The following is a 59,069-nucleotide window of genomic DNA, read 5'->3' as shown; positions in this document are numbered from 1 at the left end:
GGGTGGGGTGCAAAGTCTCTAGAGGTTTCTGTTCAGGTTTCCTAAGTGGGACAGGGGCATTACATCTTTGGAGTGTGGGAGGAGACCAGAGCACCCGTAGAAAACCCACGTGGTCACGGGGAGAACATATATACAGACATGGTCAGGATCGAACCCAGGTCTGGATCGAACCCAACTCTTCCGCTTTGCCACCTTGCCGCTGCATGTTCATGAGCAGTTTCTACTGTACATTGGTAATGGAGTTATGGCCAGCAGATAAATCTGAATGAGTTGAGGCAACTTAAGTCCAGGAACAGATTATATGATTAGATGAGGAAGAGGACATAAAAACGGACATAGGATGCGTGGGAATGAGGAAAGGCCGGTAGAATGCGGGAGGGGAAGTGTTGAATGATGAATATGACAAAAATAAACAATATCGTTTTTGGCAACTGATGTCAGAGAGATCAAGTAGGTTGAGGGAAAACTCGGAAGGGTTGGAGTGACTGAAAAATCAATATAGTGCGTCTTCTCTGCACTGCTATCGGTGCAAGAACGTCCTTCTTAACCATGGAGATCAAAACACCATGCAGTACTACTTTTTCTAGTGACCGAGGTTGTCTCCCTCCTTTAGCACATTGATATCTTATTATTGGAATATCTTTAGTACATTCTCCATGAAGACAGAAGCAATATAATTACATAAAATCCAGACATTGTCGGGAGCTCGCAGGTCACAGGTTGGTGACCTGTTCTCTGGAGCTCCCGCAACAACAGCTTCATCCGCTGGACTGGAGGGTGGCAGCTTCGGCAGCTTCGACCACCCGGGCCGCGGAGTTGAACCGGCCCGTTCGCGGAGCTTGGATTCAGCCGCGGGACTTACATTACTTACCATCGCCCGGCGGGGTCACAACATCGGAGGCCTGGATCGCCTTGGTGCAGAGGGAGAATAAGAAGGGATGAGACAAAGACTTAAGACTTTTGCCTTCCATCACAGTGAGGAGGTGCCTGGTGAACTCACTGTGGTGGATGTTAATTTGTGTTTATTGGGTGTTTTTGTCATTTTTACTATATGTAGGACTGCAAGGCAACAACATTTTGTTCAGACCGCAAAGACTGAATGACAATAAAGGCTACTTTGACGTTGACTATGACACAAGAATGAACATTGAATCCTCCAACTTTAGGTAACTAACCTACAATCAACAACCGACCTCACCCCCCCCAACCCCATTCTCTCCCCTTCTCTCCGATCAGAAATACCTTCATGGGGAATGTTGCTGAACCAGGAATGCTTGGTCAGAGGAAATAAAGGGTGCACAAGCCCATGGATGCCTGAAGGTGACAGTACAGGTAAATCAGTCTGTTATATAACATGTAAGTCATTTGTCCTCTTTAGCTGGGATATACAACATAAAAACAAGGAGGTTGATATAAAACATTAGTTATGCTCCAGCTGGAATTCTATGTGCAATTTGGTCACCATGTTGTACATAGGTTGTGATTGAACATGAGAAGATCCAGAGGAATTTCACCAGAATGTTGTCTGGAATGGAGTGGTTCAGAGAGGAGAGTGGATTAGTTGTGTATCATTTATTTCGAGCGAACAAGATCGAGTAGATAATACAAAATATTTCCCCTCAGCATAGGGCATAGTTTTCAGATCGTGGATAAGAGATGCAGAGATAAATTGAGGAAGATTTTTTTCACTCAGTGATTGAAAACTGGCAAGCGCTACCTGTATATGTGTTGACAGCAGGTACTCTCACACATTTAACAAGAATGAGGAAGAGCACTTGAAACACCAGTTCTTGGAAGGATGCAGACCAGTTCTGGTTGCAGGACCAGAGGCCATAGTCTCAGAATAAAAGGACGTACCTTTAGAAAGGAGATGAGGAGGAATTTCTTTTTTTGTCAGGGGTTGATAAATCTGTGGAATTCATTGCCACGGATGACTGAGGAGGTCAAGTCAATGCATATTTTTAAGGTGGAGATTGACGGATTCTTGATTACTACAGGTGCCAGGGGTTATGGGGAGGAAGCAGGAGAATGGGGTTGAGAGGGAAAGATAGATCAGACATGATTGAATGGCGGAGTAGACTTGATGGGCTGAATGGCCTATTTCTGCTCCTGGAACTTATGAACGTATAAATGGGATTGGTTTAGAAAGGTACTTGTCTATCTTCACTTTGCCGCAGTCCCTTGAACCAAAGGGGCTGTCTCCATGTGATATGTCTCTATGATTCTTAGGCCTGCCATGTTGGCATTGCTGGAGTAGGATCATGTTGCCCCAGGAGTGGTCAATGACAGGTGATCCCAGGGTACTGTGATGCAAGTTAACCTAGAGTGCTTCTGTTCCATAGAGTCTGGGAGCATTTTGGCAAAGTAACAGGCCCTTCGGCCCACTAAGTCTGTGCCAACCTCCACAGATCCATTTACACTAATCCAACATCTATCACACTTTTAAATGCACGATGATTCCACTATTTGCAGAAATTTCAAAATTGGGGAGTTGACTCACATCAGATATTGTGCGGCTGAACTTCTCTATGATCTGAAACGCTCCAGAAAAGGTCACTGCTGTACTTTACTCTGGGAATAACAATTAATTAACTCTGTTATATAATGCACAAAGACCCAGAGTAATGAGCAAGAATGCTTTATGGCCTGCAGTCCTGGAATGCCTATCAGGTGACTATTATTTTTTCCTTGTTCCTCTTTGAGTGTTTTTTTTCTTGCAGCAAAAATGATTCTGAATTTCCTCTTGACAGCGTAGCATGGTTCACTTGTGGAGGAATGAACTAATCCTGATACATAATAGAAATGTCATGCTCTGATCACTAAAACACCAGGTAAACAACCTGTATAAATCAGGAGAAACAAACAACTGCAGGAAGGAACCTGGGTTCAAACCTGTCCTCGGATGCTATCTGTGTGGAGTCTGCACGTTCTCTCTGTGGAAAACCACATTGGTTTTCTCTGTCCGCCAGTTTCCTCCCACATCCCAGAGACATGTGCGTCTGTAGGTTAATTGGCTGCTGGAAATTGCTCCTAGTGTGTAGGGAGAGGATGCAAACGTGGGATAACACAGAATTAGTGTGAACGGGTGATCGATGGTCAGTTTGGGTTAAGTGTGCCAAAGGGCTTGTTTCCATGCTGTATCTATAAACTAAATTTAACCAAAATTTCATGCTGCCTCAGGAAAACAGCCAATATAATCAAGGGCCTTTCCCACCCGGTCATTCCTTCTTCTCTCTGCTCCCGTTGGGCAGAAGACACAAAAGCATGAAAGCATATACCACCAGACTCAGGAACAACTTTTCCCCCTTCCGTAGGCTAGGGTATGGTCCCATTCTCCAACCTACTTCATTGCGGACATTGGACTTTTTCTCTGGAACTGCTATGTTGAGAAACTGTATTCTGCACTCTGATATGTTTCCCTTTGTTCCCCTTGTTGTTCTTGTGTTTGGCTTGATTACATTTTTTAGACTTTAGACTTTAGAGATATGACTAAGAGATACTTTATTGTTTATGAGGGTTTTTTTCTTTTCTTTTTTCTTTTTTTCTCTCTTTTTTGTATAGCTTTGTAAATATTTGATTAGTGTATAAATGTAAATAATTTGGTGTACATATAGCTGCTGGTGTACATATGGTGTACATATAGCTGCTAAATTTGTATAAGATAATTATAAGCAGTTGAATAAGGGGTGGGAATTAATAAGCTTTGGCTTCTTCCTGCTCCTTTTCGGACACATACGATTTCATTTATTTATAGATATTGTTTATGACACTTTATAAATATTCTTGTTTTGTTTTTTGTATGCTGTTTCACACTTGCTTTTTATTCTTTTATTCTGTTTGAAATAAAGAATTAATCAAATAAATAAATATAAAAAGAGATACAGTGTGGAAACAGGCCCTTTGGCCCATTGAGTCCACACCAACTAGTGATCATCCTACACACTACCACTATCCTACATATTAGGGGACAATTTACAAATTGCAGAAACCAAACCATTGGACTTTGAATAAAGGCACCAAAAAATGGCGACGCCAGCATGTGTAATATATGCAAAAAGAATTTCACTGTGCAGTTGCATATGCGACATGTAAAGCACCATTGAACCATATTGTTTGGCTCAAAGTGGAGCCAGAGCATTTGGGATGGTACAGAGTCCTTGCATTACTGTAAACAGAATCTCAGAGTAAATGTGGAAGGAGCTTGCCACCTCACAAATACCCAGTCACCCGCCCTATCGAACACCCTCCCCCTCTCCCACCTCCAGTGTCTGCAGATGCCACCTTGGCACCTCACAACCCACAAAGCTGGAGGTGAAGCAAGTCATACTCAGTTCCCAGGCACTCCCTAAAAAGAAGCAGGTTCCACTCAAGTTTTACTTGTGTTTTTTATGGACTGACTTTCCCTTCATTTGAACAAGCAAATCGTCACTTCTTGTGACGTCAAGCACCAATTGAGACGTTGCCAATGCAAATGCAGCCTGTAAAGGTCGCGCAAGTGGGACAGGCCCTTAACTAACTCCTATTGAATCAGGTTCTCAAATACATTTGCAGAACCTTCACATAGAATCAGGGAAAGTGCACCAGACAGAAGGGCGTGCTGTTCATCAGGCATGTGAGTAAAACAAACAGCCACGAAACATGAACTGTGAAAAATGCTGAGATATAAAACAGGCAAATAAAAATTGCAAAACACCACAACAAAGCAAATAAAGGCTGTTTTCCAATTAAAATTCTTTTTTTTTATCAGTTCCAATTAATTTATCAAACTGGTTCCTGTGACAGTCAATTCCATAACAGTTCAGTTTAAATATTTACTGTATTTTATATTACTATTTTTTAGCACCAATTGGATGAGAACGTATCAGTTTACGGATGGCATTAAAATAGGTGGCATTGTAGAGATTGTAGATGGCAATCCCGAATGACAGTGGGATCTTGATTAGCTGGCCAAGTGGGCTGAGAAATAGCAAATGGAGTTTAATTCAGATAAGTATTTGGTGTGAGGTGTCAGATAAGTTTGAGGTGTGGTATTTTGCACAGCAATACCAGGGCAGTACCTCTATAGTGAACAGTAGGACCCTGGGAAGTGTGGTTAAGTGTGGTTAAATTATAGTTTCCAGAAGGTGGTGTTGCAGATAGCTAGGGTGGTGGAGAAGGCTTTTGACACACTGGCCTTCATCAGTCAGACAACTGAGTGTAAAAGTTCGGACATTATATTACAGTTGTATAACACGATGGTGAGGCTGCACTTGGAGTATTGTGCTCAATTTTGGTCATCCTGCTGAGGGAGATCCTATTTAAAGTGGAGCAGATTAACAAGGATGTTGCCAGGACTCGATGGCATGAGCTATAGGGAAAGCTTGGGCAGGCTAGGACTTTATTCTGAGTACAGGAAACCTGAGGGGTGATCTTTTAGAAGTGTAAAAAAATCATGAGATGAATAGAGTGAAAGCACAGTCTTTTTCCAAGGTTGGGGAAATCAAAAACTAATTTGGTTTTACGATGAGAAGGCAAAGCTTTAATAGTAAACGAGGGGCAACTTTTTCACACAGAGGGTGGTATGTATATGGTTCCAGCTGCCAGATGAAGTAGATGAGGCAGGTGCTTTAAAACATTTAAAATACTTGTGGACAGTTGGATGTTTTGGAAAGGTTTAGAGGAATATTGGCCAGGTGCAGGTAGATGGGACTAGCATGGATGAGCATCTTGGTTGGCAAGAATGAATTGGGCATAAGGGCCAGGTTCAATGGCCTTTGTCTCTACTGAGATGAAGCTGTTCAGATGGAGTTTAGATATAGTTCTTAGGGCTAACGGAATCAAGGGGTATGGAGGTTCAAAGGGCCTACTCCTGCACCTATTTTCTATGCTTTTCTCTCTGACTGTCATATCACCTTCAAATACCTGGGATTTCTAGCATATTACTTTTCTTTTTAAATTTTTACTTTCCTGGGTAGTTTTTTCTCTCATCCACACACTGAATCCAGATCTCAGTTTGGAGTACAGAACCAAGGCTGACTTAGGGCAGAGAGCTGCTTTGCAGATGGTTTAACCTTCTTCGGTTTCCTCCCACAATGTACAGGTTTGATCTGGCTTGTAAAAATGAATTTGCCTAATCATCGCTCGCAGCGCAAGCAAGATGATTTCGCAGACCCTTTTTGTGACGTCTTCTCAGCCAAAAGAGTCACCTTTCCTTGATCATCATTTTTCCTTGATTTATTTCTTTCATTCTTTTTTGTCAGAATCTCCCGACTCTCAGATTAGGCAAGGGGGGGGGGGGGGGGGGGGGTTGGGGGGGTGCGTTTCGGACTCCCTTTTTTCCACGATTAAGAAAAAAAAATATCTACCGGAATATGTAGAAATTTTACCGTTAACGTGTCATGTTTTTCGAGAAGATTTGATTAGGAGCACATGGAGCTGCATCACTCGCAGCGCAATCAAGACGACGCTGACCCATTGTGACGTCATCAGCAAAAGAGTCGTTTTTATTTCAAATTTTTGTCAGAATCTTCAGATTAGGCAATTTCGGACTCCACGGAAAAAATATCTACCGGAATATGTAGAAATTTTACCGTTAACGTGTCGTGTTTTCGAGAAGATTTGATTATACACACACACATCCAAGATCAGAGTTTTATAAGTATAGATATGTTATTATATATATTTACGTTATTGGATCAAAATCAAGAATTATAGATTCACATTTCAAAAATGGTTTCACAATTCAGCAGTACTGAATTTCAGTATTCCATACTGATATTTGAGAATACACGAGGTTGCATGCAAAATACTGATCTTTAACCATCAAAATACGGGAATGCTTCGTGAAACTTGGCAGCTCTGCTATTATTCACAATCACATTGTGTTTGAGAATTCAAAATGAGATTTGTGATCTTGTTTATGAGTCAACATGGAATTAAAATTTGTTATAATAGTATGACAGTAAAATAGGTTAGTTTGTAAATGCACCATTTAGTTTGACTACAATTTTCATGATGGAAATTGAACTAAATGTTGTATTCACATCACTATTCCATGTTGAAATTGATGTGATGTGAAGTTGTTAGGTCAGGAGGACTATTAAAGGTGCACTGCACACACTAACACAGTCTAACAGTAACACGCAATCAAATCAACATACAAAGCATTTTCTACAAAAAGGTTTTCTTTACTGCAAAAACGTACACTATTTTATTTGCATTTTTTGCATGCTCCTTCATAACATTGCACATAACATTTTACAACAGAACAACTTGATTATTAAAACAAAAACAACTTCAATTTTTGATTTAAAAAAATGTATACACCAATAACCCCAATCATCCCATTCCACCCATTCATTACTCTTGACAACCAAAATGATTTCTGAAATATTGGTCATAAATTTGGTGCAAAAATGCTCCAAAACAAGGCTCAGAATGGACCAGAGAGCATCTAAAACTCCAGAGCTTCCAGGGCCCTTAAACGGGTCCTGGACCCTGGCCGCAAGGGACTTCATGCTCGTGATGTGCGCTGCGTGAACATTATTTCACATAAATGTTTTGTAATCCTGTCATGCCACCCCCCTTTTTGAAAAGCTTCGTACGGGCCTGAGACTGGTCTCGACCCAAAACGCCACTAATTCCTTTTCTCCAGGGATGCTGCCTGACCCGCTGAGCTACTCCAGTATTTTGTGTCTAACTCCATTATTATTGTCTGAAGGTGTGAAATACAGCATGCACATGCAGTTATAAGTGATGTCCAATGATGAATGTTTATATTCTTTATGATATTTCTCCATTTGTAATCTTATCAAAGCAGATGAATCCATTATAAATGAAAGGGCTAACTGCCTCCATCATATGTAAGATTAAATGTTTCATATACGATGGATTTATGGAGGACGGCACAGTGGCACAAGTGGTAGAGCTGCTGCCTCACAGCACCAGAGACTGCGGTTCGATCCCGACCTTGGGTGTTGCCTGTCTGGAGTTTGCTCGTTCTCCCTGTGACCATGTCCTCTCACATTCCAAAGACGTTTTGAGTTTGTAAGTTTATTGGCTTCTGTAAAATTGTCCCCAGTGTGTATCGGATGGATGACAAAGTGGGATAGAACTAGTGTGAACGGGTGATTGACAATCGGTGTGGACATGATGGGCCGGTTTCCATGCTGCATAACTAAACTAAACTAACACTCATTTCTAATCTGAAATATTTCCTGGTTCTATCTCAGACTTCTCTGCACCTCAGGAAATATCCTGGAATGTTCTTTGAAGTGAAGCATGTTCTTTGAAGTGCGGTACCTGTGTAATGCAAACTTTGCTTGTACTGAATATGAAGTGCTTTGCTACCTAAGTCAAAAATTGAACAAGTTTAAAATTTAACACAGCCAATAGTCATTTTTTTAATAAATGAATTTACAAATGAATCAAATGCAAAGCTTATAAAATATAACAGCTCTGAAATATTCTGCACATACAAATATATTTTTCCAACAGCTTTTCAAAAAAAATCTTTGGTTACTGACAGTGTCCAATTATGTATCATATTGATCTATCTGGATATTAAAATGCATAATCAATTTTCAAGTTTGAAAAATAGAAACCATGATGTTTCCCAGTGGAGGTGCAGAGAACCCTGACCCAAAACGTCTATCCATTCCCTCCACAGATGCTGTCTGACCCGCTGAGCTCCTGCAACACTTTGTGTTTTGCTCAAGATTCCAGCATCTACAGTTCTGCATGACTCCATTTAGGTGAGGCAAAGACAGTTTGCTCCACATTACCAATAATGTTTCTGAATTACTAAAAAAAACATATTAGATCGACAAGTTATTTTTTTCAGTGACATTTTCAATTAACGATAAATTGTGTTGCGGATGTGTGTGCTGCATTGAGTTAGATGGACACTGTCCAAACCTTAATACTGAATAAAGATCTCACAAGTTCATTCCAATAATTTATCCAGGATTGGAATATAAACCCAACAGATGAAACAATAATATACCAAGCCGTTGCATCAAATGATTTTCTTATGCTGGCCTATTTCCTATTTCAGAAGTAATTCATGCTGCTTCCTTCGATCATGTCATATATATATATGTATACATTATATATATACATATATATACATTACACACTAACTTGGCGCTGGAAAGGATGTTTTGCCCGATCTCCTTCTGTGGGTGGGCTGTTCTGTTTCCCTTGAGCTGCACGACTTCTCTGTGCCAAAGTGTTTCTTCCACTGCTCTGTTTTGGGCTTTGCCTGATATTACCAAGGTTATCATTCTCTTGCTTTGGTGATGATTCAGTATCTGTGTACCAAAGCCAAAGTTCCCCTTTTGACAGTCTATCAAGGAGATTGGTAACGACTGTCCAAATTTCGATCACGTTTAGATTTTATGCCAAAGTGACATAAAATAGTGAATGATCTACAACTGAACAAAATGGAAGTGCCAAATGGTGGCATATTTTGCACAAAATACACATGGCTCTTGCAAACAGAGACCACCAATTGCTATATTTGTAAACGCAGCCCCCAATGTTCTTGGAAGTTTGATAAATAGACTTCTTCCTCAGTTTTTAAAGATTCATCTGGAAAGGCCTTTGTACATACAGAGGATAGAAGATCTTGCTGCGGTTCTATAGTCTGTGTCAAGGAGTCACGATCCTCTGAATCTCTCCTAATGCACAATGCAGATAAGCTCAGTCTACCACTACTGAGGTCCCAGTCTAAATCTGCCTCCTCCATCTCTTCATATAGTTTTTCATTCAGCATCTTGCTATCTAATACAAGAGGACAACAATCAACACCATTCATTGAAGGCTTTCCGGCCAGTTGAACCTGCGACGTATAGTTACTTTGTTCTTGCTGCTGTGGCATTTTTGGCAGATACGCTCTCTCACGCTGACCATCATTGCTCCCTGTCGCCCTCGTGTTTGAATCATTCGTAACAGATTGCGACAAGTAACTTGTCTGCAGCGGATCATCTGTCTTTCTGTCTGGTGAGAGGCGTGGTCGTTCATTTTGTGGGTTTAGACGTGTCTCTACTTCGAGAAGGCCATAGTCTGGACGATACTGTGCTCCTTCAACGTTCACAGGCCCTGACAGCAGTTGCGATCTGTATCCCAATTGCAGTGGTTTTCTGTAATTCCCATTTGGCAGCTGGATGCTTTGCAACTGCTGAGGGAGGCTGATGTTCTCTGTTGCAACGTCGCCATGGTGAATTCCTTCATTTACAGTTGAGGGACCATTTTGTTTGGACTGATCAGCCACTGGAACACCGCGCTCGCTATACACACGGTTTTCTGTTGCTGGATTTTCTACAATTTGAGATTTGTACACATTTTCTATTGTCAGGGGAATAGCTTTCCATTCAGTAGCAGACATGTTGCAAACCTGGGATGTTAAAGGGATTTTGCAATCATCAGCATCTTTACACCCATATGATGATGCTTCCTTGTCCCTCTTCTCCAGAATCACAACATTAATGGCCAGTAATTCAGGTGAACAAATCAAGAATGTCTGATTTGATGGGCAATCATTTTGCAGCTGAAAAGAAAAGATAAAGTTAAGGGCTTGAAGTTTAGCTTCAAACAAACCATTTAATGTTCAATCATTTATATTTTAGTATTATTCACACACACGTGTACAGCTGGCACAATCTATTTGTCTTTGGTGCCTTTGCACAGAATCTTGGTTCACCTTGATGAGAAATTAAGGTACCCGCAGTTTTCCACAGATGATGTATGTAGATTTATTTATTGAAATCATATTCTATGTCGCTCTTCCAGGGAGATGCTAACTGCATTTTGTTGTCTGTACTGTACACTGACAATGACAATTAAAGTTGAATCTGAATCTGAATCTGAAACTTTGTACTTGAACTTCCAATGTGTCCTACAAGCTATTAAGGGTTTTAAGTTAAGATTCTTAAGAGGAAAATCTAGAGCAACAGCTTGTAAAGATGTATTCAAGATTTGCTGCATGAACCAAATTTTAGATAATAGCCCTCCAAAATCAAAGGCCTAAATTATAGTTTCATGTTCCTATATAGGCAACTGTGTTCTGATGGGGAGGGGATTTTGATCAGCTCCTTTCCAAATGTTCCTTCTCCATTTTCGAATAGTCAAGGACCAGGGATTCACAAGAGATGGTGAGGAACACAGCACTTTAAGAGGTCTCAAAGCTCAATATAATTGCAGCAAGACTTTCTTACTCTTGTATTCACGCTTATAATAAAGCGCAACATACTACCCATCTTCCAATGTATTTGCCACACCTGTTGATTTCCTGAACTTTCTGCACCGCCACACCCAGTATGATGTCTCTGCATGCCAATCTTTACTAGTTCCTCATCATTTAATATTTGTTGCCATTGAAGATGAATATATAACCTATGGCCCCATAGCAGAAGTGTCCTCGTCGCGGGGGCTGGAAATTGGAAGTATCCTGAGCTGATTCTGCTGCCACCATCATGTATTGCAACAAGTGATGGCTTCCACTGATTGTCGCCGGAAGCTTGCGCCCTTTTCAGGACGGACGATGGCGGCAATGTCAACATTCGAAACATTTGAAACATGGAAGATGGACACGAAAGAATATTCTCTAAATCCGCTTTCTTGTCCTTTTCCCCCTCACATATCAGCACACTACTCAAACATTTTCCACCTGTCATGGAAAAAAAATCTCCAGATGTGTCCAATTCTAGTTTACCCATTACATTATATATAGTTGTTCCACATTACTTTGTCTAAAACTGTTATTCTTAAGTGAATAACATATTACCTTCCTCTGTTTGAAGAGCAAATATTTGCACTGTTGTCTATGCTGTTGGATCTACTTTGAACAAGTTATTTGTATATTCCCTGCTGCACTGGTTTAAAATAGGCTTCCTTTAGTAAGGTTCACAACAGTTCCATCGCAGGAGTCCATAGTAATAAAAATAACCCGTCAGAAATTCCTTACCAGATTTATAGGTTGCTTCTGATCTCTGGCATTCACGTATTTGTACATAAAACAGCAAGCCAAAGCAAAGATAAAAATAAAAAGGAGGACAGGCAGGACACATCCAAACAGAATAATTTGAACCATTTGTTTTGCTGGATCTGTCAAATGAAGAAGAATAGGCAATGAAAAATGTACAACTACACTTGTAAAAAGTACAAAAGTTCAGTATAAATCGAGTGAACGGAATAGATTTACGATTTAGAAATAATGACATTGCATCAGAAGTGGAAGAATACGAAATAAAACAACATGAAACCCCAGAATCAGAGGCTGAACATTTGGGAAGATGTGCAATATGTAACATGCTGAAGGAACTCAGCGGGTCAGGCAGCATTTGTGGAGGAAGAGGACAGACACTAGAACAAAGTGAAAAGATAACAGGCAGAGTAGCCTCAGCAGTGGTGATATAAAGAATTGACGTTTCAGGTGTGAATTTAAATAACGGATGACTGGAAACTTAGAGCCACCTGAGTGAAATGATTGAGGAGTTCGATAAAGCAACCATTAGAGTAGAAAGGAACTGTGGATGCTGGTATATACTAAAGCAGATGCAAAGTTCTGGAGTAATTCAGTGGGTCAGGCAACATCCCTGGAGAAAATGATGGCTGGCATTTCAGGTTAGACCCTTCTTCAGAAGCAGATGGAATCAATGGTGGGGAGCCTGGTCTATGTGATGGACTGAACTACTACCACTGAAGAAGGGTCCCAACATTGGAGCTAATCCCTTGCCTGGGATCGCTCATAACATGGCCTGCGGGCTTACCATCAAGAGCTCGCAGTATTGCGAGAGGCTAGTCTGGAAGATCCAATGACACAGAGGCTCGACCAGCCCTGACCCGGGGTCTGATCGCCGGCGCGGGGGAGCTGACATCCCCCCCGATGCAGGAGCTGATCGTCCCGATGCGGAGGGCCAAAACGCCGCCGGCTACGGGAGTCAAGATTGTCCCGTCAACGGGGGCTCGAGGCCCCTGACTGCGGGAGAGCATAGAAGGGAGAATATTTGAACTCTTTTTCTCCTTCCATCACAGTGCAGAACGTGGAGGAGTCACTGTGGTGGATGTTTATGTTAAAATGTATTTTGTGTGTTCCGTTGTTTTATATTTGTATGACTGACTTGGCAAATGAAATTCCTCATATGTTGCAAAACATACTTGGCTAATAAAGTATTATTGTGATTGTGATGATGACATATGATTTTATCTGAAGTGCAACATACTGTAATAATGACCATTATTAAGGATAAAGGATTGATGAACAATGCTTACACCAAATGGTATAATTTTAACAGGTATGAAAATCCACGAGGGGAGAAATTCAGAGGTGAGAAAGAAAAGTTTATAAAAAAAGTAGAGAACTTTTATTAATTTAACAACAATAAACAATTTATGTGTCCAATGTATAGTTGGAATAAGGTAAGCTCCACAGACCAATGGAAAAGATATTGTGCTGATTCACAAGATTGATACCAAGAATATGGGTTGGTGCAAAAATGGATAAAATGAAGACATGATTTAAGGAGTTTACATTATCATCTTGAAGTATAATGAAAAATCCTTAAATCATTTCTTCATTTTATCCATTACTGCACCAACCCCTATTCTTGGTATCATTCTCGTGAATCAGCAAAATATCTTTTCCATTCTTCTGTGAAGCTTATGTTATTCCAACTAAGGAAATTTGATAAAGCATTAACAAAAAAGCAAAGACTCAGCATTATTGCAAGAAGAACAAATACAAAGTTAGAAAAAAATGATAAGCATGGAAATATTAGATTTAGGTATATTATTCTCAAATGGACCAAGGTACAGCGAAAAGCATTGTTTTGCATGCCATCCAATCAAATCAAATAATATTGGACATGAATACAATCAAGCCAAACTCCAGAACAACAGGTAGAGTGAAGGGAAGGACACAGTGCTGAATATAGTTCTCACCATTGTAGTGTAACAGTTCCGAGACAAAGTCCAATGTCCGTAATGAGGTAGAGCAGATTCGGACAATATATTCAGAAGCCAGAAAATAGAAGCTGTCCCTGAGCCTGGTGGTGCGTGGTTTCGAGCTTCTGCTTCTTTTGCCCAAGGGGAGCGGAAAGGGGAAGGAATGCCCGGGATGGGGCAAGCTCTTGGCTGCTTTTCTGAGAGAGTGAAGGTGGAGACAATGGCGGGGAGCCTGGTTTGTGTGATGGACTCGGCTACATCCACAAATCTGTCAATATATGATGAACATTTGACGGCACTGGGCCTGTGCTCGCTGGAGTTTAGAAGGATGATCATTGGAACTGACCGAATAGTGAAAGGCCTAGATAGGGTGAATGTGGGGAGAATGTTTCCACTAGTGGGAGAGTCTAGGACCAAAGGCCATTGCCTCAGGATAAAAAGACGTACCTTTAGAACGGAGATGAGGAGGGATTTATTTAGTCAGAGGACAGTGAATATGTGGAATTCATTGCCACAGACTGCTGTGGAAGCCAAGTCAATGGATATTTTTAAGACGGAGATTGACAGATCCTTGATTAGTAAGGGTGTGAGGGATTACGGGGCAAAGGCAGAAGAATGGGATTGAGAGGGAAAGATAGATCAGCCATGATTGAAAGGCAGAGTAGACTTGATGGGCCGAATGGCCAAATTCTGTTCCTAGAACTTATTAATTCTCTGCAGAATACAGAATGATTTAATGTAAAGGCCTAATTCAGATTCAGATTCAGATTCAGATTCAATTTTAATTGTCATTGTCAGTGTACAGTACAGAGACAACGAAATGCATTTAGCATCTCCCTTGAAGAGCGACATAGCAAACGATTTGAATAAAAAATAAATAATAAGTGTCCGGGGGTGGGGGGGATTGGCAGTCACCGAGGTACGTTGTTTAGTAGAGTGACAGCCGCCGGAAAGAAGCTGTTCCTCGACCTGCTGGTTCGGCAACGGAGAGACCTGTAGCGCCTCCCGGATGGTAGGAGGGTAAACAGTCCATGGTTGGGGTGAGTGGGGTAATAATTCCCTTCAAAGAAATATCTAAAAAGGAAACTGTGAAAGCGGCAAAGATAGATAGAAGAGCTAATGGGATGCCCGGGCATAATGGTCTGCATTGGTTCCTCTGCGCTGTGATTTTCATGAACGTTGCATATGTTTAATATGTAATATTACAATTTTTTTATCGTTTCTCATTAAAATGGAATTCTCACCTTTTGGTGTTTTTATGCATTGATTTTTAGAAGGGTCACTTCTTCTCAAAGAGGAATGTTCCACTGACCGAACAGTCACACAGTAAGTGGTGTCATGTTCCAATGTGTCCACCTTTTTAAAATCACCATTTTCCAGGTAAGTGCACTAAAAGCATTAAATATATAACAATTATTTTCTTTAAGTAAATATTTCTTACAGGAATTTAATTATTCAGATTTGGCATTGAAACAACATAGTGTAGATTAACGCAGATTTAAACCTTCTGTACTGACCCTCGGCAGTTGACAAACACCTGTACATATGAACAAACGATTGGGAGAGAGGCGGAATGGATTTGACAGCTGCTGCAGGCATATTCCCTCCACAGCTGTGTTTCTCCCTTGCAAACTGTTCTTGTTATATCACAGTGCTCAGGATTCTTAAAACTCTTAAAAATAGTGGAGTCAGGGGATATGGGGAGAAGGCAGGAACGGGGTACTGATTGGGGATGATCAGCCATGATCACATTGAATGGCGGTGCTGGTTCGAAGGGCCAAATGGCCAACTCCTGCACCTATTGTCTATTGTCTATAGGATTGGAACCTTTCGGTCCATCCAGTCCACTCTGACATTCAATCATGACTGATCTATTTTTCCTTTCCAACCCCATTCTCCTGCCTAACCTTTGAAGCCCTTCCTAGTCAATCTCCACTTTAAAAATACCCAATGGCTTGACCTCCACAGCTGTGTGGCAATGAATTCCACAGATTCACCACCCTCTGGCTAAAGAAATTCCTCCTCATCTCCTTTTATTCTGAGGCTGAAACCTACTGTAACCTTTTCTTATAAATGCAAGAAAGAGTACTTATAAAGACCTCAGTGCACGACCTCAGTGTATGACCTCTGCTAGACTAATATGATTGTACATTATTATCAACATCTACTAGTGAATGAGTGGAACAAAATGACTGCTTTACATAGTTAGCGCATTGCCAATGTCAGCTGAGTTTAACTTCGCCTTTATCAGGGGGGGGGGGGATGGGGGAGGACGGCCAAAATGTTTTGTGCCTTCCACTACATTGATGAATGCTGTGGTGGATGTGTGTTTATGTTACATGTTGTGTCTTGTTTATGCATTTTATTATTTTGTTAACCCATCTTTATGCTTTGTATGGAACTGATTTTAAAATTATGTAAAGCACTTTGGGGTCAATGAAAATTGACTATAAATGTGTTATATAAATAAACTTATTATTATTATTATTATTATTATTATTATTATTATTATTATTAATATTCAGATCCATTGAAAAATGCCATTACGATAATATACAAAGTAAAACTCTCTCTTACCGATTTATTTATCTTTTCGTCGATGATAAGGATTTCAAATTTTAATTCATGAAACATTTTAGTCAGTGGAATAGATTGATGTAGATTGTACTGCCATTTTTTGGGAGGTGTCAAAATGATTGTGATGGAACAGACCCCAGCTTCCAGTTTTACTTTTGGCGAAGTGAAGATCGCTGAAAGATAGCAAGTGTTAAAATCAAAGTGCACAACATTTGCCATTTCAATCATAACTCAGTAACAGGTACACAAAATAAGAGCTGAAGAAACGTATGCCATTAATAGACCCGTTGACTTATTTTCTTGTGAAACAGATTTTTAGGGTTAAGTCTGTGTTTTTACTCTCAGAACAGGACTTGTGAAAGGGCGGCACGGTGGCACAGCGATAGAGTCATTGCGATAGGGACCTGCGTTCAATCCTGACTACGGATGCTGTCTATATGGAGTTTGAACTCTCTCCCCGTGATCTGCATGGGTTTTCTCCGGGTGCTCCGGTTTCCTCCCACCCTCCAAAGCTGTACAGGCTTGTAGGTTAATTGGCTTTGGTAAAGAAAAGGTACATTGTCCCTAGTATGTAGGATAGTGTTCAGTGTGTGCAGGGATCGCCAGTCAGCATGGACTCATTGGGCCGAAGGGCCTGTTTTCACGCTGTATCACCAAACCAAACTAAACAATTAATTTTTCAAGAAATTGTCAGGGGAATTAACCATTATGAATAGACCTAGCTTTATTCTCCCTAATTTCAGTTCATTGCTTTACTGTATTTAAAGCAAGTAAAACTACATTTAAAGCAAGCAAAAAGATATGATGATAGTTAAACTCCGTCATCATGCCAAATTCATAATTGGGATTAATGTAGGATTGGAGAGGATGTGCAGTTGATGATAACTGTTTCCAAGGGCTCGTTTCCCTGCTCATGACTCAATGACTCTTCCATAAATACATTATTTCAAAATAAATAAAGATTGAAATTAATGGAAAAGCTTGCTGAGCCGGCAAAGTCCTCTGATAAAAGAGAATGTGCTTCCTTGCCAAAGACTCACATTTAGTGTACATTTAATCAATAATGCTGAGTTTTCCTTTGTTTCCACACTGTATCACTCTGAGTTTTACAGCGTGGAAACAGGTCCTTCGGCCCAACTTGCGGGGACTTACAATCAGGAGCAGGGTCCCTCGCCGGGGACCCCTGTAGGGGAGTTTCGACCGTCCTGCAGTCTGTGGTGCTTCTGGCTGCGGCGCAAACTTTAAATCTCCGACCGCCGACCTGCGGCCTACACCAACTTGAAGCCACGGTCTCCGGTGGGGAAGAGCCGATTCTGGACTTACCTGGACTTTTTACCTTGTCTTTTTACCATCTGGATGCCGCAGCGACGGCTGCGGAGGGTTGAGGTCCTCACCACGGGGGAAAATGGAGGAGGACTGGCCAAATTGTGTGTCTTCCACCACAGTGATGAATGCTGTGGTGGATGTTTGTGTTAAATTTTTTGTGTGTTTTTGTGTGTTCTTTATCAATGTACCGCTGCTGGCAAATTCATTTCACTTGCACTATTATGTGACGAATAAAACTGATAGATTGATTGCCCACTGCAGCCAGCATGTCCCAGTTACACTAATCCCACCTGCTCGCATTTGGTCCATATCCCTCCCAACCTGTCCTATCCATATACCCAAAAATGCTGGAGAAACTCAGCGGGTACAGCAGCATTTATGGAGCGAAGGAAATAGGCAACGTTTCGGGCCGAAATCCTTCTTCAGAATTTCGTCTGAAGAAGGGTTTCGGCCCGAAACGTTACCTATTTCCTTCGCCCCATAGATGTTGCTACACCCGCTGAGTTTCTCCAGCATTTTTTGTGTACCTTCGATTTTCCAGCATCTGAAGTTCCTTCTTAAACACTATCCATATACCCGTCTGTTTCTTAAATGTTAGGATAGTCCCTGCCTCAACTACCACCTCTGGCAGCTTGTTCCATACACCCACCACCCTTTGTGTGAAATAGTTGTTGTTGCTTTGATTAAAGAACTGTATCTTCAGATTCAGGGACAGCTTCTTCCCAGCTGTAATCAGGCAACTGAACCAACCGACCAACTTCTAGAGAGCAGACCTAAGCTATTACTGTATGTACTTTATGAGAGACACATGGACTATCTTTGATTGGACTTTATCTTCCACTAAACATTATTCACGTTATTCCCTTTATCATGTGTCTGTACACTGTGGATGGCACGATGATAATCATGCATTTCCACTGACTGGTTTGCGCACAACAAAAGCTTTACAATGTACCTCGGTACATGTGACAATAAACTAAACATTACCTACTAAAACTGTAAAATGAGAACGATTGAGAAATCTATTCTTTGTTTGTTTGCACCAAATGGGCAATAAAGAATAGCATGGGATGCTCAATGTCAAATTTGAATCTACTGACATTAATCAAAATGAATTTATCACAAATAGTACACAGTGAACTCTTACTCCATGTGCAGATTCAGTATACTTGTCAGAGGGTAAAATAATACCCTTTGACGTTTTGAAGGAATTTAACACAAACTCATGTTATCCGTGTATCTGCCTTTAATAAATGATTACTTCTAACACATGACGATTAATAGTGCATATGTAGAAACTACTAAATGAATAAACATGCAACTTGTGTGATGATGTTGCCTAGAGTGTAAGAGGCTTTTAGAGTGACACGCGTCACGTGCAGGCAGATGAGATTTGTTTATCGCAGCAGACATTGTGGACTGAAGGAGCTGTTCTCATGCTGTACTTCTCTATGATCTCAGAGGAAAGAAAGTGCCAAGACAGGAGAAGTCACTGCATTTCGTTTGATATTTTGAAACCAAAGTAGCATTTGCTCCATCACTGGCATCTATGTGAGTTTATCAAGTGTAAAGTATTGCTCATTAAATCAAGCTTAAATTGAAATTTCAACGCTTTTCAGATTCCAAATATAAGATATACCAAATATAATGGAGGTGGCGTTTATCAAGATTTTTAGACTGAATCACAGAACTATCATTTACTTTGGTCACGCATTTAATAGCATCCGGAAGGTGGCGGCTCTGGCAGCAATCTGCAGCCTGTCCCGTTTTTATTATTTTCTGTAAGGTTTTAATGTAGTTTTTGTTATTTTTTTAGACATGTCTGGGGGGGCGGGGGGGGGGGGGTACAGGGGACTATTTTTGATCTATTGCACTGGGACCCGACATTTATTCGTGGGCTTTCCATTGTCGTTGAGGCCGTAACGAGGATCCTCCAACAGGAGGAACCGGGACTCAGGTGCTATCACCGTCGCCGTCGCGGGGCTGGTCGAGTCCGGAAGTAACACTGCTCCAGTTGCTGACAAGGCTGCTACTGACAAGCTGAAATGAACGGGGGCTCTGAGTCGGAAAAGTCAATGCTGCGGAGTTGGAGGCTGCTTGTTTGCTGCTGCGGGTCTGCGGAGAGGAACGGGAGCCCGCGGCTCCTCTAAAGACCGCTTTTCGGGGCTCCTGCAACGGCGAACAGGATTATCCCGCCCGAGTTATTGAATCATAAGGCGGGGATTTAATTTGACGAGCGCACACCGGGGGGCACCAAATTAGACCCGGTGTGCGACCTCGCACCACCCGGCGTGGCTTCAATGGCCGCGGGACAATCGCCATCGCCAGCCGGGGGCTATTTGACTTGACATCGGGGGGGGGGAGAGAGTGCAGTGGAGAGATACGTTTTTTTTGGCCTTCCATCACAGCTATGTGATGGATGTTTATGTAAAATTCTGGGGTCTATTTGTGTGTTATGTATGGCTGCAGAAACGGCATTTTGTTTGGACCTCCAGGGGTCCAAATGACAAATAAATTGATTCTGATTCTGATTCTGATTCTGATTGTGGGCTATTCAGTCGCAACCAAATCAGCAAAAACTTGTATCAGTAATCAAGTAACACTTTCTATGCTGACAATTATTACACAAGGAAATAACTTAAAATCAATATGAATAACTTTGTTTGAATTGCATTGGAACATTAAAGATAAAGAACAGGATATGATATTGAATCATAAGGCGGGGATAATTTAAAGGTCGATACAAATTATATACAAAGCTGTTTTTGTGTAATTCATGTCAATTTTCCATGAGTTGCATTCAGCTGGGGAGATACAAAGTATTGTACTTACTTTCCATTTCTGGATTGAATCTTCCACTTTTAATCCAATTTGAAAAGCCTGCTTCCGAAACAGACCTTACCCTGGCATAGTAATGTTCTTTGTAATAATCCGTTTCATTTGAAAGGTCACAATATGTTTTTGTGATATTCTGGCACTCAGCTTTGATCTTCCAATCTTTTTCTCCATACCTGATTTAGAAAATCACACAATTAATAACCGTGGCAAATACCGCATTTGTAATGTCACCCCCGGTATGAGGAAGTATGAAGAGTATACTGGGCCACCTGCCAGTTAGATACATATAACCCACAGGATCAGTGACACATGGCTGAGGCTGAGGTGCATAAAATCATAGATAGGGTGAATGCACAGAGTTTTTCCCTCTGTGTAAGGAAATCAAGAACTGGAAGGTGTAGGTATAGGTTTAAGATAAGAAGGGAAAAAATTAATAGGAACCCGAGGGGCAACTTTTTCCACACAGATGGCGGTGGGTATATGGATGAGCTATTATAAGAAGTAGTTGAGAAGGATAAAACAACAACATTTAAATGATACTTGGACAGATATATGGATATGGGCCAAATGTGAGCAAGTGGGACCAGTTTAGATGGGGCATCTTGATCGACATGGACAAGTTGGGCTGAAGCATCTATTTCATCCTGTAGGACTAATACTGGTAGATAGTAGATCAATCAGAAGAGCGAGTAAATATTAAAATTATGGGAATGTGCTTATCACACTTCACTTATAACACATTTCTAATAAAGCAAGATGACGAATCTTAAAACTACCGTGGAAAAAACATTACAATTGACATGTTCACTTTTAGGTTGTCAGGTAGATGTTGATTAAACTGAAAATGTTATGTTCAAAATTCTCAAATGGGATCAAACTGCCTCCAAATCTCAGTGCAGGTTATGGGTATTAATTTGAGAGGAATATTGAATTAAGCTCCAAGGTATTTAACCTTTATAATTTCTGTTTCAAATACCCAGGTGGAATAAAAGGGAACTATTATCAGCACATGGGTTTTTTTCCTTTGAGTGGTTTATACCATAATCAAGAAAAAAATGAACTTGCTCAGGAAATAAGAGGAAATTGCTGTGATTACATGGACTGAGTAAGGTAATTAATCTAAGACCACAAACAACATTTATAATTAGCACAAATATAAAATTTTAAAATCACCAACAATTTAAGTCCTCCGTTATTTATATACTTCACATCCAGCATAAAATAAGAATATACTAGAAACTCTCCCACAGGTGCAGTTTCATCTGCTGAGCGTTGCCAGTATTTTCTCTTTTATTTCAGATTTCCAGCAACAGCAGTTTGTTGATTTATTTCAATTCCAAAGCTGAATTCTAATAATTTTGAATCTCCCAATGAAGGTTCTTTATCTCCCATGGTATGATTAAAACTACCAGAACAGATATTGGATGTGTTGGATATGGGGCAAACGGACTCTAATGGGCCTGTCCCACAGACGATCGTTTGTGCGACTACAGGCTACTGCCGCAAAGTTTTCAACATGTTAAAAACATTTTGGCGACAGTGGTGATAATTTTAGCTGCAGTAAGTTGTCGTAGGTTGACGTAGGTTATCGCCAGGTGTCGTAGGTGAACTCCATTAAAACTAGTCCCTGGCAGTCGCCTAAAGAGTCGCCTAAGTGGATCAGGCCCATAAAGAAGATGCTGGCTTAATACTCAGTGGGCGGCACAGTGGCGCAGCGGTAAAGTTACTGCCTTACAACGCTAGAGACCTGGGTTTGATCCTGACCTCTGGTGCTATCTGCATGGAGTTTTATGTTCTCCTCATGATCACATGGGCTTTCTCTGGGTGTTCCAGTTTCCTCCCACATTCCAAAGATGTGCAGGTTTGTGGATTAATTGACTTCTGTAAATTGTCCCTAGTGTCTAGGATAGATAGGGTGATTGTGAACACCACAGACTCGGTGGGCCTATGTTTCCATGCTGCATCTCTAAATTGAACAAAACTCAAGTTTAAACTCATGTTCATGTCATAGGAGGAGAATGAGGCCATTCGGTTCATTATAGTGATTGAGACATCCAAGGCATTCAAGGCACTTAAAACAATACAGCAAAAACCAGACATGATATTTTCAGTCAAGTTAGAGCAGCAGGGGTTGAGGGTATAAATTCACCGCTGAACAAGACAAATTTAGGGCATTTTCTGCACATTGATGTAAAATATCTGTGCTACTTCAGCGTTTAACACGTGGGTCACTCAGGTAAAAATCCTACGAGAATTTGCAACTGCAAACATGCTATTTAATCTTTTATATATTTTCACATAATCCCACTGTGTCACTGCAAAAAAAAAACTTAATTCCAGTGGTGTCTTTCTAATTCTAATCCTTTCCAAACATATAATACAAGAAGCACCACATTTAAAGTGAATACTGACAATTAAGGCACTTCTCATCCTTCAGAAGTTGAAAGTACAGGATTTAAAGACAAAACGATACTCCAATATAGTAGATCAAGGCAGCTTAAAAAATCACATTTCACAGCAGCTATTGAATATAATGTAATAACAATTAAGTCTGTTTGCACAAGGCTGAATATTGTGGTTAACCAAACATGCAAATTCCTCAATAAAGATGCTGGATTCAATTTTATGAATAATTGAGTTAAAATAACTCTCATTTTCCACTCATATTCAGTTTGTTTTTCAATCATGGCACTTGTTAAAAACAGTTTCGAGATTTGCTAAATTACATTTCTCACTGATTCATTAAAAAAAACATTAAAAATGTAATAATTAGAAGGGACACATGGTGCAATGAGGTTCAGTGCACACCACTTCAAAAAGTACACTAGAACCAGTCTTGGATCATGAGATGATTTATCGTGCTATCTGAAGGCAGTGACCTTTGCAAAATGGACCTGGGGAATTCCATTCAGTCACAATGTGGTGAATAAATGTACAGTTTGGTACAGAGACAGAACAGGAAGCTACTAAAATACTTAATTTGAAAAAAATAAAATAATCACATTAATGTATTGAGGATGTTAGGGAATATCCAAAAAACAATGGTAGCACACAGATATATGAAAGTTTAAAAAAAGTTTTTCATTTCTAATCTGGATGATCACAAGTCTTTGAGATAAGTCGATGAAGAAAGTTGATGGCACAGATTGGTGTTGATTGAGAGAGTGAAGAATTTAGGTTATAACTCTCTGTGACTCTACGACTAACTAATCTGTCTGTAGGAGGCATAATAGGGGGGAAACAGAGGAGAGGGGAAAAAAGCACAAACAACAACAACAAAACAAACTGGAACTGTGAGATACAGAACACTGCACCTGCTGGAACATCTGAAATCAAAGAGAACGCCAGAAAAGCATTCAGGCAGCGTCTTGGAAAAAAAAAGCTTCGTACCATCAAAATTGGCAAAGGATTGAAAAGCAAAATGAACTACTGCTGGAAATCTGGAACAAGCAGTCGCATTAAGCTCTAAATAACAATGAATGAATGAGAATAGAAATTACACTTTATATTGCACGCTGAACAGTTGCTTCCCAGCTGTTCTCCGTGCGGGCAGTTCCCAGTGGAGAACATTCTGCAAGTTTAGTGACCAGAAATGCAAGTTTCTCGGTACAGGTAACGTGTTTTCCTTGGAATGTCCTAAAAAAAACCAAACAAAGCAGCAATGTTAGAAGTGTATGCGGCAGTCAGAATGGTACAAAGTAAAAATGCACAAGGATTACCAACACTGAAAAATAACATGGTCACATTGGTGCATGCACTCCAGAATATCTTCACGATTATAAAGGTCCAGCATGATTTTGCAGCTGCACATTACAAACAATGAAGTCTCAAATTGCCTCCATCTCCGGCCACAATCTGTCCTTTCATTACATGCCCCAATACTCCCACTTCTGGAGACAGAAGTCTGCCCCAGTTCTCCTTCTAGAGCTGTTTCCATTTGGTGCTTTGGTCGTCAACAGATTAGTGGATTGGTAGAAGGAGTTCCGCCACCAGCAGTGCTATTTAAGGTCAACTTGATCACCTTTAAGTAATGCAGAAGCAAGACTTACAAGCATTCATGTGTGGTTGAGAAATATCAAAATACCAGTCCATTGTAGGTCATTATTTGTTACCTTGCTGCTTTGATATTTCAGGTGAATGTAGAAGAGAGAGAAATATGTGGCCTTTGCACAAAAATCCCCAATTTTCCATTGTTTTATTTCTCTCTGCAATTTGCATTATGTAGTAAGACATAATCTAACTTTTGCACAGATAGCCCCAAAACGCAATGAAATGTCCCTTCTTCTGGAAAGCTAAAATAGCGTTATTAACAGATCAAGATTTCAAAAGGCAAGCCTGTAAATTATATAACATAAATCACATTTAGAAAGCCTACACATTGTCTCGGGCTATATTGGTTAGTTATTTTCCATCCTACATCATTTTTGTTCCATTGTGGTTTTGTCTCTCATCAGCAGAGCGTACTGTTTGTGGTTCCTGTGGCAATTCGAGACAGTTAAATGCATGTCACTTTCTGTTGGTAGCCACCTCTTAGACTTCAGCTTTCTGCTTTCAGCTACCAGATGAACACGAGCCATTGTCTTGTCTGCTCTATTCCCAAGCGACATGGAAAAGCATAAAAATCATCTTATAAAATAAAAATGTATTGGGAAACTGATACCATTTATTTATTTATTGCACCCCCCCCCCAGGTATGATCCCCTGCAACCGCAGGAGATGCAACACCTGTCCCTATACCCCCTCCCTTGACTCTTGTCTAGGGACCACAACAGTCCTTTCAGGTTAGGCTCCTCCAACCTAATCTACTGTATCCATTGGTCACATTGTGGACTCTTAGACTAAAAGGAGACTGGGCGATCATTTCGCTGAACACCTTCACTCAGTCCGCCTGGGCCTATCTAATATCCCGGTTGCCAAACATTTTAATTCGCCTCACAATTCCACACTGACCTTTCGGTCCTGGGCCCCCCCCTCCATTGTCAGAGTGAGGCCAAACAAATTGGAGGAACAGTAACTCATATTTCACTTGGGCAGCTTGCAACCCAGTGGTATGAACATTGATTTCTCTATTTTCAAGTAACTCTTGCTTTCCCTCTCTCTCCATCGCTCCCCCACCCGTCGTTGTACTAGCTTCACAGCTGTCTTGTTGACTCTCATTGTCTTTCGCTCATTTTCATCAAGGCCACAGTGAACGATGCCTGTTCCATTTATCATCGTCAATTTTTTGCATATCTTTCATTCACTTGTTCTATATGCATATCGCTCTATCACCATCTATAATCTCTCATTTCCCTTTCCCCTAAATCACAGTCTGAAGAAGGATCTCAACCCTAAACGTCACCTATTCCTTTTCTCCAGAGATGCTGCCTGACCTGCTGAGTTACTCCTGCTTTTTGTGTCTATCTTTTGGAACATATCACTAATCAGCCCCTGAAATAAGTTAGCAAACATTTCAGAGATAATCAATGGATCCAATCAATAGGTACAAGTTCATCAACATTCCTATTGTACCTGTTGGTGATTCATGTCAAACCTCATGCTTCAATTTGATAGCTAATAGCTACTGCAAAATGAATAGACTCGCCATCCACATTATCAAGTCATTGAGCCTTATGGCGGAGAAGTAGTCCCTTCGACCCACAATGCCCACGCTGACTATGGATACCCTATACTAATAGCATTTTCCAGCTCTTGGACCATAGACTTCTATTCAAGAGCTTGCCTAGCTATTTCTTAACGGTTGTGAGAATCTCAGCCACCAGCATCCACTCAGTCATTTCAGATTCCAAACATTCTCTCAAATGACTGGAGATTAAATCATGGCATGCAGCATACAGCATTAAAATTAATTTGTTCTGTAAGTGCAAACATAGAGAAATAGAATCACAGCGAGGCATGGTGGCGCAGCGGTAGAGTTGCTGCCTTACAGCGCCAGAGACCCGGGTTTGACCATGACTACAGGTGCTGTCTGTACAGAGTTTGTAGGTTCTCCCAGTGACCTGCGTGGGTATTTTCTGAGATCTTCCGTTTCCTCCCACACTCCAAAGACGTTCAGATTTGTAGGTTAATTGGCTTGGATAAAATGTAAATTGTCCCTAGTGTGTGTAGGATAGTGTTAACGTGTGGGGATCGTTGGTCGGGTGCTGATGCGTTGGGCCAAACGGCCTGTTTCCACGCTGTATCTCTAAACTAAATTTAAAAGCATGGAAATATCCTGCAAATTAAATGAGGAGAATGTGGACAAGTTACTGTGACTGTGCTTCCGGGTGCAGAGGCTGGGCGCAGAGTGTGGGCACAGAGTGTGGGCGCAAGTGTGGGCGCAAGTGTGGGCGCAGAGTGTGGGCGCAGAGTGTGGGCGCAGAGTGTGGGCGCAGAGTGTGGGTGTAGAGTGTGGGTGCAGAGTGTGGGTGTAGAGTGTGGGTGTAGAGTGTGGGTGCAGAGTGTGGGTGTAGAGTGTGGGTGCAGAGTGTGGGTGTAGAGTGTGGGTGCAGAGTGTGGGTGCAGAGTGTGGGTGTAGAGTGTGGGCGCAGAGTGTGGGCACAGAGTGTTGGCGCAGAGTGTGGGCGCAGAGTGTGGGCGCAGAGTGTGGCAGAGTGTGGGCACAGAGTGTGGGCACAGAGTGTGGGCGCAGAGTGTGGGCACAGTGTGTGGGCGCAGAGTGTGGGTGCAGAGTGTGGGTGCAGAGTGTGGGTGCAGAGTGTGGGCGCAGAGTGTGGGTGCAGAGTGTGGGTGCAGAGTGTGGGCGCAGAGTGTGGGTGCAGAGTGTGGGTGTAGAGTGTGGGCGCAGAGTGTGGGTGCAGAGTGTGGGTACAGAGTGTGGGCACAGAGTGTGGGCGCAGAGTGTGGGCGCAGAGTGTGGGCACAGTGTGGGCACAGAGTGTGGGCAGTGTGGGCGCAGAGTGTGGGCGCAGAGTGTGGGCACAGTGTGTGGGCGCAGTGTGTGGGCACAGAGTGTGGGCGCAGTGTGTGGGCACAGAGTGTGGGCGCAGAGTGTGGGCGCAGAGTGTGGGCGCAGTGTGTGGGCACAGAGTGTGGGCGCAGTGTGTGGGCACAGAGTGTGGGCGCAGAGTGTGGGCACAGAGTGTGGGCACAGAGTGTGGGCGCAGAGTGTGGGTGCAGAGGCTGGGTGCAGAGTCTTACTGGGCATCTTGGATGAAAAGGGAGCAGGGTGTGTGGGGGGGGGGGTCATAAGACAATCTGATTACCAACCAATTTAGATGAATGGTCTAAAATTTAGAGAAAGTGTCTCACCATGTATAGTGCTCATCCCATTTTCTAACATGAGCCATGTCATCAGCACACCCATGCTTCACAACAAGAACATCTACTACAATGCCTAGTGCACAATGATGCAGGCATACTGCTGGAAAATAAGGTGAGCATAGATAGGGATCACAGTTAGCATTGATAGGTCTGAAGAGGCCCATTTCTGTGTCTTCAACATTTCTCTAATCCTCCAATAATGCCTTTCAGGTTGACGATGGACTCAATAACCAGAGCAGTGTTGTTGAATCTTAACTATGAACAGAAATGGCAGGTACCCGCCCAGTTGTATCAACCCACAATATTCAATCAAAATAAAGATGAATACAACTGATGGATCACAGGACAGATAGCTAGGCTCTAGATTAGCACATCAATATTCCAAAATGCTCTTCATAAACATCTTGGATTTGGTGTTCAAATAGGAACAAGTAAACGTTGCAATATTTTTTTTATTTTATAGCGATCTGTAATCTTAAGCTCTGGCAGATACATCCAATTGGCATTCAATAGGCAATGGTATCAAACCTGGAACAATGGCAACAGATCAAAGTGTTTAAGAAGGAACTGCAGATGCTGGTTTAAACCAAAGGTAGACACAAAAAGCTGGAGTAACTCAGCGTGACAGGCAGCATCTCTGGAGAGAAGGAAGGGGTGACGTTTCATGTTGAGACCCTTCTTCAGACTGAGAGTCAGGGGAGAGGGAGTCAGAGATGTGGATGTTTATGGAGTGAAAACTCAGATCAAAGGGGACGATGAACAAGGAAAATGTAGAATGGTTCATTGTTCGCTGAGGGAAAGCTGACAATGAGGCATAGAAGTAGGATGACAGTGAAATTAGTCAGAGAACTAGGGTGGGGGAGGGATGGAGAGAGATGGAAAGCAAGGGCTACTTGAAATTAGAGAAGTCAATGTTCAGTACCGCTGGGTTGTAAGCTGTCCAAGCGAAATATGAGGCACCGTTTCTTCAATTATCGGCCTCACTCTGACAATGGAGGCGGCCCAGGACAGAAAGGTCAGCGTGGGAATGGGAGGGGGAGTTAAAGTGTTTAACAACTAGGAGATCAGGTAGGTCTAGGCAGACTGAGTGATGCTGCAGGCAAAACATCAGATCAAATGTCTGCAGTCCTGCTGCATCATGAACAAATGAAAGCTAGTGGGAGGTGGAGGCTTCAAGAGCATTTCTAACCTCCGTGAAGGCAGAGTGTTCCACAACGATGCCAAGGAAGAGGTCCTTAGAGGGAGTGCTGAAGGGATCAGCCTTCTGAAGTTCCCACCAACAGAGGTCAGGTTGGCAGCAGGACGGATGAAGCCAATTAGATATGCTCCATGGGATATCAAAAAATGTCTGGAAGAAGTGGCCATTGCAAAATCTAGATGTAGGAGCTCAGATAGGATGACATGGCATGGATGACATGGTATGGATGACATGGCATGGATGACATGGTATGGCTATCATGAGCCTGACTAGCACTGTAAACATGATGAGCAACATGCTCAGTCTTCCCATCTGGGGCAAATGGTTGCTTCTGTGGAATAAATGGTGGCGCAGTGGCGCAGTGGTAGTGCTGCCTTGCAACGGCAGAGACCCGGGTTCAATCCTATCCACGGGTGCTGTGCCTATAGATTTTGTATGTTCTTCATGTGACCGAGTCGGTTAATTGGCTTCTGTAAATTGTCCCTAGTGTGTAGCACAGTGCTGGTGTACGGGGCAACCGCTAGTCGGTGTGGACACGGTGATTTATGGGCCAGGAATGAACTGGGAGATCAGGAACATTTGCAGAAGCTTTATATCTGCTGATGTCTAGAAAATAGCCAACTGTAGCAAATGCTTTATTCTCAACAACCCAGACACAAGGGTCAGGTCAGATGGGAAATGGATCTGGTAATATCTGACCACTTTCCAAATTTCTGGGAGAGAGACTTCTTAGAAGACACATTGACAGTTATTTGCAGATTCAAAGGACTGTTGTCTGGCGTGGCAACTCTGAGATGCTGATCACAGATAATGGGCCTCTGTTCACAGTGGATACCCGAGTGAGCTTCTCAAAATCCTGACTGCTCGTTCCAGGTATAAATTAAATCTCTTTCTGCGGGGTATGGGAAAGAGAGAACACAGTGAGGCCTACCAAAACGCACTAATGTGAGTTAGAGCTCTCTATCCATTCACAATATTTCATCCTGAGGGTTGATAAACTGCTCTCTGCAGAGACATGTGAATGGATGAAGCAGAACTCTGTACCTAAGAACAGAAAGGCCATTAGAACAAGAAGCACAAAAGAATGGACAACTGGAGATGGCCAAAGTAAGGAAGGCACCACAATGAAGATGCCAATAACTTTCATTGATGAGTTGTGGACACAATAATTCTCCATTTCAAGTAACCTTTACATTCCCTCTTTCATCTGCCCTCCCCCACCCTAGTTCTACTGTTGGCATCCGTATATCTCTTCATTATCACCTCTTCCACAGCCAGCAATAGACCATTGTGGGCTCCACCTTTCCTTGGCCATCGGTGCTGGCTGTGATTGTTCTGAACCTTTTCATACCTCTAGTTTTCCTCTCCCCCGACTCTCACTGAAGAAGAATTTCAACCCAAAACATCACCGATTCCTTTCCTTCAGAGATGCTGCCTGATCTGCTGAGTTTCTCCAGTATTTTGTTCCTTTCTACAGACTACATTGGTCAGATGCCAGGTTGACCAGAGTGGTGACTCAATGTCCAAGCTCACAAAGGTGCATATCACTTATTGAAGGACATTATATTAGAAAGACCACCAGAAGAAATGTGTAGGAAGGAACTGCAGATGCCGAAACGGGTCTGAAGAAGGGTCCCAACCCGAAACGTCACCTGCTATCTGACCCGCTGAGTTACTCCAGCTTTTTGTGTCCAGACCAAGGGTTTCCAACCTGGGGTAAATTTACCCCCAGGGGGTAAATGTCACCTACCCAGGGGGTAAATTTGTTGATTCTGGATTTGTACATATATTTTCTCATTGACTGACTGTGTTTGGTTCTGGTAAACCGGTATCAGTTCATCATTAGTTATTCATAATTATGTGAAATAATATTGTTATGTGCTATTAAAGTTGCCAGGGGTAAACGGGACGAAAAAGGTTGGGAACTGCTGGTCTAGTGCAACAGAAGAATTTGCTTGACTGCTACAGCTATGGAGAAAGGAGGGTGCACCAACAAACCTGCAGAACAAGAATACCACAGCTTGACAACCGGTTAGGATTCATAGATTGTATCTTGAGGACTTTGTGAAGTACAAAAGTTGACAATTGCTTTGATGTCTTTTTTTTTAAATCTACTCCAGGAAGAATTTGTCATGTATTCAGAAATAATGACTGGTTTCAAGCAGTCACTTAGTGGTGCCATGTGACTATCTGCTCTCTGGGCTGCAACTATGTACCACAAAAAATTCCTTAGTCAGTCTGTGAGAAAGAATGTTGCCAAACACCATGTCTTTCACAATAGGATTGTTGGTAGTTTGAAGTGCTGTCTATTTTGAGTGTCTTTGTTGGAGAGTGACGCGTGAGATACTGAAACACTAACTAAACTGTCCCAGCTCCAAAGTAAATAACTACCCAACACCGTGGAAAACTGTCTTGATACTTCGTGCTCTCAAATAGCAGGACAAATCACTTCACCCACTCACTATCCCATCAGCCCACTCCCAATCATCAGTAGAGTGATGGCTCATTCCCAGTGCTATTAAACAACACTCAATATCCAATTAGCCTGCTTGCTACTATGTAGGAAGGAACTGCAGATGCTGGTGTAAACTGGAGATAGACACAAAATGCTGGAGTTACTCAGTGGGACAGGTATCTCCGGAGAGAAGGAATGGGTGATGTTGCGGGTCGAGACCCTTCTTCAGACTCTTTGAAGAAGGGTCTCGACCCAAAATGTCACCCATTCCTTCTCTCCAGAGATGCTGCCTGACCCGCTGAGTTACTCCAGCATTTTGTGTCTAGCCTGCTCACAACGGCTTAGTTTGGGTTTTATTGGAACCACTCCACTCCACTCCACTCCAGACGTCAGAGCAGCCTTAAAAAGGAGAAACAAAGGTGATGTTCCCGTCAAAGAACTTTCAACTGAAGACATCTAGAAAGATACCTGCCCCACTGAGTTACTCCAGCATTTTGTGTCTATCTCCAGTTTAAACCAGCAACTGCAGCCTACGCAGTCTCCCTACCTGCTTCCACTACCTGCAACCTCCGGCAACCACCTGCAACCTCTGGAAACCGCAGGGAAACCTTGGTTTTATGATTTTTTCCCTGTGATGTACTGTCCTGTAATGCCCGTTCCTGTGATGCACTGTAGTTCTATGTTCTAAATGCACATTTATTCTACAACCTCCTCATGGTGTTAAATTTAGCTCCGAGGGCTAACGGAATCAATGGATATGGGGAGAAAGCAGGAAGGGGGTACTGATTTTGGATGATCAGCCATGATCATATTGAATGGCGGTGCTGGCTCATGGGGCCGAATGTCCTACTCCTGCACCTATTTTCTATGTTTCTATGTTTCTAACCTAGATAACCTCACATTTTCCCTCATTACACTTCAATTACCGTTCTTTGTTCAGTTATTTAGCCTGTCAGCATCTCCTTGCAACCACACTTGTCATTCCCAGAATTTATTATGCCGCCTTTATTTGAAAACCTGGATTCATTACATCCCTTCCCTTCATCCAAGAAGTGAGGTTCCAGGCTCGATCACTCAGGATCCATGGATTTCATGGGTAAATAATATGGATAGTCACAACCCTGGGAGTTGAAATTCCACAACCCCTTGAACCTTTATCATAGGGTTTGTTAAGTTAAAAAAAAATGTTAATAGCTGAGATTTCATTTATAATGAATCTAATCGCCTCCAGTACATCATAGTAGGTTTTGGTTATCCAGTAATAGAAAATAAAGATCTCAGACCCTGCATAAATCTTATTGTCTAGCAGACAATCATAACATCCACTGCCCCCCAGTATGCATTTAGTTTAGTTTAAAGATGCAGCATGGAAACAAGACTCTTCAGCCCACCAAGTCCATGCTGAGTATCAATCACCCATTTACACTATTTCCTGGTTATTCCACTTTCGCATCAACTCCCGACACACATTGGGGACAATTTACAGAAGCCAGATAAGCTGCAAACCCAGATGTCTGGGATGTGGGATGAAACCTAGTCATTCACAGGGAGAATTGCAAACTCCACACAGACAGCACCCGTGTTTGGGATTGAACCTGGGTCTCTGGAGCTGTCAGGCAGCAGGTCTTCCAGCTGCCCCGTTGTGTTGCCCTTTGTGTCATGAACAGAGGCAGCAGGGAATTCAAGGCACAGTGGAGATACCAACAGCATTGTATATGCAAAATCATCCAAACATCCTTGCAGGTTATGCAAACCCATATCATTCTCCACTCGGTGGCTACCGTCCCCAGCACCAAAGCCCTCAGTTGTCTCCTATGGACTGGCAACATCCTTTGACAGGTATTTTACTTCGGAGTCACGTGAGTGACTACATGAAGACCCCGTCCAGCATGCATGTGCGACATAGCGTCTCACGCAGTGCACAGCGACGGACGGGAGTACGAGCTCTCCCGCAACAATTTGAAAACGGACCTTCAGGTAAGCAAATCTTACTCTGAGGACATGGTGTTTTCGAAACCCTGTTCTGTTTTATTTTTAAATAGGAATGGAACAGGGAAAACACCAAGGAAGGTCGTTCCCGTCGGGCTGCTATGGACCAGGAGGGTTCCAGCAGTGGGGGGCGACCGGTGGCACCTGGACCGCACAACGCTGCGGTCCACAGTCACCGACAGCATTCCGAGCCGAGCCCAGCGCCGCTAGCATAGCTCAAAATGGAACGTCGGCGACCAACCGCAGCGGGCTGGATGAAAGGCACAACGGAAGTCGGACCGGCCGGTTCACTCAGCAGAGCCTGACACGGTAGACTCCCGCCCGAGAGCGGCTAAAGGTGACCGTTTCAAGCCTTATGGAAAGGCTCATGGAGCAAAAGCTCTAGCGAGACTTGCTCCGGGAGATGGGGCAAGCTCGCCAAGGGAGCACAAACACTCCCGCTCCAGTGCACTAACAGCACTGGCCATCGCATCTCCCTCAACAGAGGGAAGCGTTGGTGACCAGGGCTGGGCTGGTCAAGAAGAGGGGTCACTGGCTGAACAAAATCGGGAGTATGCTTGAGGTACAGGACCAGGAAGAGCTGCTGGATGTGGTGAACCGCTACGTGGCAACACCACGAGCGGGACGGCCATTACAGTCTAAACTGGCAGCCAACTTACTACCTGTCCATTAAACCTCTCCAAGACAGGTAGTCATTGAGGCGTTGGACTTTATCACGCCTCCCCAAAATTGCATTTGCTCAATGTGTCTGCCATTACTGGGTGTACATTGAGCAGGGTATTTAAACCCAAAAACTTAAAATTGCAAAAAATGTTGATACCCCTGACGTCGGCTATCACTTCATATGCTCATTCCATGGACAGGGTTGACATGCCAAATCACCCTGGCTCTACTGTGCAACACAGTATGCGATTAACAACCTCCGGAAGGAGGTCATAAGACCTGCCCTCAACCTCAAAAATTTGCAGGACTGTGTAGAACGCTGACCTCAGAACCACAGATCCTGCTATTTGGCAAAGAATGACCAAATCAAGCCTAAAATCTGGACAAAGAATCCAAGGCATTTGGCCTCATGACGGCAGGACCTGGAACGAGCAAACCACGCAAACCCAGACGGCAGTACCTCTACGCAACCACCAGTAGGCGTCTACTTCATGTTACTGGTGAAAGCTCGGGGAACCGCATACCATCCCCACAAGTCTTTCGGGACAGGGCCCAGAGCGGGCCCCGTGGAAAATGCGCCATCCCCCAACAACACCACCCCGACAGACAAGGAACCAGACACTGAAGAAATGAATAAACCACCATATCTATGTACCGGGATTCCTGGCCAGCCTTCACCATGATGGTCTGAACTATAGCACTATCAAATGTGCTAGAACTGTGACTGTCAGCCTATACCTTTAGGCAGGCTCCCAAGGGAAACAGGCCATCTGGGGATGTCAGCGTTGTCCTGGTGACCTAATTAATGAGAGGATACCTTCTATTGAAAACAGCTACCCCTAGACCTAGATCATACCAAGATCTGGGGATGTACTCAGAGCGTGGTGTAACTGATCATACCTAATAACATGGCCACCAGCCAGATCCCTTACTCTGAAAACAGCTACCCTGTATATGGCCATGCTGATGGCTTAGTCTCAGCATAGGGTATTCCTGTTACCTACTCCGAGGGACAACAAGCACGATGGGTCAGCCACAAAACGCCACAGGGTACCAGTCAAGGAGCTGGTAAAGCATGGCTCAGTCAGAGTGGAAGCTGCTTCAGGACTACTCATTTTGGAATCTCCGGGCGTACCACCTGACCACCGTTTATGTGTCATGACTCGCCTTCTACAATATATCAACACAACCTAAAATCCCCGAGGGAGACGACAAGCACGATGGGTCAGCCACAAAAACGCCACTGGGTCAGGGTACCGAGTCAAACCATCTCTAGATGGCTCAAACAGGTATTGGGAGCTGCTGGAGTGGATACCGATTTTTACACATCTCACTCCACCAGGGCAGCATCCATGTCGGCGGCTAACAGTATGGATGTGCCATTGGACCTACCCTGGTAACAGCGGGGTGGTCCATGGAAAGATCTTTTCAAACATTCTACAACAAGCCATTATAAAACCTGTTTCACTTGCAGAGAAAATTTTAGACGCTTGCAAAAAATATATAATTTAAGCCCGGGGGAGCATTAATTTCTTTGTTATTATTTTCAAATAATACCATTATTGCTTTACAAACAGATTCATGTTAGATTACGATAACATACTTCCTCACTTGGATGACTTTGGCAGCGAGTGAAGTATGGACTGTTACACGGTTTGAAATCACAGAGCTTTAAAATCTTCAGGTAGTCACTCACGTGACTCCGAAGTAAAATAGTAAGATTAAATGAGAACTTACCAGTTTGAAGTTTGATCTGTATTTTATGAGGAGTTACGATGAGGGATTACGTGCCCTCCGCTCCCACCCTCAATTATAGAGATCAACTGGTATCTTAGGTCTCCTTATCTTTAGTATGTTTATTTCAATTATTGTGTTTTTCTGTGATTCCACACCACTGCTTTGAAGTATGTCGCGCATGCGTGCTGGACGGGGTCTTCACGTAATCCCTCATCGTAACTCCTCATAAAATACAGATCAAACTTCAAACTGGTAAGTTCTCGTTTAATCTTACTATTTTAGTCCACAGCCTATCATTGCAAGAGGTTATCCGTTGGAGAGGAAATAATTCAAGAATGGTCTCAAAATGTTTTTGTAGAAGTATAACATACTTAAAGATTCATGGAAATTGCTGCCCATTGAGAAGCAGAAGGAGATTCAAGATGGTGCTGAATGCCATCTATCAGGGGTACATACAAGCTCAGCATAAAGTAACAGCAAGCTGCACGCTATCTTGCAAACTATCTATCTGCAATCTCCTGCCCTTCCTGTGACTGCGTCTGCAGGTTTCCTGATGACCTCATTAGTCAAAGGTGATCCTGCAGACTTTGCCACGGATGGAATGGAAGCAAACTATCCTCCACCTTGAGCCAACAAAAGAAGAATATCCTCAACAGGTAAAGATAATAAGTGAGACCAAAGATTAGAGGTGGAACATTGATATACTTAGAATAATGAAGAGGGAAAGGAAGATAAAATATGTAGGAAGGAATTGCAGATGCTGGTTTACACCGAAGATCGACACAAAAATCTGGGGTAACTCAGCGGGTCTGGCAGCATCTCCGGAGAGAAGGAAAAGGAATGTCTATAAAAGTGAAAAGGATAGTCATGAACCTATAACATAATCATGAACAGCAAGAGAATGTGAGGGGTGAATGTTTATGAGCAAAGTGTACGGAGCTGATTAAGAAAGAGACCAGAAAACACATAGTCAACGCAATAAAATGAGTTCAAAATGCAAGTAGAGATAATTAAAGGCAATGATATCATAACTATTCCATTACTATTTCAACATAACTATTTCAAAATTTAAAGGGAATGTTGAGGAGAGAAATAGACGATAAAGGTCACAGTTCCGACGAAGGTCTCCGATCTGAAACATTAACTCTGTTTCACTTTCACAGATGCTGCCTGATCTTCTGAATGTTTTCAGCATTTTCTGTTTTACTTCTGAGTTACAGCATGTGGCTTTCATTATTTTCATTCTCCAGATTAGTAGCTCAGAAGACAGACACAAAATGCTGGAGTAACTCAGCGGAACAGGCAGCATCTCTGGGGAAAAGGAATGGGTGACGTTTTGGGTCGAAACCCTTCTTCAGTCTGAGAGGACTATCAGAGGTGATGCCTGACCCGTTGAGTTACTCTGCATTTTGTGTCTATCTTTGGTGTAAACCAACATCTGCAGTTCCTTTCTACACATTACTAGTTCAGAACTCTGGCTGCTAATCAAGTTACATAAAACACTGTTAACACTGCACCCTTCTCTTTTCTGCTCAGCTCTCAACTTCCCCAGGCCTGCAATAGCTCCCAGACTCCAATCTTCCCTTGGTCTCCCTCCATGTCTTTCATTGCCATCCCTCTAGCAATCCACAGCCCAGTCAACATCCTCCATTAATTCTGCAAAAGACAAAACCAGCGAAAGAAAAAGAAACACAATGAACTGCAGATGCAGGAATCTTGAGTGAAACACAGAGTGCTGGAGTAACTCTGGGAGTCAGGCAGCATCTGTGAAAGGAATGGATCAATGAAAATACTTAAGGGTTTTTACTTGCATGATCTTTTCTGTTGTATAGCGTTCATCACGCTAATAAAAAAATATTGCAATGGGATAAAGGAATGCGATGGTGACACACCAAAAAGATTCAATTTAATGTGCTTTTATTGGAAGCTGAATAACTTTTAGACCAAAGTGTTTTCAAGTGTATTAGGGCATTTTTCTGTAAGATTGGCCAAGTAATCTGCAGACAATAATTTGCATTTACCTGCAGACTTACCAAATGCAAGTAAAACATCTTGAAAAGATTCATTCAGGAGAATGAGGTAAGGAAGGAAAGATAGATCAGCCATGATTGAATAGCTGAGTAGACTTGATGGGTGGAATGGCCTAATTGTAATCCTATCACTTAAGACATGACCATTACTTTAGAGGTGCGTTATGAATGAATGCAAGCTGCTGTTGGTTTGCGCTTCCCTTAGTACTTCACCAAACTCAATAAAATGTAGATGACTAATGAAAACAAGAATAAAATATTTAAAGATTTTATATAGTTAATAACTGTCGATGCCCTAAACTCGCTGGTTATGGGTAAGAGAATCAGACCCATGTCCACATGGAACTGAAACAATGCAACCTACTCTGGAGTTTAGAAGGATGAAAGGGATTCTTATTGAAACATATGATTATTAAGGGTTTGGACACGCTAGAGGCAGGAAACATGTTCCCGATGTTGGGGGAGTCCAGAACCAGGGGCCACAGTTTAAGAATAAGGGAGACGAGGAAACACTTTTTTCTCACAGAGAGTTGTGAGTCTGTGGAATTCTCTGTCTCAGAGGGCGGTTCTCTGGATACTTTAAAGAGAGAGCTAGATCGGGCTCTTAATGATAGCGGAGTCAGGGGATACGGGGAGAAGGCAGGAACGGGGTACTGATTGTGGATGATCAGCCATGATCATATTGAATGGCTGTGCTGGCTCGAAGGGCCGAATGTCCTACACCTGCACCTATTGTCTATTGTCTAACTTTGGCACAAGGCAACGAAAATCAACAAACGCCAATGCTGGAACTAGAATAAAAAGGATAGATTGTGGAAAACACCGGGATTTGCGGCGCATACCCCGTTTCACCTTTTTAAAATTCCCATTTACAGTTTCTGCAGTTTGTTTCTTCCCAAAAAAATTGGAGACACATCAACTTTGCACTTTCCCCGCGATTATTATGTCCAGGCACTGTACTGCAGAACTTCTTTGCAACGCAAGTCAATTAGAAGCAAGAGATATTGTTCCATTGTAGTTACCGTTGGGCAGCAACAGTGACAACACAAACCCTTTTCTAAAACAAAAATCAAACGTGAACGCAAGCAGTGAATATCCGATTTAGAATGAGGATCAAACGGTAATAACAATGGGAGGGGGAGATGAAGTGATATTTCAGTCTTACCTCTTGCAGACAGGAGAATGAGCAGGGGAACGGGGAAAAACCAGGCTCGGTCCATGTTAACATGAGTGCACCTGTTGAATGGTACAACATTCAGTGGCAGCGATCGGCTCGGCTCCCGCCCGCCCGCACAGAGTGTGTGTTGCTCAGCAGGTAGAGGAAATGAAACTTAGCAAAGCTCTCCGCTCTGCCCTGAAGACCTAGGCGTGACCGCAGTGCCTGTGCATTCACCTCTACCTGCACTTCAAGGAACATGTGTCTTCCTTATTTGAAAACACGTGTCTACTGAAGGCAGCGTCCACGCATTTGGACTTTGGTGCGTTAGAGACATGTAGCTTATCAAATCAGGGAGAACATCATGTTGACGCGGACAGTGCACGTAGATGAGGAGAAGGAGGAGGGGTGATATTATTACAGGTGTATAAAACCTAGAGTGGAATAGATCGGGTAGACGCACATAGTCTCTTGCCCAGATTAGGAGAAATCGAGAAACAGAGGATATGGTTTTAAGGTGAATGGGGAAAGATTTTATAGGAATCCGAGAGGTGCCTTTTCTACACAAAGGGTGATGTGAGAATGGAACGAGCTGCCTGAGGAGGTAGTTGAGGCAGGGACTATCGCAAATTTGAAGAACCTTCTGGACAGGTACATGGATAGGACAGGTTTGGAGGGATACGGGCCAAACGCAGGCAGGTGGGGACTAGTGTAGATGGATCATGTTGGTTGGGGTGGACACGCTGGCTGAAGGGCCTGTTTCCACACTGTATGATATTCTGCTGTTACATTCTGTGTTCATTTGTGGTGGGAGAAGTTATATTCCCCTGTGCCCCTTGAATGTCCAGTTCGATTATTCTAGAACATGTTTTAAAAAAAATGCAGATGTTGGAAATCTGCAACAAAAACAGAAAATGTGTGAAATACTCTGTAAACCAGGCAGCATTTGTGAAAAGAGAAACTATCAACATTTCTAGTGCTCGACTAGCTGGAACTGGGAAATAGAGAGAGATTCACATGGGTTATCAGCAGAAGGAATGCGGGGGTGAGGTATGTAGATCAAAGGGTGTTTGTGACAAGAGAGGTTTTATGTGGGCAATTATCAGTTTGTGCTGATAAATATTGTCAATAAGCCATTTGCCCTAAAACAGATAATCACTTTGTTTTGCACATACAGGCATAGATCAATACAGTGTGGAAACAGGCCCTTCGGCCCAACTCACCAACACTGGCCAACAATGTACTAGATATCCTAGTCCCACTTGCCTGCGCTTGGTCCATAACCGTCCAAACCTGTCCTAGCCATGTACCTGTCCAACAGTTCCTTAATGATGGTATAGTCCTAGCCTCAACTACCTCCTCTGGCAGCTTGCTCCATACACCTACCACCCTTTGTGTGAAAAGATTACCCCTTGGATTCCTCAAATATTTTCCCCTTCGCCTTGAACCTATGTCCTCTGGTCCCTTACTCTGGGCAAAAGACTACATTTACCCGATCTATTCCTCTCATGATTTTGTAAACCTCTATAAGATCTCCCCTCATCCCCGTATGCTCCAAGGAATAGCGACCTAGCCTACTCAACCTCTCCCTATAGCTCACACCCTCCAGTCCTGGCAACATCCTCATAAATCTTTTCTGAACCCTTTCAAGCTTGACAATATCTTTCCTATAATATGGTGCCCAGAACTGAACACAATACTCTAAATGCCATCCCACGAACGTCTCATACAACTGTAAAGACCTCCCAACTTCTATACTCAATAGTGACTGATGAAGGCCAAATTGCCAAAAGCATTTTTGACCACCTTATCTACTTGCGACTCGACCTTCATGAAACCATGCACTTGTACTCCTAGATCCCTCTGCTCTACAACTAGGCCTCTCTACTACCCAGAGGCGTATCAATTACTGTTTAGGTCTTGCCCATGTTTGATGTCCTAAAATGCAACACCTCACACTTCTCTGTATTAAATTCCATCAACCAATCCTCCACCCACCTAACCAATTGATCCAGCTCCTGCTGCAATCATTCACAACCATCTTCACTATCTGCAAAACCAATAACTTTGTATCATCGGCAAACTTGCTAATCTTGCCCTGTATGTTCTGTGTTTTTTTTCAGAATTTTCAGAATTTTTCATGTCATTTCTTTCCCTTTCTTCTTCATTGACTTATGACACTCATTTGGATGAGGGGACCAAATGTAATATATCAGTGTGTAGGAAGGAACTGCAGATACTGGTGTAAACCGAAGTTAGGCACATAAAGCTGGAGTAACTCAGCGGGTCAGGCAGCAAATCTGGAAAAAAGGAATAGGTGATGTTTTTCGGGTCGAGACCCTTCGTTGGACAGTCTGAAGAAGGGTCTCGACTTGAAACGTCACCTATGCCTGTAAATATATCCATGCTTGCTGATGGTATAAAACTGGGTGGCAATGTGGATTGTAAGAATAATGCAGAGAGGTTATAGGAAGGACTTAGACAGGCAACGTGAATGGGAACAAGATGGTGGATAGAATATAACGAAAACATAGACCCAATGGCCACGTGCAGCGGAAGTTCGGAAGCCCCGAAGACGGGACAGCCGAGAAGGAAGCTGCTGGCTGTGACGGACATCAGGAGTGGACCTGTAGGCGAGGGACCGTGGTATTACCTCCAGCGCCTTCAAGGTGCCCCAGGGACACAGTGGCGATCGGAGAGGGTAGTGAGACGCAGGCAGCTTTTGGAAGCGTCACGCACTATATGACACCAAAAGGTGGTTTCGCTACCATGGATTTTTCCTCCTGACAAGATCACTTTGGTATTTTGTGCTGCGTCATCTGACAAAAGGAACAACATTCCGAAACAAAATTATTGGGTATATGCCTTTAGGCCCCCAGGCCAGGGCGAATCAGCAGCTGGATTATAACTACAAAAGGTTAATAGTAATAGTTTTGTGAATAAATTTATCAACTTGTGAGATCACGACAGGCTTTTTAACGCACCTCAGCTGATTGTATTTTGCTGCCTGTTTACTGCGTCTAACCAAGACAACCACATTCTTCATTGTTCGTACAGTGATCAAGGCACTGTGATTAGTCAGAGTATTGAGTATAGAAATCGGGAGGTTATATTACAGTTGTACGAGACATTGGTGAGGTCACGTTTAGAGTATTGTGTTCAGATTTTTTCACCCTGTTATGGGACAGATGGTGTCAAGCTAGAAAGGGTGCAGAGAAAAGTTATGGGGATGTTGCCTGGACTCGAGGGTCTGAGCTATAGGGAGAGGTTGAGCAGGCAAGGATTTTATTCCTTGGAGCACAGGAGGATGAGGGGCGACCTTATAGAGGTGTATAAGATTATGAGAAGAATTGGTAGGGTAAATGCACAGTCTTTTTACCAAGAGTAGGGGAATCAAGAACCAGGAGCACAGGTGAGGGGGGTCAGATTTAATAGGAACCTGAGGGGTTGGTTTTTTATACAAAGGGTGGTAGGTGTATGGAACAAACTGCCAGAGGAGGTATTTGATGCAGGGACTATTGCAACGTTTAAACAGCATTTGGAGAGGTTTGTGACTAGGATAGTTTTAGAAGGATATCCGTCAAACGCAGGCAGGTGAGACGAGTATAGTTGGTTGGTATGGGCAAGTTGGGCCAAAGGGCCTGTTGCTGTGCTGTATGTCTCTATGACTTGGCACAGTTCATCAAAGCACCAGCACCCCACCATCAAAAGCATCTACAGTACATGGGGTGCTGCCTCACATTGGCAGCTTCTATCTTCAAGGATCCCCACCATCTGGGACATTCTCTCATGGTAAGAGGCACAGAAGCCTGCAGTCTCACACCACTAGTTTCAGGGACAGTTACTTTCCTACAACCATCATATTCCTGAACCAACTTGCACAACCCTATTCCTACCTCGACAATGCAAAGCTACCGACCAATGCCTGCACTACGACGCACTTGTTTTCTAATTGTGTTTTACACTAAGATCTTGCTTTTTGCAATCTTTTCGTTTTCACTGTTTTATAATATTTATGTTTAATTTATTTGTGTGTGTGTGTGTGTGTTGTCTGTGTCTAAGTGCCTGTGATGCTGCTGCAAGCAAGTTTTCATTGTACCTGTACCTCCCTGTACTTCTGCATATTACAATAAACTGGATTTGATATTAAGCCGTTGCAGAATAATAATTATACTATCACGTGAAAAATAGAAACATAGAAACATAGAAATTAGGTGCAGGAGTAGGCCATTCGGCCCTTCGAGCCTGCACCGCCATTCAATATGATCATGGCTGATCATCCAACTCAGTATCCCGTACCTGCCTTCTCTCCATACCCCCTGATCCCCTTAGCCACAAGGGCCACATCTAACTCCCTCTTAAATATAGCCAATGAACTGGCCTCAACTACCCTCTGTGGCAGAGAGTTCCAGAGATTGACCTCTGTGGTCCAATGCATCATGAACAGATGGGGGCAATAAAGTAATGTTTTCCAGATTTATGGACTACATACAGGTGTTGTTTTTCACGGGGGTAAAATTCACTGACAAACACTGGTTATGATAAAATTGGTGTGTGAAAGCTGTCAACAGGCCTGGTTTCAATGCCGGACAAGGGTCACTTTCAGGTCAGTCAACGGCCATATTAGCGGAACTGTTCACCTGTTGCTGAGTTGGCAGATTTCTTACTGTTGGTATTGTTAATAGTAATGGTTTATTACTATCCCTGCACCAAGATAATGAAAAATTATTGTTGTGCATTCTGGTGCTTTCTTGCCTTGAGTCGGTGAATATTGGACCAGAAGACACAAGTTTAAGGTGAAGGGGAAAAGATTTAATTGGAATTTGAGGGGTAACTTTTTCACACAAAGGGTGGTGGGTTAATGGAACGAGCTGCCAGAGGAGGTAGTTGAAGCTGGGACAATCCCAACATTTAAGAAACAGTTAGACAAGTACATGGATAGGTTTGGAGGGAGATGGACCAAGTGGGACTAGCGTAGTTGGGACATTGTTGGCCGGTGTGAGCAAGTTTGGCCGAAGGGGCTGTTTCCACATTGTTTCACTCTATGTCTCTAGGGTCAAATCTTATTATAGAGAGACACAAAACACTGGAGTAACTCAACGGGTTGGGCAGTATTCATGGAGAACACGGATAGGTGACGTTTTGGGTTGGAACCCTTCTTGACTAATCACACTGTCAAGGGTTGTGCCATGAACAGTGTAGTCACCCCCCCCCTCCCCTCCCCTTGCTTTTAATCATTCAAACTGCAAATCTGAAATGGTGATGATTTATAAGGGAATGCTTGCATTCAAGGCCAACCTTGACTCAGCACCAACACTCTTGCTACTGAGTTGGAAGCTATGTGTTCTTAGTCAATCTCTACAGGATTTCCCCCTTTACTTGACAACTGCAATTGTTTTCACAATTCTGACAGGGGTGACCAAGCACTATGTGCCTTTATTTTTGTTAACCGGCATGTGCAGTTCCTCGTGTCTCCAGGATAGACACGTTACCTGCCTTTGTGCCTGATAATTTAACTTCAAAAATATAGAAGCTTTCACCCCACCCTGGCTTGGGGTGCAACTATCAGTTCAGCCCTGATTACAATGCTCTGGGAACTATGTACCGTCAATAGACTGGAAAACATAGTGTTGACTTCTTTGGAACAGGTGGATTATTTTCTCTGAAGTACCAGAAATTGAGGGAAAACCTGATAAATTTATGAGAGGCAGAGATAGCGTAGACAGCCAGAATGTTTTTCCCAGGGTATAGATTTAACGTGAGTGGGAATGCACGGGGTAGGTTATTTATACAGAGGGTGCCTGCAACACACTGCCGGGGGTGGTGCAGAAGTCCGATATGATAGTGGCATTTCAGGGGCTTCAGATGCGCACATGGACGTGCAAGGAATTGAGAGTATGGATCACATGCAGGTTGACATTTGTTTAACTTGGCATCATGTACATTATGGATGTTGTAGGCCAAAGGGCCTGTTCCTGTGCCGTACTGTTCCCATGTCCTATGGAAACCAATTTCATTATAAATCATCATGCTGTATTGCATGAATCCTTTTCTTGCTTGCAGGAATTGTACCAGCTGAAGTTTTACATTATTCTTAAAGTTGTAAATATTAATATTATATAATTTTTGGAAGCCGCACAGATTAACTTGAAAACAATGAGAATTTAACACGAGTTATTTAAAGATGGTTTCAGAATTTTGCAGTTGTCCTATCTTGAGTCGTAAACATTGTAGGGGCCCTTTAAGAAAATTCTGAACAAAATTGTTGAAGGACTTCCTGAATATAATTCTAGTCTAACCACCTTTTAAAAAAAATATATATGTAAAACTGGACAATCCTCTCTCTTCTGTCATGAGGTAGACTGACTCCCCCCCACCTCCCCACCGCCAATCCCAATCTTTGCACATCCCCAATCCTGGATTTTACACTCGTCACTTTAATTTCATGTTTCATGTATCTTGTTGTGTTATTATGACTGTTGGCAGACCAATTTCCTTCCTGAGATAAATAGTTCTATCGCATCATATCGAATCATATCGTGTATGAATGTTATATATGTGTATGTAAAGAACCAGTAAGCCCCAGTTCGACAAAGTTCAGAACAGACAAAATGATTTAGTTAGAAAACATAACAACAAAAATATGTTTGAAGTTTTACAGGCTATGAAATTTGGTACTGAGAATTTGAAAAGAATTACCCAATTTATGCTTCACAGATCTCAGTAGACTGTGAAATTATATTTTTTAAGGTGTTGGAAAAAACATGATATTTTTTTGTTTCATGTTAACTGCAAAACCACCTGGTATTAGAAGGCTTTGATCTTCTACTTCTTGCTCCCTTTCTGCAGAATGGAAGTCTTTGCAGAAAACCAAAAATTTCTGTTGCGTGCAAAAAGGAACCAGGGTTGAATTTGTTGTTTTTCTATGATTCTCGTTTGTTGCAAAACATACTTGGCGAATAAAGTGTGATTGTGATTGTGATTCTGATTATATATGTGATCTTTTCTGAATTCAGAAAGGATGGGTTGCACTTGAACCCGAGGGGGACCAATATCCTAGCGGGGAAATTTGCAAAGGCAGCTGGGGAGACTTTAAACTAGAATGGTTGGGGCGAGGGACTCAAATAGCGAAAGGTAGTAGACAGAATGGGAGGCAGGAAGCAGAAATGGGAAGCGCTCGGACACAAGAGGAGAAAGGAAAAAAAGGAAATAAACAGAGAATAAGAGACGGGGGTTTTCTTAAATGTGCATATTTTAATGCTAGGAGCATTGTAAGAAAGGTTGATGAGCTTAGAGTCTGGATAGACACCTGGAAGTATGATGTTGTGGCGATCAGTGAAACGTGGTTGCAGGAGGGCTGTGATTGGAAACTAAATATTCCAGGATTTCGTTGCTTCAGGTGTGATAGAATTGGAGGGGCAAGAGGTGGAGGTGTTGCATTGCTAGTCAGGGAAGATATTACAGCAGTGCTTTGGCAGGATAGATTGGAGGGCTCATCTAGGGAGGCTATTTGGGTGGAATTGAGAAGTGGGAAAGGTGTAGCAACACTTATAGGGGTGTATTATAGACCGCCAAACGGGGAACGAGAATTGGAAGAGCAAATATGTAAGGAGATAGCAGAGATTAGTAGTAAGCACAAGGTAGTGATTGTGGGAGATTTCAACTTTCCACACATAGACTGGGAAACACATTCTGTAAATGGGCTGGATGGGTTGGAGTTTGTAAAATGTGTGCAGGATAGTTTTTTGCAGCAATACATAGAGGTACATACTAGAGGAGGGGCAGTGCTGGACCTCCTGTTAGGAAATGAGACTGGACAGGTGGCGGAGGTATGCGTTGGGGAGCACTTCGGGTCCAGTGATCACAATACCATTAGTTTCAATATAACTATGGAGAGGGTCAGAACTGGACCTAGGGTTGAGATTTTTGATTGGAGAAAGGCTAACTTTGATGCGATGCGAGATGATTTAAAAGGAGTGAACTGGGACATTTTGTTTTATGGGAAAGATGTAGAAGAGAAATGGAGGACATTTAAAGGGGAAATTTTAAGAGTACAGAATCTTTATGTTCCTGTTCGGTTGAAAGGAAACAGTAAAAATTGGAAAGAGCCCTGGTTTTCAAGGAAATTGGACCTTGTTCGGAAAAAGAGGGAGATCTACAATAATTAAATGCAGCATGAAGTAAATGAGGTGCTTGAGGAGTATAAGGAATGTAAAAAGAATCTTAAGAAAGAAATTAGAAAAGCTAAAAGAAGATATGAGGTTGCTTTGGCAAGTAAGGTGAAAGTCAATCCAAAGGGTTTCTACAGCTATATTAATAGCAAAAGGATAAGGAGGGATAAAATTGGTCCATTGGAGAGACAGAGTGGACAGCTATCTGCAGAGCCAAAAGAGATGGGGGAGATATTGAACAATTTTTTTTCTTCGGTATTCACCAAGGAGAAGGATATTGAATTATGTGAGGTAAGGGAAACTAGTAGAGTAGCTATGGATACTATGAGGTTCAAAGTAAAAGAAGTACTGACACTTTTGAAAATATAAAAGTGGATAAGTCTCCAGGTCCTGACAGGATATTCCCTAGGACATTTGGAAAGTTAGTGTAGAAATAGCCGGGGCTATGACAGAAATATTTCAAATGTCATTAGAAACGGGAATAGTCCCCGAGGATTGGCGTACTGCGCATGTTGTTCCATTGTTAAAAAAGGGTTCTAAGAGTAAACCTAGCAATTATAGACCTGTTAGTTTGACTTCAGTGGTGGGCAAATTAATGGAAAAGATACTTAGAGACAATATATATAAGCATCTAGATAAACAGGGTCTGATTAGGAACAGTCAACATGGATTTGTGCCTGGAAGGTCATGTTTGACTAATCTTCTTGAATTTTTTGAAGAGGTTACTAGGGAAATTGACGAGGGTAAAGCAGTGGATGTTGTCTATATGGACTTTAGTAAGGCCTTTGACAAGGTTCCTCATGGAAGGTTGGTTAAGAGGTTCAACTGTTGGGTATAAATGCAGGAATAGCAAGATGGATTCAACAGTGGCTGAATGGGAGAAGCCAGAGGGTAATGGTGGATGGCTGTTTATCGGGTTGGAGGCAGGTGACTAGTGGGGTGCCTCAGGGATCTGTGTTGGGTCCTTTGTTGTTTGTCATGTACATCAATGATCTGGATGAAGGTGTGGTAAATTGGATTAGTAAGTATGCAGATGATACCAAGATAGGGGGTGTTGTGGATAATGAAGAGGATTTCCAAAGTCTACAGAGTGATTTAGGCCATTTGGAAAAATGGGCTGAAAGATGGCAGATGGAGTTTAATGCTGATAAATGTGAGGTGCTACACCTTGGCAGGACAAATCAAAATAGGACGTACATGGTAAATGGTAGGGAATTGAAGAATACAGTTGAACAGAGGGATCTGGGTATAACCGTGCATAGTTCCTTGAAGGTGGAATCTCATATAGATAGGGTGGTAAAGAAAGCTTTTGGTATGCTAGCCTTTATAAATCAGAGCATTGAGTATAGAAGCTGGGATGTAATGTTAAAATTGTACAAGGCATTGGTGAGACCAAATCTGGAGTATGGTGTACAATTTTGGTCGCCAAATTATAGGAAGGATGTCAACAAAATAGAGAGAGTACAGAGGAGATTTACTAGAATGTTGCCTGGGTTTCAACAACTAAGTTACAGAGATAGGTTGAATAAGTTAGGTCTTTATTCTCTGGAGTGCAGAAGGGTAAGGGGGGACCTGATAGAGGTCTTTAAAATGATGAGAGGGATAAACAGAGTTGATGTGGACAAGCTTTTCCCTTTGAGAATAGGGAAGATTCAAACAAGAGGACATGACTTCAGAATTAAGGGACAGAAGTTTAGGGGTAATATGAGGGGGAACTTCTTTACGCAGAGAGTGGTGGCGGTGTGGAATGAGCTCCCAGTGGAAGTGGTGGAGGCAGGTTCATTGGTATCATTTAAAAATAAATTGGATAGGCATATGGATGAGAAGGGAATGGAGGGTTATGGTACGAGTGCAGGCAGGTGGGACTAAGGGGAAAAAGAAAATTTGTTCGTCATGGACTTGTAGGGCCGAGATGGCCTGTTTCCGTGCTGTAATTGTTATATGGTTATATGGTTATATGGTTAATTATTCCATTTTGTACTGAAAATTAATACTGAGACTAGTGTGGCTAGAACATGTTGGCCGGTGTGGGTGAGTTGGGCCGAAGGACCTGTTTCCATACTGTATCACTCTATGGCTCTCAATGACTCTAAATATTCATCATACCTCCCGTACTCTGTACACAATATGTCGCCTGAATTGACTACATGGGAACATTTTAGCAGAATCTGAACTTTGGCTTAGCGTCTAATTTAAGGTGTGTTTTGTGACTAATCAGAGCAGCAGCAGGTTTGTTCATTTATCCACTCGGGTATTTTTCACCATTCAGCGAGATCAAGGGCTGCACTGTACTAATTCAATAGGCCAGTCTTTGCCGCCAATCCGTTTATACATTTGGCTGATGGAAATCATTCAACCACACATTTTAAATTAATGATTGACCAAAGGTTAGTTGTTGCTTGGGCAAGGGTAGTTCCAAATGTCTGTGCTCTCTTTGTGAAGTAGTTTATCTTTACTTTCAGATGTGAGAGTATTTTTTTTAATCAGTTCATCTGATTAATCTCATAGCTGTGGGAAACAAGCTTAGTATCTATGATCTGTTCACGTATCCCTTGGAATCCAGGCAACAGAGAGTGGTGAATCTCTGGAAATCTCTGCCACAGAGGGAGTTGAGGCCAGTTCATTGGCTATATTTAAAGAGGGAGTTAGATGTGGCCCTTGTGGCTAAGGGGATCAGGGGGTATGGAGAGAAGGCAGGTACGGGATACTGAGTTGGATGATCAGCCATGATCATATTGAATGGCGGTGCAGGCTCGAAGGGCCGAATGGCCTACTCCTGCACCTAATTTCTATGTTTCTATGTTTCTATGTGGGTGGTGCAGCGGTAGAGTTGCTGCCTTGCAGCACTAGCAGCGCAGGAGACACGGGTTCGATCCCGACTCCTGGTGCTGTCTGTACGGAGTTAAGTTTGTACTTTCTCCCCATGACCTATGTGGGTTTTCTCCGACACTCCAGTTCAGTTTCCTCCCACACTCCAAAGACATACAGGTTTGTAGGTAAATTGGCTTGGTATAAGTGTAAATTGTTCCCAGTGTGTGTAGGATAGTGTTAATGTGTGGGGATCGCTGGTGGGTGTGGACTCGGTGTTTCTGTGCTGTATCTCAAAACTAAACTAAACTAAACTAAATCTACATTGTGTACCAACTGTGGTCACAATATCCACCCAAAACTTTGGTGTCCATCACCTCCCATACTGTCTCAGGCATGGTTAATCAAGGGCCTTGTTTAGATTTAGCACCATCTTATATTTCTGTCCTCTAGGGACGTCTGATATTTCATGTCATTTGGATAATTTTCTGAAAATCAAGTGATTTGAATGATCTTTGTGTACAGACTCTGAGGCGCAACTGCTGTCCCATGGTGACCCTTACCTCTGGCGCTGACTGTGGGGAGTTTGCACGTTCTCCCTGTGAACAGATGGGTTTCCTCCGGGTGCTCCGGTTTCCTCCCACATGCCAAGGGCGTGCGGGTTTTAGATTAATTGTCCTTCGTAACTCACTCCTCTGATCAAGAAGGCTCATCAGCGTCTCTTCTTCCTGAGGAGACTGAAGAAGGTCCATCTGTCTCCTCAGATCCTGGTGAACTTCTACCGCTGCACCATCGAGAGCATCCTTACCAACTGCATCACAGTATGGTATGGCAACTGCTCTGTCTCCGACCGGAAGGCATTGCAGAGGGTGGTGAAAATTGCCCAACGCATCACCGTTCCTCGCTTCCCTCCATTGAGTCTGTCCAAAGCAAGCGCTGTCTGCGGAGGGCGCTCAGCATCGCCAAGGACTGCTCTCACCCCAACCATGGACTGTTTACCCTCCTACCATCTGGGAGGCGCTGCAGGTCTCTCCGTTGCCGAACCAGCAGGTCGAGGAACAGCTTCTTTCCGGCGGCTGTCACTCTACTCAACAACGTACCTCGGTGACTGCCAATCACCACCCACCCCCCTGGACACTTATTATTATTTATTCAAATCGTTTGCTATGTCGCTCTTCCAGGGAGATGCTAAATGCATTTTGTTGTCTCTGTACTGTACACTGACAATGACAATTAAAATTGAATCTGAATCTGAATCTGAATCTGAATCTGAATCTGACTCCTAGTGTGTAAGGAGTAGATGCAAAAATGGGATAACAGTAAACTAGTATAAAGAAAGACACAAAATGCTGAAGTAACTCAGTAGTTTAGGAAGCATCTCTGGAGAACCAGGAAAGATGCCTGACCTACTGAATTACTCCAGCACTTTTTGTCTTTCTGTGGTATAAACCAGCAGCTTGTTATTACATAAAACAAATATTACCAGTGATCGATGGTCAGTGCGGGTTCGATGGGCCAAAGGGTCTGTTTCCATGTTGTTTCCATTTTACACATACACCAAGCCAATTAACCTACAAACCTGTATGTCTTGGGAATGTGGGAGGAAACCAAAGATCTCGGAGAAAACCTATGCGGTCACGGGGAGAATGGACAAACTCCGTACAGACAGCACCCGTAGTCAGGATCAAACCCGGGGCTCCGGCACTGCAAGCGCTGTAAGGCAGCAACTCTACTGCTGCGCCAACTATCGTTTAGAGGGTCAAACTAAATGACTCTCATATTTATTTGTATTGAAATTAATTTACCCCAGTTTTGCCTATGAATTTAATTTCTGAATAACCCTTGATAATTTTATGTTTCTATCTTCACCAGGACCCTTGGGCCAAGTATGTTCACAGGGAGAGCGTACAAATTCTGTACAGATGGCACCCGTAGTCTGGATTGAACCCAGGTCCCTGGCACTGTAAGGCAGCAACTCTACCGCTGCGCCACCGTGCCGCCCAACGGGGGCGTTGAGGCCAGGGTCAGATCAACCACGATCACAGTGAATGGCAGGACTGACTTGTGGGATCAATTAGCATTGTCTTGCTCCTGTTTATTCAATTTCTTGTTTCTTGGGGTAAAAGCAGGGTCACACGGCTGTACCAAGGCTTCATGCTTCACCTCTGATTTATCGGATTACAATTATTTAATTTTATCTCTGAAGGTTTTGGGGTAGTTTCAGGCATGACCAGACCACTTGATTTGGAGACTTGACTTGAATCTGTGGAATTCATTGCCTTGTTCGTGGAGGCCAAGTGAATGGATATTTTTAAGGTGAAGATTGCCAGATTCTTGAGTAGTACGGGTGCCAGGGGTTATGGGCAGAAGGCAGGAGAATGGGATTGAGAGGGAACGATAGATCAGCCATGATTGAATGGCGGAGTAGACTTGATGGGCCGAATGGCCTAATTCTGCTCCTAGGACTTTTGAATTTATGAATTGAAGTGAGAAGAGTGAAATGACTGTAACTTCTATTGCAAACTCCACACATTTAGGGTTGAAATCACACCAAGATAAAGCGATGATGAATTTACTAAATCTGAATTTGCACCAAAGAGAAAAAAACAACAACTTCTCTCAGGAGGTAAACTACATCTTATATTGATTTGATAGTTTTTACACATCTGATATGATTGCAAAACAAAGGCTTTTCACTGTACCTCGATACCTGAAAAGAATAAACCTGACCATAAAAATTAATCTGTAGCTCATATTGTGCTTGAGTTAGATTTGATTGTCTTTATACATAGTTTTATCTGATCCGAATGGATAGCACACAAAACAAAGGTCATCACTGTAATTCAGTACACGTGACAAGAATAAACTGTAATTCAGTACATGTGGCAATAATAAACGTGAACCTACACATTACCTGACTGACAAAGAAGTTAATTTCCTTAATAGGACTCAGGAATAAATACCACCATTATCACAACATATTTCAGCATTAGGCAATAAATGTGATCTAACTGGCTTTTTGAGAGCACGTTAAAACGCTTTATTCTTACATTTCCTCCAGGGCAACTCTTAAATTCAATGTAGAACATTCCTTCCATACACACATAATTGCTGCAAACATGGGGCACCTCTCGAGGTGCATGTGATAACAGCTCTAAATGAATCATAGTCAAACAGTTGTAGATTCATACAGCATGGAAACAGGCCCTTCAGCCCAACTCATAAATGCTGGTTTAGTTTAGTTTCTTATTGTCACATGTACCGAGGTACAATGAAAAGCTATTTTTCTGTCAAAGTAGACTATACATGGTTACAATCAAGCCATCCACTGTGTACAGATAAAGGATAAGGGGTCCAACATTTAATGCAAGTTATCCCAGTTGACTAAGATGCCCCATCCAAGCTAGTCCCATTGCTCACATTGGGCCCAGATCCCTCTAAATTGCCCATGTGCCATCAGATACGGGGGTGGAAAACGTTACTGCTGCATTCAGTTTTGTGAGTTTAACATTGCTGAAAATATATATGTGTTATGGGTACAAATTCAATGGCAGAAGATTGAGAAATGATGTGGACAGATGCAAGATTTATTGCTTCTATCCTGCTCTCAGTATCTTGCTATGTCCCGTTGCTTCCTTGTTTTATTGAACCTAATTATTAGTTTGCAAGAAGGAACTGCAGATGCTGGTTTAAATCGAAGATAGACACTAAAAGCTGGAGTAACTCAGCTGGTCAGGCAGCATCTCTGTAGAGAAGGACGAGACCCTTCTTCAATCTGAAGAAGGGTCTTGTCCCGAAACATCACCCATTCCTTCTCTACAGAGATGCTGCCTGTCCCGCTGAGTTACTCCAGTTTTCAGTGTCTATCTTTAATTGTCAGTTTTATTACTTGTAGCATTGTAAGGATTTGTTCTATTATGGGGGCATTTCTTCTTTTCAAGAGTGAGGCAAATATTCAAGTCTTCCATTTAGCTTCATTATCATATTAGAGAATAGATGTTAATGAATACGCTTTTACATCTGTGACATTTAATAGAGTGAAGATAGACACAAAGTGCTGGAGTAACTCAGCGGGCCAGCCAGCATCTCTGGAGCAAAAGGATGGGTGACGTTTCGGGTCGGGACCCTTGTATGAAAGCTTATGCAGTTTCAAAAGAGCATCTCTTCTCTATGCCTAAAAGTGTTAATGTCGAAGCAGCCAATGGCCACCAGAAGTATTCAGACTGCGCAGATCCTGATGGCAATCTGCCTGCATGGCTGATTTGTTGCTGGTACTGCTCTTTTAGAACTCAATGCTGCAGCCACATCCTTCACTTAATTGTGGATTACTGCACATGCATTTGCATCAGGAATATCACCCGTCAGTGCAATTTAAAAGAATCATGAACTATTCTCTGTCTTGTTGCTGATTGCTTTATGTTGGTGGTTGCCTTCATTGCTCTATGGCCATGAACTTGACAGGTTGGGCTCCTGTCTGTGAGGGTTGGTAATGTTTGTCACCTATTACTTGTGGTCATTTTCCATTGCTCTAAGTAGTCAACGTGGAGTAGTGCTGCATCAGAGGGGAAGGATGAAAAGGAAGAGGTAAGAGAGGCTGAGAGAAGGCAGGGTTGACCTAAGTCGAGAGTGGATTCATAAGTTCATAAGTGATAGGAGCAGAATTATTCAGCCCATCAAGTCTACTCTGCCATCCAATCATGGCTGATCTATCTTCCCCTCTTAACCCCATTCTCCTGCCTTCTCCCCGTAACCCTTGACACCCGTATTAATCAAGAGCAAACAAATGTCTCACAGTAATCGAATCGTGGTGAAATGTAGCAGGGAAACAGACCCATTGGCCCATTGAGTCTGTACCAACCATTAACCATCCATTTTGAAAGGACTGGTGGCTTACCCACAGAGCAGAGTGCCAGTTGTGGCCTGCATGTTATCTTGTGGGTATTGCGTGTCAAATCTGCTTTACTTTAAAGAGATACAGCGTGGAAACAGGCCCTTCGGCCCACCGAGTCCGTGCCGACCAGCGATCACCCAGCACACTAGCACCATCCTACACACTAGGATAATTTGCGATTTACAGAAGCCAATTAACCTACAAACAATCCAAGTCTATCCCTGGAGATGAAACCCTCTAATCCAGGCAGCATTCTGGTAAACCTCCTCTGCACCCTCTCCAAATCTTCTGCATCATTCCTGTCACTGCACACAATACAGATCTGGCCTAACCAAAGTCCTATAGTGATGCATCATGACTTCTTGACTCTTATATTCAATACCTCCAACAATAGAGGCAAGCATACCATATGTCTTCTTTACCACCCTATCTAGTTGAGCTGACACCTTTAGTGAGCTCTGACTCCAAGATCCCTCTGCACATCAAAGCTGTTGAGAGTCTTGCCATTAATTGTGACGTTGAACTAAAGGAAATTAATTTCAGTGAAAATAATGGTACCAGAGAAACTAATGTCGTTGAAAGCGACTAAAATTCAGGGTCTGAAGATTGGCACCAAGAGAACTGCATGTGCAGGTTAAAACTGTAGACAGACACAAAATGCTGGAGTAACTCAGTGGGACAGGCAGCATCTCTGGAGAGAAGGAATGGGTGATGTTTTGGGTCGTGTCTGAAGAAATGTCTCGACCCAAAACGTTACCCAGGAATGGTTGATGTTTCGGGTCGTGACTAAAGAAGGGTCCAGCACTTTGTGTCTGTCTACATGTGCAAATGGTGGATACAGTGGTTATCGTTGACCAGTATTCCACACATTATGAAATAGTTCCTGCAGGTGGGAAGCTGTCAAATGTAACTTTGCTATTTGATAAAAGAGGAAATCTGTTTTGGGGTTTTGTCAGTCCAACATCAGTAGCGGAGAAAATACCAGCGAGAATGACCACGGATGCGATGACAGGAAACAGAAACTAGAAAGGTGGAGAATTTGATACCGCAATGGCCCACAGAGGCCTAATCACTGAATGCTTTTTTAAGAAGGAGATACATTGATTGAATGATTGGTAATGAGTGAGATTCTCTTGATCTTGACGATCAAGTAAAAGTTATAGGTCCTTGCTGAAGTTCATGGGGAAAGATTTTCCTTGAACAACGGGTGACACGGTGGTACAGGAAATGCAGCGACGGGGGCCCAGGTTCGATCCTGACTACGGGTACTGTCTGTATGGAGTTTGTATGTTCTCCCTGTGACCTGCGTGGATTTTCTCCGAGATCTTCGGTTTCCTCCCATACTCCAAAGGTACAGGTTTGTAGGTTAATTGGCTTGTTAAATGAAAGTTGAAAGATATATGGAAACAGGCCCATTGGCTCATCGTCTGTAGTCATGAATGATGTGGGGAGCTGTCGAGAACAAAGGGGGCCCAGCGGGGGGGGGGGGGGGGGGGGGGGGCGTTTGCGACCACGTGCAGCCGCAGGCTTGGCTTGCCGCTGCGAACAGACAATGGGACTTTTTGGTGAACTTTTGTAACTTCGCCGGCCAGAAAGGTGATGATACTTGTGTACTGCCTAGGTGAAGTCTGATACATGTTTTTACTGGGTTGTATGGAAACACAGCATTTCACTGTGTCTAGGTACATGTGACAATGAAGTATAATTAAATTATTGAATTGAATCATGATTCAGCACTGGCCATGAGTCAGCAATGAGCATTCATTGCGGCCAAATGCCATACACGTGGTCAGAGACAATGAGCCACATCCCACCAATGGCCAAAAACCACAGCCACAATACTTGTGCAGTTCACGTCCGTGTTGGCTGGTGGCACCCTGGTGTTTGCCAGCTTGTCCTGCATGACACAAAGAGTGCAGGCAAGCACCAGGCATCAAGGTTAAATAGTACAGTGTTCACAACCGGTGAGATGCTTGTGTAGGTGTGTGGTTTGCAGTAGTGATAAGTGAATGAGGATGAGGTGAACCACATAAATTCATAAGTTCCAGGAACAGAATTAGGCCATGCAGCCCATCAAGCCTACTCCACCATTTAATCATGGCTGATCTATCTTTCCCTCTCAACCCCGGTCTCCTGCCTTCTCCCCATAACCTCGGACACGCTTACTAATTAAGAATCTGTCAATCTCCGCCTTAAAAATATTTATGAAACATCTATGGAAATTTGGTTTGTGCTGATTGAAAGAGATTCTTAGTCGAAGAATATTGTGGCTGTGGTTTTCTGGGTAGTGCCCGAGGGCCATTGGTGGGACGTGTTTCATTTACTCTGAACACGTGTATGAGGTGACTGAATGTTTCTCAACATTGCATTCAATTCCTTGGCAGACCTTTAGGGATTGTCCCGGTTAGTTATCCTCAGACCGACTTAACCACATCCTCGTGAGGGAAGGTGATCAGCCGGAAATAGTTGTGCATGTAGGTACAAATGACGTGGGTAGGAAGAGGGTTGTGCAACATGAATATAGAGAACTAGGTGGGAGGCTGAAAAGCAGGATTTCTAGGCTGGTTATCTCTGGGTTGCTTCCAGTACCTCATGCCAGTGAGGGTAGGAACAGAGAGATAGGGGATCTGAATGTGTGGCTGAGGAGTTGGTGCAGGGGGCAGGGATTTAGATTTATAGATCACCGGAATCTCTTCTGGGGCAGGGGTGACCTGTACAAAAGAGGCAGGTTGCTCCTTAATTGGAAGGTGACTGACATTCTGGCAGGCAGGTTTGCTAGTGCTACACGGGTGGGTTTAAACTAAACAGTAGGGGGGTGGAGTCAACAATGTGGAAATGTATCCATGCAATTAACGGGAGGGTGTAGGAAAGCCCATGTTTAAACTAACAGGGCAGGGGGATGGGAACCAGGGAGACAGAGGGCCATACAAGGAGGACAGAAGCAAAAGGAAGAAGGGAGATAAGAAAACCGAACCTGAAAGCTTTGTGCCTTAATGTGAGGAGCATTTGAAATAAGGTGGATGAATTGAATGTGCAGTTAGTAGCTAAGGGATATGATATAGTTGGAATTACGGAGACATGACTCCAGGGTGACCAAGGCTGGGAGTTAAACATGCAGGGGTATTCGATATTCAGGACGGATAGACAGATAAGAAGAGGAGGTGGGGTGGCATTGCTGGTTAAAGAGGAGATTAATGCAATAGCAAGGGGAGACATTAGCTTGGATGCTGTATAATCGGTATGGGTAGAACTGCGAAATAGCCAAGGGCAGAAAACGCTTGTTAGAGTGTTATACAGACCAACAAAGCAGGAGGGAGGTTGGGGATAGCATAAAGCAGGACATTAGGGATGCGTGTAGCAAAGGTACAGCAGTTATCATGTGTGACTTTAATCTACATATAGATTGGGCCAACCAACTTGGTAACAGCACTGAGGAGGAGGATTTCCTGGAATGTTTACGGAATGGGTTTTTAAACCAATATGTAGAGGAACCGACTAGAGGGCAGGCCATCCTCGACTGGGTATTGTGTAATGGGGAAGGATTAGTTAGCAAACTCGTTGTTCAAGGCCCCTTGGGCAACGGTGACCATAATATGGTGGAATTCTGCATTGGGATGGAGAGTGACACGGTTAATTTAGAGACTAGGGTCCTGAACCTGAATAAAGGAGACTTTAAAGGTATGAGATGGGAATTGGCTAGGATAGACTGGCAAATTATACTTAAAGGGTGACAGTGAAGATATTAATATTTTATTAATAGAGGAAGCACATTATTGCTGTTGAGGGAATGCAGCATAGGTTCACCATGTTAATTCCTGGGATGGCGGGACTGACGAATGATGAAGGAATGGGTCGACTGGGCTTGTATTCACTGGAATTTAGAAGGATGAGAGGAGATCTTATAGAAACATATCCAATTCTTAGAGGATTGGACATGGTAGATGCAGGAAAAATGTTCCCGATGTTGGGGGAGTCCAGAACCCGGGGTCACAGTTTAAGAATAAAGGGTAGGCTATTTAGGACTGAGATGAGGAAAACATTTTC

General features: G+C 42.8%; 1 protein-coding gene across 1 annotated transcript; it reads right to left on the bottom strand.

Annotated features, from left to right (window-relative positions):
* Positions 1-6,504: 6,504 nt before the first annotated feature.
* On the bottom strand, positions 6,505-39,443 carry LOC129697408 (interleukin-20 receptor subunit alpha-like). Its single transcript, XM_055635916.1, has 7 exons — positions 39,165-39,443; positions 24,165-24,300; positions 20,659-20,837; positions 16,501-16,673; positions 15,168-15,312; positions 11,945-12,084; positions 6,505-10,528 (listed from the first exon to the last, which is right to left on the bottom strand). Exons 1-7 carry the CDS (start codon positions 39,217-39,219, stop codon positions 9,494-9,496), a joined length of 1,863 nt encoding a protein of 620 aa, XP_055491891.1. The 5' UTR covers positions 39,220-39,443; the 3' UTR covers positions 6,505-9,493.
* Between the last annotated feature and the right edge of the window lie 19,626 nt (positions 39,444-59,069).

Source organism: Leucoraja erinacea, chromosome 5 (assembly GCF_028641065.1).
Source record: "Leucoraja erinacea ecotype New England chromosome 5, Leri_hhj_1, whole genome shotgun sequence".
Classification (NCBI taxonomy): domain Eukaryota; kingdom Metazoa; phylum Chordata; class Chondrichthyes; order Rajiformes; family Rajidae; genus Leucoraja; species Leucoraja erinaceus.
The sequence above is the reverse complement of the archived record's forward strand: the minus strand, read 5'-3'. Positions and strand labels throughout refer to the sequence as shown.

Coding starts and splice junctions, on each gene's coding strand:
- LOC129697408 (XM_055635916.1), bottom strand. CDS start 39,219: ATGGACCGAGCCTGGTTTTTCCCCGTTCCCCTGCTCATTCTCCTGTCT. Junction 24,301..39,164: donor CATTCTCCTGTCTGCAAGAG/GTAAGACTGAAA, acceptor GGTTTTTTTTAG/GACATTCCAAGGAAAACACG. Junction 10,529..11,944: donor AGAAGCAACCTATAAATCTG/GTAAGGAATTTC, acceptor TTTTCTTTTCAG/CTGCAAAATGATTGCCCATC.